The sequence below is a fragment of the Pongo pygmaeus genome, chromosome 6 (assembly GCF_028885625.2).
Source record: "Pongo pygmaeus isolate AG05252 chromosome 6, NHGRI_mPonPyg2-v2.0_pri, whole genome shotgun sequence".
Lineage (NCBI taxonomy): Eukaryota > Metazoa > Chordata > Mammalia > Primates > Hominidae > Pongo > Pongo pygmaeus.
The window spans coordinates 142,731,648-142,783,454 of NC_072379.2; the positions used below are offsets into that span (position 1 = coordinate 142,731,648).

At 41.0% G+C, this 51,807-nt stretch overlaps 1 protein-coding gene and 2 pseudogenes across 1 annotated transcript; all 3 read right to left on the minus strand.

The window, feature by feature from the left end:
• Window positions 1-15,793: 15,793 nt before the first annotated feature.
• LOC129040217 (olfactory receptor 10AC1) lies at window positions 15,794-16,923 on the minus strand. The gene has a single exon (XM_054494394.1). The coding sequence runs from the start codon at window positions 16,835-16,837 to the stop codon at window positions 15,860-15,862; it is 978 nt and encodes a 325-aa protein (XP_054350369.1). The 5' UTR covers window positions 16,838-16,923; the 3' UTR covers window positions 15,794-15,859.
• Window positions 16,924-38,030: 21,107 nt separating this feature from the next.
• LOC129041643 (large ribosomal subunit protein uL24-like) lies at window positions 38,031-41,889 on the minus strand (annotated as a pseudogene).
• Window positions 41,890-45,072: 3,183 nt separating this feature from the next.
• LOC129041644 (bifunctional phosphoribosylaminoimidazole carboxylase/phosphoribosylaminoimidazole succinocarboxamide synthetase-like) lies at window positions 45,073-46,868 on the minus strand (annotated as a pseudogene).
• Between the last annotated feature and the right edge of the window lie 4,939 nt (window positions 46,869-51,807).

Here is a 51,807-nt window from a genome sequence, read left to right on the forward strand (position 1 = left end):
GGAAGAGGGCGAAGGTCTCTTCATGCTCTGGCATTGTGGAATTCCACACAGAGGTTTGCAAAAGCAGAAGCAGTGTCTTTCTGCTGTCAAGATCTTTTCCATGACTGAATTAAGCAAAATGACATGTCTTAATACTCAAAAGGAGCAGAGAAAAGAGTTCTGGCTGGGTGTTTCCTGCTCTTTAGATAGAGTTTGCTTCCTGGCCTTGAGTTAAGGAAGCTGACTCGTTTTTATTTCTAGAGCCTTCTGGCTCCCCTCCAGGCCTAAGCATTTGCCTCAATTTTTCCCTAACATTTTGGACCTGGTGATAGGCTGAATAATGGCCCTGCCCATGTGTCCACCTTCTGTCCTAATCTCCCAAGTCTATGACTGTTATCTTCTATGGTAAAATGGATTTTTGCAGGGGTGATTAAGTATTTTGAGATGGGGAGATTATCCTGGGTTAGCCAGGTTTGCCCAATATAATCACAAGGGTCTTTAGAGAGAGAGGCAGGAACACCAGCATCAGATCTTTCTGCCTCCGTCTCCTCTTTAGGGCCAAGCCCATATCAAGCTGGGAAAACTGTGAAGGGCCTTTTACAAAGAATCAAACAGGCTGCTTTAGAAAACTACTCCACATACCTTCTGTTTAATGCTCACAATCTGATTATGTTGTAGCTGCTTGGTGCTGCGGTGTGCCCTATCCTGGCTGCATTTCTTCATTCCCTCCCCTGCCCACGTACATCCACAGCCCCAGTCGGCTGTATCCATGAAAGAGCTGAATGGAACAGGATGACTGGCAGCCCACGCCAAAGGCCAAGAGATGTGAAGATAGAAGCAAGAAGTTAGAATGACCTGAGGAAGAGGTCACAAGCCCAGGAATGCCGGCAGCCACTAAAAGCTGAAAAAGCAAGGAAATGAGTTTTCCTTTGAAGCTGCCAGAAGGAACAAGCCCAGCCAATGCCTTGACTCTAGCCCAGTAAAATTGATTTTGAACTTCTGACTTCCAGAACTGTGAGAGAATAAATTTATGTTGTTTTAAGCCACAAATATGTGGCAATTTGTTATAGCAGCAATGGGAAACTAACACAGATTTTAATCTCTTTTCTTACTCCCATCCCAGGTTGCCCTGGGGTTAATTCATGATTAAAGATCCTCCTGCTTTGTTCTCTATACTTTCTCTTGTCTTCTTGAGTCTGATCTCCTTCTTGCTCTCCAAGTGCTTCCCCCACTGCACATCAACAAGAACATTTCTGCTTCTTACCTGTCTCTGTCCCCTGCTGTAACCCATGAGGAGTCAGAAGCAGTCTAGTGGGGGCCAGGCAAGGGAGGGAGGTGAGGAAGCTAGGAAGGTTAGAGAAGAGAGAAGAAGCCAACATTCCTCACTTTAAGCTTTTGGGGTTGGGAGTCAGAAGAAGCTTTATCTTAAAACAAGGTTTAGAGTTTTGATTTTACCTTGGGCTGGATATTTTTAAGACTGCAGTGAGAATGTTTTGGGGACTTAAGGTGAATGAAAACGTTTTGATTTCTTGGGAGGAACCAGAACATTCATGCTACTTGTTATGGATTTAGTCCAAGGCATGGAGAAGGACTAGCCCCATAGTGCAGGTTTGAGTGTATGGAGATGAGAAAGAACACAGCTCTTTTCTGATTACAGTTTGTGAATTCAGCTTGTTCAATAAACCAGTTCCCCTTAGTTTCTACAATAGATTTGAGATCTTGTGGTCTGGGACCTGGAAATTCCATCCTGGCTGTGACATTTTCGCAAGATTTTCAAATCTTTTTCAGTATCAGATGCACTGTGTGTAATGGAGGTTGTTTCATCTACTTAGCCCACCAAGACCCCTCTGGAGGCTGCATAGCCTGGTGGCTAAAGGTGTAGGTTCTAGACCCTGAATGTGCAAGTCTGAATCTTGGTTCCTACCTTGTGCATTTGCAGCAATGAGCAAGTTAAAGTCTCTACTGCCTCAGTTTCTTCTGATGTAAAATGGGGAGGATGGTAATACCTGACTCATGGGCTTTTGTGAAGATTAAATGAGACGATCTATGCAGAGCACTTAGCACAGTGTCCAGTCCATGATAAGCCCTCAGTGAATAGTAGATATTTTTGTGTTGAAATGCTTTGAAGAGTTTAGAAGAAAGTTGCTAGTCAAGCCAATGCTAGAAACAGAGATTAATTTTTATTTCCTCACACATTTACTTCTATCCTGCTGTGCCTTGTAAACTGAACATTTTCATATTTTTCTCCTTTGCAAAATACAAACTGTTCCAACAGTTCTCTGCCTCAAACCTGAAGTGTTTTATGCCATCCTTGGTAGGTTGTGAGAGATATTTTGGAAGCACCTTTTTAGAAGCTCTGTTAGTTGAAACTATTCCTCAAGCTTTGCGATAAATGCAGAAAGTTTCAGTGCTCCCTCGCATCCTGGAAGCTGACTGTAGCCTGTAGAGGGCTACTGGGTTAAGCCCTCTACAAAGGTGATGACAGAGTCCAGTTCAGGAAGCCATCTTCTGGCCAGGTAGGGTGGACGTGGGCACACTGGAGCCAGAGGGAGGCCAAAAGAGGGTAGTGAGTGTAGGGGCTGGAAATGATTATCCAAGAGTAAATTGAAGTCCAGAAGCTATTCAGAAGCACAGGAGCCCTTTTTCATCTTGCCTTTGTTCCTGTTGATAGTGAATATACAGCAACTGTCTTGAAGATGGAGCAGGAAAGTGAGGGGTGCTGACTGAGAAACTGCCTTACATACCTCCTTCCTCTCTCCATCTACCTCTAAGTCAAATGAAAAGGAATCCAATGAAATTCTCCCAGCTCCCTTAATAAAGATGACTCTCCAGCTCTCATCTTGCTAGGAGAGTGTGCCACTTCTCCTTTTTCCACGAAAAGAAAAAAATTTATGTTTGTACAGTGCTTGATTTCAAGAAATTTCATAGATATTATTTCATTTGAGGAAGGAGAGAATTGGGGCTGAGTTAGGCCACACAAGCCTGGCCCAATGTCAAGTATTTCCTAAATGGAGCCAGAGGTCTGACTCTAAGCTTTATGTATGATACTGGTTAGATTTTAGAGTTTTTTAGTTTTTTGAGTTGTGGTGGGAGAAGCACTATAATCATTATTAATATAGCCACCATGAAACATAGATTTAAAATTCCGCTCTGCTAGTTTGAGGTAGCATTAAGATCAGTAGAATGATTTTGAAGGTTTCTGCTTATCAAAGAAATGTTTAAAGAAGAAGAAGGCTGGGTGTGGTGGCTCACACCTGTAATCCCAGCACTTTGGGAGGCTGAGGCGGGTGTATCACCTGAGGTCAGGAGTTTGAGACCAGCCTGGCCAACGTGGTGAAATCCCCTCTCTACTAAAAGTACAAAAATTAGCCAGGTATGGTGGCACACACCTGTAGTCCTAGCTGATTGGCAGCCTGAAGCAGGAGGATCACTTGAACCCAAGAGGCAGATGTTGCAGTGAGCTGAGATCACACCACTGTACCCCAGCCTGGTTGACAAAGTGAGACTCCATCTCAAAAAAAAAAAAAAAAGAAAACATCTATTTCAAACATCTTTAACAAACAATTTTAAGATATCTAGGCTGTCTAAACATTTATTCTAAAGTTCTCTCTATGAAAAACAATCTAGACTTTATAAAAGATTACTAAATCTAACCTATTATAGATATAGTTAAGTTTATAATATCAAGTTAAATTTTTTAGGATCTATATGTGCTTTTTATGATTGGGACACTTGCATTAAGAATAGTACTGCTTATTTTATTAAAGAATTAGACTTATTTCACTACTTTATTTCAAAGATTGATAATACTTTTATTTTGGTGTATTTTTGGCCATATAGAGGATTAATTTAATGGTAAGTTTTAGTCAGAAAACCAAACTTCTATCAAATTGTCCTTATAGGAAAATACAATGAACTATATCATGTGGTACTATTTGATAACATAGTTTTCTAGGAATATTCTGGGTAAAATGGTTTAAATAATTTGGGAGTAAATTTCTTTTGCTGAAGCTTTTAATTTCAACTACTCATGCAGCAAAATATTTTGCCAAAGACAAATGACTTTCAAGTTTAATAGTGACATTAGGTAAAGCTGAAAATAGGCCTATATTTTGTGAACATAATCACATTATGACTGAACCTCCTTAGACTTCCTTCCCTAGCCTTGTGGCCAGGATATAATTGCATCCTTCATGGGCCATAAGTCCCAGTGCAATGACGGGTAATTGATTTTGATGTGGAGGTTGAGGGGTGAGAGAGGGAGGGCTCCTCCCACACCACATTGCAAGCCTTCCTAAAAATCACCCAGACGTCTTTGATGTCCTGAAATCCCTTTCCCCATAACAGCTGACTCCTTCCCAGTAACTCAGGCTTCCTCAGTTAGATGCCCACACATGATTCTGCTCCTGGACAGGGTCATGTGTTGAGGCAGGCATCTTATGGAGAGAAGGACATGATGGAGCACTCAGCTTCTCAGGGCTAAGGGTCTGGTATCCGACTCCCCAACATGATATATGGTTGGTCACTAGCAGCGGAACTGTGACGTCTTCACTAGAGCAGTCCCGCTATGTGCTGTGCATTGGTTCCTGGCTTCATCCTTGCCCAACTCTATTGCCCTCCTACAGATTCTGTGGGTCTTTCCCTAATAAATGATTTTTTTCTGTTTAAATAACTCTGAAGGGATGTAAGTTTTAAAAATGCCACCAAAATTCTCACTGGTCTACCCTGTTAACTTCAACTTTACTTCTAAGCCAGTTCTTAACCTTTCCAAGTACTTTACTAGTCTTCCCATCTCAGAATTTCCCAATGTACAGGAAAGAGAGCCAGAGGGCAGTTCAGCAAAACAAAATCACAACCACCTCAGGATCCCCAATTTGTCCAGGGACAACAACAGTAGCAAAGATACAAGATCTTGGAGAGAAACCTGCCCAGAACCCACACAAGCAGAGGTGGAAAAGGTAGACTGGAAACCTGGTTTCTTCTTTTCCTGCTGTTCCAACCAGCAAGCCCCTTGCCCAGGCCCTACCAAATATATACCCATTTTTCTTCAAAGGTGTGTCCTTTCAAGGTATGGGGCCTGCAGTATAAAGCTAGTGATTTTCTTTGCTTAGAACAGCTCCGGGACTTCTGCACTGATCCTGCCTACTAGAAAACATCTACCATTAATAATGCACTACTAATAATAGCTAACAGTGGCAGGCACTGTTCTAAGCATATTTCCTATATTAGCTGTGATTATCACAACCCTGTAAGGCAGGTGCTAATGTCAACTCCAGCTTATCCACTGAAGACTCAGAGGCCCAGAGAGGTTAGAGGAACTTGTCCAAGGTCACAGTCAGGAACTTGAGGGGTCAGAATCCAGATCCAGGTAGCCTGGCTCAATGCCCCTGTGCTACGGCACTGCCACTTTTCTCTCCGAGGCCCAGCCCTGCCTCTACAGGTGCTGTGCTCCAGCAAAGTTCAGGTGAAGCACTTTACTTTTCCCTTTGTGATGTGTGCTTTAATGATAATGAGACAAGATGGATTAAATTCACTTTCATGATTGTTTCCCAGAAGGCAGCAACTGCTTTAGGGAGCAGCTGAAGGCTGGAGATAACATGGACCTCCATGGTGAGTCAGTAAGACCCATCAATCAGGCACAGCCAGGGGAGGAGGCAGACACTGCAGGCAAGATGGCCACCAGGAGCAGCTGAGGGATCCAACTGCTGGATTAAGGGATATTGTGTGGTTAGGAGGCCTCCCCTCCCATTGTAAGATGAAGGAGGTACATTTGTCCATTGTCAGGAGGATCATAGAAAATCTTAATCTCCACTATGTGGGACTGGTACTTCAGAAGCTCTAGGCAAAGACTTAAGTCATTAATAGGCTTAATATAAAGGCTTAGCTGTTGCCTACAACTCAAATATCTTGGAGAAATGTTGCCCCTCAAAGGGCTACACAAATATTACTTCTCTAAGTGAGCCTTAGCTTAGATGTGGGAAATGGTCTTATACGAAGAGAAATTTCATTAAAGTTTTAATAAGTATTTTTCCACATTTACTTCACCTTTTCTTTTTTCCTTCTGGATGGTGGTGTTCTAGTTCCCTCCCTACAGCTCCTTTTTAACTGTCCACTTGTCCAGTTACCCACCTTCTGTAGGAAGTATTCATTGACTGGGAACTGCAAACTTGGTGATCTAGCCACTTCCCCTCAGTTGAAAGTTGCTATGTCAAGGAAAAGAACCTGTACAATTAGAATAATTGGAACTTTCCCACCTTAAAGATGTTCATATACCTGGGTTCTAAGCATGGGAGATAGTAGTGGTAAGTAATGTATGAGCTCTCTGAGGAGGTAGGTGAAGATGAGATCTGGAACTCAAGGAGGGTTAAATTTAAGCAGAAGCAGGGTAGCCTCTTCCACTGTGAAGGACTGGAGTAATGATTAGAGGGCAGTGACTCTCAACCTTGACTGCACCTTAGAATCACCTAAAGGGAGTTGTTGAAAACCCCAATGCCTGACTTACACCAAGACCAAGTGATATAATTAGGCTTTGTGTCCCCACCCAAATCTCATCTTGAATTGTAATCCCCCAAATCTGCATAATCTCTCCGAGGGAGAGATCAGATGGAGATAATTGAACCATGGGGGCAGTTTCCCCATGCTGTTCTCGTGATAGTGAGTGTGTTCTCACAAGATCTGATGGTTTTATAAGGGGCTCTTTCCTCTTCTCTCGGCACTTCTTCCTGCCACCTTATGAAGAAGGTGCCTGCTGCTTCCCCTTCACCGTCCACCATGATTGCAAGTTTCCTGAGGCCTCTCTACCCATGCTGGACTGTGAGTCAAATAAACCTCTTTTTTTTTTTTTTTTTTTTTTTTTGGCAAATTACCCAGTCTTGGGCAGCTCTTTATAGCAGTATGAAAATGGAATAATATACCAAGCAAATCAGAATCTCTGGTGCCAGGCCCAGACATTAGTATTTTTAAAGGTCTTTGGGTGATTCCAGTGTGCAGCCAAGGAAGGAGCCCACTGATAGAGTAGTATAGCAGGGCAGCAGAGGATAAGGCCCATCTGAGTTTGGATCCTACAGAATTATAGTGGCCCTGCTATAAAGAGTAATGAGATTTGTCTTCAGTAGTATTGAGCGCTCACAGATTTGTATTAGAGATGTCAGAAAATAGGATTGAGGTTTGTAAATGAGGGGTGTGTAGAACACAGACAATGGAGTTGAGAGTGTTGGGTCAAATAATTAAACATTAGTCCAAGAGATCTTGATTTTGAAAGAAAGTGAAGGAGCTTCCTTTTGGTGGCAGACAGGTGGAGAGAACATCTGGGCTAAAGGATTGAAGCTGTTGATGAAGGTGACAAGGGACGGTCTCAGAGCAAATAAATGAGAGCTGGGAAGTAAGAGGCTGTGGTGAAGAGAGGATTTGGTGAGGCATTGTTTTCAGATCCATGATGGGATTTGTTATAGAAAGACAGCTCGAATCAATGATGGGACCCAGTTGAAGGGTTACAGAAAAAATTTATTCCATGCACACTATCTTAGGTATCATTTTGGGACTGTGTGTATTAATTATGTTTTTTATTTTCTATGTTTTATGATGCTTCAACATCTTGGAGGCCTTGTTGGCCTGGGAGAGACTGCTCCTGTCAGTGCTAACTAGTTCCTAGGTATGCAAACATCTTTAAGATGGGAAAGTTCCCATTGTTTTAATTGCATAGATTCTGTCCCTATGAAGTGGCAACTTTCAGCTCAAGGGAAAGTGGCTAGATCACCAAGAGTTTGCAGTTCCTGGTAAATGAATACTTTCCCAGGCTTTGGGGTAACTGGACAAGTGGAAATTTAGAAGAAGGGGCAAATGTGTCCCCTGTGAGAATGTCATTAAGATGCAAACCAACCAATCCAGAGCTCATATACTCACTCACCTCCTTTATCTAACTCTCACATGCCAAGTCAACATTTTCCCCACCCTAATCACCCCAGGGTAAGGTCTTGGACTACTAGATACCACGCATGTCATCCAGAGCCTGATGAAATTATTCAAACTATCCTATCTTAGACTTCCTTAAGCTTTCTACTCCACTCACTCATTTCTTCCCATAGAAACCACAATCAAGTCTCTCAGGCATGGTCTTCCCTTTCTCTTTCTATCTCCTAACAGAAAGAGACAGTATGCCTCTCCACGTGGCCCTGCATGACACAGCTTGCCTCCGCCTCTTAGGAACTGTGAGTAATAAACTCTTCTTTCAAAGGCAGCTGTTTCTGTGTCTGTCACTTTACCCTACCTGTTTAAAACAAATGTGGGTACAAATCTTGAAACAGTGTTAAATATTTCAGCATTTAAAATGAAAGACAATGTTATTTCCCATTCCAGCAGTTGATTACACAGATTTGAATGGGTTCTCTGTGTTCTTTTAACACTGGATGGAGTGTGGCAGTCATTATATGATCTCTGGCTAGACAGCATTTCTGTATGTGTGTTTTGTTGTTTGGTCAGTAGACCTTTGCACATGCACCGTTGAGGTTTGTACAGGTGAATTCAGTACTTTCTGGGTTGGAGTAGGCATCTTAAAAGCCATCTTTGGCTCCAGTCATACTATTCTAGAAATCATAGTATCATGTTGGCACTGTTGATTACTCCATCCTTGAAATTCCCTTTCTTGGTTTCCATGACACCACAATATGTTTGATTTTCTTCTACTTCTCTGATTGCTCTTTTAAAAAAACTCTGTTGGGCATTCCTCTTCCTCTGCCTATCCTGTATTTTTATTTGAAAAGCATTTATTGAATAACTGACACATACATGTATGTAAGGAAGGTATTCAATGAAAAACATAGGTTTATCCCACCTGTATCCCCCAGTCTCCAGACTTTTACTTTGGCAGAAATATGCGTGTCTTTGTCTGTGTGTGTATATGCACACGTAGAAAACACATAGGAAATATACGGACACATACAATTATGTATATATGTGTGTGTGTATATATATGTGTGTGTGTATATATATATATGTTTGAGATGGAGTTTCGCTCTTGTTGCCCAGGCTGGAGTGCAATGGTGCAATCTCTGCTCACCGCAACCTCCACCTCCTGGGTTCAAGCGATTATCGTGCCTCAGCCTCCCAAGTAGCTGGGATTACAGGCATGTGCTACCACACCTGGCTAATTTTGTATTTTTAGTAGAGACGGGGTTTCTCCATGTTGGTGAGGCTGGTCTTGAACTCCCGACCTCAGGTGATTGGCTTGCCGTGGCCTCCCAAAGTGCTGGGATTACAGGCATGAGCCACTGCGCCCAGCTACAATTAAATATTTTTGCTCATAAATGCTAGCATACCATAAACCTTGATTTATTTACTCATTCATTCAACAATTTTTTAAGACTCTATTCCATGCCAGACGCTGATAGGAACTGGGAATACCATGGTGAGTGAAGCAGATGGCCTTTCACAGAGTTTATGTTGGAAGGAATGGGCAATTAGCAGTATAAATGCAAGTAAGATAATTTCCAATAATGACAGATGATTAGACATTAAAGCATGATAATGTGAGAGGGGGTGGAGAGGCAACATTACATGGGGTGTTCAACGAAGGCCTCTTTGAGGAGTCAATATTTGAGTTGAGACAGCATCTGAATGACAAAAAGCCAGGTTGGGAAGATCTAGGGGAAGAGCATTCCAGGAGTGGAAATAACAAGGGAAAAGGTGAGATGTGCCAGAAGAAAAGAGTAGAATGAGGGACGACTCCTTAATACATATAATCACATGCTTTGCTTTTTTTATTTAACAACTTTTATGAGACCTGGTTCCACACCTGCCATAGATAAAACTGTTTCATTCTTCTCAGCAGCTGCATAGAATTCCATCACAGGGATAAACCAAAATGCATTTATTTGTTCACATATTGATTGATATTTAAGAAATTACTAAATTTTTGATAATCCAAGTAATGCTGACATGAATATTTTTGAACATTCATATTTTCCGACAAAGCAAATAAATTTGTAGAGTCAAACCCTGGAAGTAAATTGAAACAAACAATACATACCATCTATTTTAATTAATATCATCCACTTTCCCTGTATAGAAATTGTATAAATTTATACTCTCATTAGTAACATGCAAGAGAGCCTGTTTCACCTTCCTGCTCTGTGATAGTCATCTTTCAGTGTTGTTAATTTGACAACTTCATAATTTTATTTTGCTTTCTCTTATGAATGAGATTGAAACCTTTCCGCTGTGTAAGGGCTATTTACATTTCCTTTTCTATAAACAGTCTATTCATAACTTTGCCCACTTTTTGGAGTTATCTTTTTCTTATTAATTGTTAAGAGCTCTTTATGTATTAATGAAATGAACCTCTTTCATTCATTACATGTGAATTTCCAAGTTTCTCTTTTCTCTTTTTGGTTTGCTTAAAGCGGCGTCCCATGGAGAAAGCTTTGGGTTATTTTTTACATAATAAACTTCATGTTTTGTGTTATGCTTAGAAAGTCAGTTCATTTTTTTAGTGTTAATTCTCCTCAGGGTCTTATCTTGAAGCTGCTCTTCTAACTGCACTTACTCATTCTGGGAGATCTCAGCCATGCAAATCTCAGATATGCTGGTGACTTCTACCAGCTATGCCAGTTTTTAACATGCTGGTGACTTCTACCAGCCATGCCAATCTCTAACATGCTGGTGAAATCTATCAGCCATGCCAGTCTCTAACATGGGCATTTCTCTACCCAGATTCTCCTGACACACATCACATAGACTGCTGACTGTGCTACCCCTTGTCAACATGATCAACAGTGAACTCATCCCCTGCAGCTTGTTCTTCCCTCACACTGGTTGCTTTTCTTGTGCTCTCCATCTCAGTGAGCCCAATCTGTCATCTTTTCCAGGACAGAAACCTATCTGTCATCCCTTACAAGGCTTGCAAGATCTGGTTTCTATTTGTTCCTCTAGCAAAACCTCTTAATATTTGCAACACACACAGCATCTCTCCCAACCACCTCATCACTACCAATAATTTGTATAGGTGCTAGGAATACAGTGGCATCTTGATCACTGTTGAATTCTTAACTGTCTAGTTCTTGGCATGGAATTCAATCAACATGTATTTATTGCAAATACGAATGAACAAATAAATTCTGGAATTTTCCTAGTATAACTTACATTTGTACTTAAGTTTTGTGCCAATTTGTGCTCTTTGACATACTCGCATATGTTAGTGTAACATTGTTTAGAAACAGTTATGTCAAGTGAATTTATTTGCTCATTAATTTTTACAAGACAATGTGGATTGTTATTCTTCCTCTTAATGTCTCTTTACTTTATCAATGACAGTAAGGTTTCCTTCAAGCTACCAGGGGATTAAAACACTTTGTGTAATGCTATTCTCTTTTTTGGAGGCGGGGGGAAGTTTCACCCTTGTTGTCAAGGCTGGAGTGTGCAGTGGCGCAATCTTGGCTCACTGCAACCTCCATCTCCTGGGTTCAAGCGATTCTCGTGCCTCAGCCTCCCGAGTAGCTGGGATTACAGGCGCCCGCCACCACGCCCAGCTAATTTTTGTATTTTTAGTAGAGATGGGGTTTCATTATGTTGGTCAGGCTGGTCTCGAACTCCTGACCTCAGGTGATCCATCCGCCTCGGCCTCCCAAAGTGCTGGGATTACAGACGTGAGCCACCGCACCCAGCCAGTGTAATGCTATTCTTAAATCACATATAGCCCTCAAGCCAGTTCTCTAAAGCTTGCTCTAGTTCCCCTTCACATAAGTCCAGAGCTATTGGTGAGAAGACAGTTTTCAGGAAAGTGGGATTCAGACCTGTATCCTGGGGATAAGAAGTCTCTGATTCATTGACAGGGCTCCAATGAATAATAATAATTTTTAAAAACATATAAAAGTAATATACTTTGAAAATAATTATGCAAAATTTGGAAAATTTACACTAAAGAAAATAAAAATTACCCATAATATTATCACATAGAGATGAAAATTATTAACGTTTTGGTGTTTTTAAAAATTCAGTCTTTTATATATTTGTGTATATTGTGTACATACATGTACTTGTTTTTTGGGGGTCATTAGTTCTATCTCTTGAAAATTTTATTCAGCACTACATCATGGATATTTTATCAGGTGAAAAATACATCATGAGAAACCTTTTCTGCATAGATTTTAAGTGTTCCATTATATTTATTTAATTATTATCCCAATATTGAACCTGTACATTGCTTTGCATTTTTAAGGAATATTAGGATACTGCAATTAATGTCCTGATATGGTTAGGCTGTGTCCCCACCCAAATCTCATCTTGTATTGTAGCTCCCATAATTCCCACGTGCTGTGAGAGGGACCAAGTGGGAGATCATTGAATCATGGGGGCAGTTTCCCCCATACTGTTCTCATAGTAGTGAATAAGTCTCATGAGTTCTGATGGTTTTATAATGGGTTTTCCCTTTCCCTTGGCTCTCATTCTCCTTGCCTGTCGCTATGTAAGACGTGACTTTGCTTCTCATTTGCCTTCCGCCATGACTGTAAGGCCTCCCCAGCCATGTGGAACTGTGAATTAATTAAACCTTTATAAATTACCCAGTCTTGGGTATGACTTTATTAGCAGCATGAGAACAGACTAATACATGTCCCTTACAAAAATATTTATCCATATCTCTGATTATTTTCTCAGTATAAGCTTCAAGAAATGGAATTAGTGGATCTGAGAGGACAATACTTAGTAAGGACCATGATTTAAAAGAAGAAATGGAGCTCCTCAAAGACTCTCTTATACTGGCCATCTAAGAGTGCTCTTCACATCCTAACTTTGCTGACACTGAAAATTGTTTGAGGAATTCTTTGTAAGTTTGATAGGAACCAAATTATATTTTATTGTCTCAATTTTTTGTTACTAATGAAGTTGAAATAAAAAATATTTTATAAAGTCATCATGTAAATGATTTGTTCATCTCTTTTACCCATTTTTAAAATTGTGATGTTCATGTTTTCTTTTCTTTTGTTTGGTAAGAATAGTTACATTAGCCATTTTATTGTTATATTTGTTGGAATTACATATCTCTAGCTTTTCACTTGCCTTTACTATATATATATGGACACTACAGGACCTTGATTATATATATATACACGTACTATATATATATACACGTACATATATATATACACGTGTATATATATATATACACACATACACACACACATCATATATCCTTTTTTTTTTTGAGACAGGGTGTTAATCCTGGCCTCATGCAATTTTCTTACACAGCCTCCTGAGTAGCTGGAACTATAGGCATGTGCCATCATGCCTGGAAACATATCTTTTTTTTTTCTGAGATGGAGTCTTGCTCTGTCACCTAGGCTGGAGTGCAGTGGCATGATCTCGGCTCACTGCAACCTCTGTCTCCTGGTTTCAAGCAATTCTTCTGCCTCAACCTCCCAAGTAGCTGGGATTACAGGCGCCCACCACCACACCCAGCTAATTTTTGTATTTTTAGTAGAGACTGGTTTCATAATGTTGGCTAGGCTGGTATTGAACTCCTGATCTCATGATCTGCCTGCCTCGGACTCCCAAAGTGTTGGGATTACAGGTGTGAGCCAATGTGCCTGGCCAACATATACTTTTTAATAAACACAAAAATTAAATTTTTCTGCAATCAAACCCATGAGACTATTTTTTTTTTCTGTAACTCCTTTGCCTTCGTGCTTAGATCATCTCATTCGGAGACAAGTTATATTTTTATTTTTAATATATATGTTTCAAGATTTTAAAAATGGTTTTATATTTTACATTTAAATGTTTGATGCAGATGACATTTACTTTGGTGCATAGCTTAAGGTGAATGCTCAAGTTTATTCTAAATCACGATTTTTTCCTTCCCACTTGGTTTGTGCTAATGTCTTCATCACATCCTGCCTCATTCCACCTTTCCCTTCTGCATCCCAGACACACCTGCAGCTGAGAACCTTGCATTGTCATCTGTGGACTTTTGCCACAATCCCTTACCAGCCCCATCATCTTTACTCTGTTTTCCAGTGTTATTGTCAGTTCACCTTCCTAGTGTATCACTCTGTTAGTATTATGCTTCTTTCCCCCAAACCAAGAGAAAGAAAGCCAAAATGCAATTCAAGGTCCTCTGCTTATCTTCCCAAAGTCACTGCCCATTAGTGTTGCCATCTCAGTTACCTGAGAAAAAGCATCAGTCATTCTAATAGCAAGTTTATATGCTTATTACCTCTACAAAGCATCTTTCACGTCACGTCCAAGAAAAGTGGCTCTTTATGGGAGAGAGGGTCTAGAAAAGCCTGTGGCCCAGACCCTCTATCATCTGACTTTCTGCATTCAGACATTAATTACCCAGAGTCAAATTAGTGAGTAGGCCTTTCAGTTGACTTCCAGATGATTTAAGTCAAGGCAAATCAACCACTGTCTCCAAGTCATTTCAGATAACCTAGCCTCATCCAGCAAACCTTCCCAATTAATGCCACCTGTGTCAATTCCCCATTTGTCATTCTTCATGCATTCAGTTGGCACTAGATTATTGACACTTATTTCCTCTTGTACCCTTTTCAGTGATCCTATGTATCCTTGCATGCTCCCTCTTAAGAGGTCAGAGAGCAGGAAGGAACCTTACAGATCATAGAGTCTTGCCCTCATTTTACAATTGAGGTCACTGAGGTTGGAGAGGCAAAGGAAGGAGTGGCCCAAGGCCATGGACCTCAGCAGCTCTCAAGCCTCGTGGAGTCTCCTTTCCTCTACTCCCTTTCCTGCTAGCCTTCCTCTGAGATCTGGCTGGGACCTCTTTTCTTGTCCCTGTATACAATTTCCCAGGTGATATTGCCCACCTTTATGGTCTCAGCAGCCAACTATAATTCCAAATCTATACCCCCTCTTTAATCTGTCTCCTGAGCTCTGGATGGGTGTGTCTGCCTCCTCAAGCAGCATCTTCACTGCTTTGTCTTAGCAGCATTTCAACTGGACATATTCAAAACAGAACCCCACCACCACCCCCTTTCTTCTCACTTGCTCCTGCTTCTATATTCTCAGCAATGGCACCATCATCCACCAAATAACCTAGATTAGAAGTGATCCTTAACTCCTCTTTCTTCCTCACCCCCCTTCCAATCAAGGGCCCGTAGCGTCCACTTCCAGCACATCTCTGGACTCTTTCCATGTGGCTTGATGCCCAGTGCTGACACCCTGGCCCAGGTTCCACCACCTCTCTCGGACTATGCCAACAGTTTCCTAAACAGATCTTCAGCTCTCCAGTCCATGTGGCACCCTGCAGCCTCAGTGACCATGCAGTGGAGGCAGGCCATCACAGCCCTCCCTGAATTCAGATTCCTCAGCTGTTTCCAAGGTCCTTGCCAAAGTGCCCCAGCTCCTGTGAAGCACTTTTGCTTGGAGCATTCTGCGTCCTTCTCTTCACCTGGTTAACCCCTACTTGTCTTACAGTTCTCCACGTAGCTGTCTTTCTCCCCAAAATGCTTTCCGTGACTCCTCTCAGCCCTCAAAAAGTCTAGCATGGGTAATGCGTCTTATGAGCCACTCCACCATCTCTGGTTTACTCCTCACATCTGGCCTTCTCACCTATGGGTCTAAGAGCCTCATGAGGCCATGAGCTGTGCTTTCTTTATCACCCCTAGCCCCGCACCTTGCACGGGCTCCAACACACGGGAAGAAACGCAACAAGTATTTAGGGAGCGACTAAACGCAGTGTCTAGGGCTCTATTCCACAGTGTCTTGGCAATTCAAGGGAACAGTGGAGGATGGGGCAACCTCTGGGAGGCTTTCTCTTTCCTAGATGCAGTCCTTGAGTCCCCTTGTTGGCTTTCCCCATGCAGACCCCTCATGATGGGGAAAACTCTACGGAGCGGAGCTGCCCCCTCTGCCTGGTCCCGGCCTGCCATCAGAGCTCGCGCAGATCCCCGCCTGGAGCTTGGCCTGGCCGCCGGCGCCCCAGCACCCTGCTCAGGGCGGCGGTGATCTCGCGGTTGCGCAGGCTGTAGATGAGCGGGTACAGCAGCGGCGTGACGTTGGTGTAGACCAGCGCCAGGGTGCGGTCCACGCGCGGGGAGTAGCTGGCCCTGGGCCGCACGTACATGAAGGTGGCGCAGCCGTAGTGCAGGAAGGTGACTGCCAGGTGCAAGGCGCAGGTGGAGGCGGCCTTGCTCCGGCCTTTGGGGCAGCGCACGCGGCGCAGGGCGGCGGCGATGGCGCCGTAGGAGGCCAGGATGAGCACCGAGGGCAGCAGCAGCAGCACCAGGCAGGCGCCCAGCAGGGGCAGCTCGTCAGCGTAGCTCCGCGTGCAGGCCAGGTGCAGCAGCGCCGTGATGTCGCAGAAGAAATGCAGCAGCAGGCGGGAGCCGCAGAAAGGCAGGTGGAAGATGGCCACCGTGAGCCCCACGGACACCGCCAGTCCCCCGAGGCAGCAGGCCAGAGCCAGTCGCGCGCACAGCCCGGGGGTCACCACGGCCGCGTAGCGCAGCGGGTGGCAGATGGCCACGTAGCGGTCATAGGCCATGGCGGCCAGCAGGAAGCACTCGGCCCCGCCCAGAGCCACAAACATCTGCATCTGAAAGGCGCAGCTCAGGAAGGAGATAGGGCTGCCCCTGCGGTGGCCCGGCGTGCTCAGGTCGACCAGGGAGCGGGGCACCACCACCAGCGTGTAGCACAGCTCGATGGCTGACAGCTGGCACAAGAAAAGCAGCATGGGCTGCCGGCTTGGCATTGAGGCCACGGCCACTAGGATGAGCAGGTTCCCGCCCAGGGTGGCCAGGTGCACCCCCAGCAGCAAAAGGAAGAGCACGGGTCTCAGGTGCGGGAACTCGGAGAAGCCTTGAAGGAGAAAGCCGCAGGGCACGGTGGCATTGCTGGGGCTGTCCATGCACGAGCCCGCCCACAGGCACCTGTAAGAGAGAGGCACAGGAGGGTACGCATGCTCTGGCCCTGCGCGTGGAGGGGGAGTCGGGTGGAAGGTAGCGGCTGGACCAGGAATGGTGGCTGCAGAGAGGTCGCAACAGTTCATGGGTCCATTCCCAGCCCACCACCCCCAGTCCTCCTCACAAAGAAGTCTTACCGACTTGTTCGGAAAAAGAGTGCAGTTTTTGCTGCCTTCTGGACAAGAATTCCTATAGCTGCCTTCTCAACGTGCTCTTTCAAAAGAAGCCTGGATTTTAGCTCATGTGCCTCTATAGTCCAGTTATTATTTTGTGGGTCCTATAGGGCTGTGAGTATTGTGTCTGCTGCAGTCTTGAGACCCCCATGGCAGGAAATGTCTTTAGTTCTCGCTTCTGTCTCCTCCGGCCTGCCCTGTTCTGTCATTTCTAAGTTGCCTTCTGTGGTGTATCATAGAATCACAAAAACATAATGCAGGTGAGGGCCTTAGGGATCATCTCATGTAACTTCATAATTTTAAGAAGGAAAATAAAGTTCGGGTTGGGGGGAAAGGGGATTGTTGAAGGACGTATTGCTCACAGGAAGTTAGGAACAGAATCTGCATTCTGAGGCTGAATCCAGAACTTTCTATGACCCAGGTCCTGAAAAAAGGTCACTCAGGTCAAGACAATCCATATTTATTTAGTTTTAAGTAAAGACCCAGATATGTGCCAGGCTCTGGGGCAGGCACTAAGGCAGCAGGACATGCTTTGTGGGAGGGCTTCCCTGGGTGCATCAGGAACAACATGTCCCTAACATTTTTATTAATGCTTTGTCAACACGAGAAAAGGTGACATGTATTTGTTCTAACTTGACTTTTAGTTAGCAGTGCATTCCAAATTTGCCATCAGAACACAGTTTCATTCTAAGCATTATACGGTGACTCATTTGCAAGTAACATTTGGAAAACAGTGACAGTGTGCAGGTCAGCTGCATTTCTCATCATCCTTTGGGATGGAAGAACCAGGAGGTGGAAAGAGATTTGAGGCCATGCAAGCTGGAGGAGGAGGTTTAATTTTTCCAATCGATATTAATGAGATCTCTCTTTTATTAATTTTTAATTTTAAGTGTAAGCTCAACTATTTGCTCTTAAAATCACTGTTAATCAGTGTTGGAAGTGGAATTTCTTCATAGTTGTTATATCCTAGAGTAAAAGAGCAATAAAGCTGGGTCAAAGTGCAACAGGAAAGAACTGGAAGGAATGCAAAGAGTTGGGCTTTTGCTAATACTTTTTTTTTTTTTTTTTTTTGAGACAAGGTCTCAGACTGCTGCCCAGGCTGGAGTGGCACCATGATGGCTCACTGCAGCCTCAAACCCCCCAGCTAAAGAAATCCTCCCACTCCAGTCTCCTGAGTAGCTGGGACTACAGACACATACCACCATGCCCAGCTAACATGATGGGGTTTCACCCTCTTGCCTAGGCTGATCTCAAACTACTGAGCTCAACCATCCATCTGCCTTGGCGTCCTAAAGTGCTGGGATTACAGGTGTGAGCCACCATGCCCTGCAAAATACCTCTTTTTGAGAGGAGAATTCTAAGGGTTTTTATTTCTCTGTGTCACTCTGTGCTCTTCCTCATCCTATCTGAGGGCAGCACTTTCAAATGGATGTTTTCAGTCTTCTAATGGAAGAGTAGGGTTGGGTTTTGGGTAGGTCTGAGGGAGGTGGATTCATTTCCCATCTGTTTTAGATCATTCACTTTTCAGTTTTTGGCCACCCTTCATGCTGTTGAGCAAATGTAACAAACCTGTGTTAAGTGCCTCCTCTTCGCCAATTGTTGTTTGCTGTGAACATGAGAGAGAGGCCTGGCTTTCTTGGAGGATTCCTGAAGTGCCAGGACAGCTCTCTTCTCTCCGCCTCTGCTCTGTTCTCTACTTCTTCCTCTTCATCTCCTTAGAGAAGTGTGATGAGCACAGGGGAATGCAGAAGAAAAAAAAAAAAACACAGAAACATTCCAGTTCTTCCTCCAGGTTCATACCACACAGAAATGTAGATGACAAGCAAGTCCCACTGATGGCACCAATACCTAGCAGCTCAAGGTACATCCTGTTTTAAAAACACTCGTGTGGAAGTTAAAACAAGTTGATCTCAGAAGAAGTAAAAAGCAGGACAGAGGATAGTAGGGGCTGGGAATGGTAGGGGGAAGGGGGCTAGGGACAGATCCTTTGTTAAAGGATACAAAATTACAGCTAAATAGAATTTCTTATGTTCTATAGCACTGGAGGATGACTGTGATTAACAATTTTATATAGTTTCAAATAGTTGGAAGGAGGATATTGAATGTTCGCAACACAAAGAAATGATACATGCTTGAGATGATGGATATACCGTATCACTATACATTATATGTATCAAAACATCACTAAGTTCCCCATAAAAATGTGTAATTATTTGTCAATTACACAATAAAATTAAAAAAATCAAGGTGCTCTAAAGCAAGTCAAAGGCGCTAATTAAATGGAAAAGAGACTAAGGGGTGTTTCTGCTCTTAGAGTTTTTAGGAGGATTGTCACAAATTCTAGGAATGTATGTTTCAGAGTCTTTTTTCTGGGAGAGGGAGGGAGAACAGATACTTTCAAAGCTTCAGTGATTCAAATCCAACTCCACCCTAGCAGGAGAAGTTACAGAGAGAGAAAAAACACCACAAAGCCTGCCTAAGCCACCTTCCTCCCCCAGGGAGAGGGCAGATATTCTTACTCTTCCGAGTGATGAATAACATCAGCTATAACAGCTAACATTTAAGAGACTGCCAGGCAATGCTCACAAGGACTTTGCAAATTTAATTTACTTATTTTTAGTGACAGCGCAATAAGGTAAGTGGACTCTCTCCATACCCATGTTATAGATGAGGAAATTGAGGCCTAAGGAAATGAAACATCATGTAGCTAAGTAACAGTATAGCCAGATTTATACCCAAGCAATCTAGCCCCCAATAGTCCATAGTCTTATCCACTATATAGTTGTCCTTATTTATACCTTTTCCAAAACATCCTTCCCTCAGGAGACACATCTTACCCTTCTTTTCATATCTCCCACCTTCTGCAGAAGAGAAATTACCCACAGTCTCTAGGCATTTCTGTCCTCAGATTTCCCTTTGTTGACATTTTTCTTGAGGACATGTGGATGTGAGCAGCAATGCAGATAATCTAAGATAGCAAATCTAAAAATATTTTCTCCTTAGCTTTGACATTCATTGCTGCTATTGTTATTGTTCCGGCAGATTCACTTTTTTAATTGGGTAAGACTCCATGGAGCACCCACAGAGTCATGGCTGGCTGGTGGCCCAGGACATCTGGATGTGGCTGAGAGCCTTGCTGGGCTGGAGATGCAGATCTGAGATTTGATTTTTTTGCTGTATAGAATAATTAAAATTATCTGCAATCATGATGTTTTTAATTGGCCTTTTCAACAGTCAATGGAAGCACCCCTAAACGGTGGATGTGGGTTGGGAGATGGGAGAGCTAGGCCAGTTAGCCCCTTTCAGGATTTGAGGATTCCATAGAACACTGAACTGGAATGGAGCTTAAAGTTCAAACATTCCAGGCCTTCATGTGAGGTCCAGAGATGTCACTAATCAGACTTGGATCTCACCATGGTCTTTTAGCAGGAGAACTGGGCTAGAGCCTGATTCTCACACCTCTGGCTGAATGGTTCTATTTCTGTAAGAATTGTCTTCCAGAGTAGACCTGAGCTTACTGATCTAGTATTATAGTTTACAAAAGCACCGAATGAGAGGTGCTTTTATCATTTTATCAGCAGAATTTTATCATTGTCCTATAATAGTTTAGGATAAAATTTTATCATTTCCCTGATCTGGTAAGAAGTTAAACTTAGAAGATTATGAATATGCCTGGATTTCTTAACCTCATTTAATAATTCTTCATGGGCTTCTGGTCTATGAATTTATATAAATTATTCTGGAACCCATTTTTATCCAGTGATTCCTTTTAGGAATAATACACTATACATTCTTTTTTTTTTTTTTTTTTTTAGCCTTACTCCTTAGTGAAGTAAAAGGATCTCCACAGTTTATATTTCTGCTTTGTTGTTTATAGTTTATATTTCTGCTTTGTTTTTTTCTGAATGCTTGATTTGGGGAAGGGGCAAGGTAATAAACTCTTCCAAAGCCTCAGACTCCTCACTGATTCAACAGAGGGTAACAAAAGAGGCTTGATGATGATTCCATGGAAATAACATGTATAAATTTCTGGTACAGACTTGATACATAGTACGTGCACAAAAATACTGAAAGCATTTTTACTTTTATCCTTTGTTACTTGACAGGCTTAGGTCATATTTTCTCTGAGTATTCTCCCTCCCACCATGGAACTCTCCATAAGCGTACTGTTTCAGGGGATTACCTAGTGCCTTTTCTCTTTCTGAGGTGCAAGAAGCAAAGTGAGTGTATTCTGGGTGTGGGAACCTTATGAGGAGATGAGTAGACATAGATGTAGGGAAGTCTGTCTGTCTATCTGTCTGTCTTTCTATCTTCTATCTATCCCCCTATTTCTATCTATCTATCTTTCCACTTTTTTTCCCTCCTGCACTTCCTACTGTCTTTCTGAGTCTGTACAGGCTATGGAAGAAGACATCACTAGATTAAAATCCTGGCTTAATCACTTATGTGCCACATTGACTTTGGTTGATGTACTCAATTTCCGTGATCCTCAGTCTCTACATCTAAATGGAGATAATGATGCCTAATTCATAGGGTTGCTGTGAGAATCAGGCATATTATAAACGTGTGAGAATCAGGCATATGTAATGGTACCATTACATAGTACCAGGCACAAAGAAGCTAATAAAAGGTGGTTTCTAATAATTTCATTTGACAACTCTCACTTCTACAATGTCATGTCAGTCTTTGTGCTCCCTCTGCATAGCATCTGACAACTGCAATTACTGTAATGCTTCCTTTCCCTACATCATACAGGCCTTTTTCTTGGTTTATGACAGATAACCTGAAAATAATTAATTTATATATATTTGCATTATATATGTTAAATTTAAATTTATTTTATAAAAGAAAACTCATTTACTATTCTTCTTCTTTTTTTTTTTTTTTGCTGTCATGCAAACTTCCACATTTTTTAGTGTTTTTTTTCCTCATCAATTTGGTAATTCCTTTACTGAAAGGAGCTAAATGTCATCTCTGGATTTATCAACTTCACTGTGTTGTCCCTCCCCAACCTCTTATGATCTCAGCCTCCATCCCTGGGATATGTGTTATTTGCCTGCATGGTGTTTCTGTCTTGTGAGCCAGTTCCTTTTACATGATAAAGCCGCCTACTGAATCTGTGATGACTAAATTTGGTATGAGATCTTGTCAAGGTCTTTTGAAAGTCTAAATAAAAGAAACCCTCTGTTAGTTTCTTGTGGGCTTCCTTCTCTCTCAAAAGCATTTAACTATTAACAGATTCAATAGGGAATGTTTTCCTTACACAAACATTCTTGCTTTTCCCCCTTGATGGTGTTTTCTGAAGTGTTTAGTGATCCTGCATGTTATACAAATGAGATATCCTGGGTAGTTGTGGCGTTGGCCCTGGAGCCCTTCTTTAACATGATGGTTATATGGGCAGTCTTTTAGTCTGCTAGTTCTGGGTCAATTTGCGACCTTTATTTTTGCCTTTTGACCAACATGTTCCCCTCAAGCTTCCTGACGAGTCATAATTACCAGTCTTGGCAACATGGGCACCTGTGTTTAGACCTCCTGAATAGTTGCCACTGTCAGTTCTCTTTTCTGCAGAAGTCGATGGTGGGATCAGGGCTTTGAGGAAAGCATCATTTCAGGCTCCCTGCTCTCTTTTATTTTCATCTGGAGAGGAGCTTTGAACCAGGAAAATCTAGGAGTCCTGCTGATATTAGAGCTGACTTTGATGCTTAAAAAAAAAAAATTCCCTACTTCAATGAGGCAGCACCCGTTTTAACTAATGTCTGTAACTCAGGCTTCTGCCAGAAGATGAGGGATAAGCTTCAAAAATGAGCACTTGAATGTTCCACATCAAAATAGTCTGGTGGAGAGACTGTCCCAGTTCTGGTGCTGTGAAGGTCAACTTCATCACACACAGATGCGTGATATTGTACTTTCACATTTTGAAAATGACCCTAGGCCTGAGGATTAGTTACTTTATCTACTTGAAAATTATTAGCGTTTAATAGGGAAGCTAGTTTGTTTTCAAAATTTGTTTCTAAAAATAACTATCATTTTCCATGAAGTTGGTTTTAGTAGACTTGAACATACTTTAAACTTCTAAACATCATTTTATGCTACAAAACAGCAAGAGATCTCCCTTGAAAACCCAGCAAGACCCTCCTTCTAAAATATGTTTTTCTGTTTCTTGCTGGCCATAGATGAGCGCTGGAATGAAGTACCAGGGCAAGGGAGCTGCCTGGATGAGGAAACCAAGGCTATCTCAGTACTGCCAAGGTGTTTTCATCATTCATCAAAATGCAAAAGAAAACACTGGTGAGAAAAACAATGTTGATCTCCCAGGCAAGCCACTTTCCAGGAGTGTGGCTGATTATTTTCAAATACTGCATCAGAAAGTTGCAGGCCCCTTGGAAAATCTGTCACCCCTGAGAGTGATGTGAGTGATTTTGGCTTCGGGGGCTCTTTCCAATGGGATCATTTCCCTGCTATCCAATTGCCTGCCTTAGGGTTTCCAGAATAGATCCCTGTGGTTGCTGAGAAAGAGCAATAAATGCCTAAATGATTCAGGACGCCCGAGGCTGGGCTCTGAGGGGGGCCCAGTCTCATCAGTGGGGAGTCTCTTCAGTGGCGGACCCTGTTATTGATGTGGTCTGGGGTCTGGGGATTTTGTTCTTTGACCAAGACAAAGGAGTAATACATGGAGACTTTCCTTCCTAGGCTTTGTCTGAGGTCAAATATTTGTTCTCCCATGGAGCTAAAAAATAATCAAGGATATCATCTTCTTGAATATTCTCTATTCTGCTTCTAAGAGTTGAAGAAATAATATTTTCCTCAATTCTATTTTTACAGATTATTCTACAGAAACAACACATCACTGGATGCCGCTCACCATGCAATCCTCTGTGCACTTGAGAAGAAGACAAGACTCTCCTATTTTTAGATGGGAAAGCTGAGGCAAAACGGATGCACTTGGGCAAAATCATTTGATAAAAATGGAAGCTGAACCTCCAAGTCCTGGCATCGGTAGCTGCCTCATGTTCCTCCCGCCTCACTCCACCTCAGTGTACCCGCGACTGGAAGGTGCCACAGGCTGGAGCACACAAAACACTGTGTGCTTCGTGATTCTGATATGGGGTGCCAGATCCGGTGGAAGGAGGGTGGCTGCGTGGGAACAGATGCTCGTGTCACAAGGAGTTGTCTCTTGTGGGCAAAGCAAGCTGGAAAGTGTTTCGATTTCTTTATTTTCATGCTCTACTCTTGGTGCTTCCTTCTCCTCTGCCCACCAATCCCCCCAATGCCAGGCTTCTCCTTACCTGGGTGCAGAGAGAGGAACAACTTGGAGGTGGGCGGAGAGGGACTCAGTTCATGCTTGGAGGTGGGAGAGCTCCCAGGCAAAACAGAGAGGAGACTGTGGAGATGCCGTGGGCAGGTGTGGAGGAGAGGAAGAGCTTGAACGGTGAAAAACAAGAGGTGGAGAGTCTGGGAGAAGGGTGAGCAGCCAGAGTGGGGATTTCCACAGTAGCTTCTGATGAGCTATGTCTGGTCAGAACTATAACCTTAGCTTTCTTTATTTCCCTGGAGGGGTGGGGAGATAGGAAAGAGAGGAGTATACTAGTCTCTTCCAAAGGGAGGGCCAGAGCAAAAGCATCCTGTGATTAATTACTCACCACAAAATCCCTCTTCAAGGCTGGAGACCTAGGAGGGGGTTGGCACACAGACAATTCCTCTGCAGCTGTCCAAAGAAAAACAGCTCTTCCCATCTCAAGCAGCCCACCTGCCCAGTGTGCTGTCTGTCCTACTGGTCACACACCTTCCCTAGAGTGCTTCTTGCTTCTCTCACAGCAATTCCCATCTCTGCATGCTGGACCAGGCGGCCCCCTCTAGATCCCATGGTGAAGCATCAGGTGCTGACAGGTCTAAGATGTCTTTATTTGTTCAATGGATAGAGCAGGGAGCTGGCTGTCCAGATGCGTGAATGAATTCTCTAACTCTCACGTCTGCAGGAAACTGCTGTAGGAAGCCTGCACCAGTGGATTGCCATTCAGGCAGATCCTCTCAACTTTGAGAGCTTAAGGCTTGCTTTTGAGTTTGTGATTATGATCCTGCCTGTGTATATGTATGTCAGAATCATAGAACTCTAGAGGTCATGTTTTAATTAATTTATTCATTCATTGATTCATTAACAAATACTTATTGAGTACCTACTATGTGTCAGGCTGTGATCTGGATACTGAGGCACAGATTAGTGAGCAAAACAGACCAAAAGCTCTGTCTTCATGAAGCTTATATTCTACAGAGAAGAGATATACTATCATCAAATTAAGTCAATTATGTAGCATATTAGAAAGTGATAAGTCCAGTGGGGAAAAATAAAGGAGGATGATGGGGAATGTGAGGGGCAGCATGTAATTTTAAATAGAACGTTCGAGGAAGGCTTTCATGGGAAAGTGATATTTGGTGCAAAATGTGAAGGCGGTAAAGAGGTGAATTATGTGGCTATGTTGGGGATGGACACTACAGGCAGAAGAATTAGCTAGTCGGGGCTCCGAGCAGGGAGCAGGTCTGGCATGTTCCCATCCCAGCAAGGAGGCCAGTGTGGCTCTGGTGGAGTAAGCAAGGATGGAATTGCAGCAGGTGAGTCCAGAAGAGTGATAATGGACAGCCAGTTGGGGGTGCCTTCCAGGTGATTGTGGGAACTGGGCTTTATTCTGAGTGCAATGAGGAGCCACTTGGGGCTTTCAGGACAGGATGGCAAAAAAAGGATCTCGCTGGCTGCTGTGTTGGGAACAGACTGTATGGGACTAGGTAAAAGCAAAGCAGTCAGCCTCACAATAATTCGGGTGAGGGAAAATGTGACTTGAATAAGATTCGCTGTAGAAGTGGTGAGATATAAGCGGATTCTGGATATAATAAAAATATAGAGCCAGTAGGATTTTCTGATGGATTAGCTAAGGAGTGTAAAGAAATAGAGGAGTCAGAGTGACTTTTTTTTTTTTTTCCCGAGCAACAGGAAGTAGAGAGCTATCATTACCTGAAAGGAGGAAAGCCTCAGGTGGAGAAAGTTTTAGAGGAGGTAAGATCAGAGGTTTAGTGCAAGACATGCTAAGTTTGAGATGTCTATTAGATACCCAAGTGGATCTGTCTAATGGGTATTTAGACAGATCCACTGGGATATCTGTCTCAATGGACATGTGATCTACATGTAGTTAACAGGATAAGTCCAGTTTAGAGTACAAATTTGAAGTCATCAAATGTAGGTGGCATTTAAAGTGGTAAAACTGGACTGAGCACAGTGGCTCATGCCTGTAACCCCTGCATTTTGGGAGGCTGAGGTGGGTGGATAACTTGAGGTCAGGAGTTCGAGACCAGCCTGGCCAACATGGCGAAACCCTATCTCTACTAAGAATACAAAAAATTAGCCAGGCATGGTGGCGCATGCCTGTAATCTGAGCCTCTCGGGAGGCTGAGGCATGAGAATTGCTTGAATCCAGGAGGCGGAGGTTGCAGTGAGCCAAGATCGTGCCACTGCACTCCAGCCTGGGTGACAGAGTGAGACTCCATCTCAAATAAATAAATAAATAAATAAAACAAAAATAAAAAATAAAGTGATAAAACTGGAGGAGATCACTATGAGAATAAGGATAGCTAGAGAAAAGAAGGGGTCCAGAAGGTTATCCTTGCTGCGCTCCAAGGTGCTTGAGTTTGGAAACATGAGACAAAACCAGAAACAGAGACCCTGGGAGAGTCTGTGGTCTCCATTTTTCCACTGAGCAAACCACAGGCTTGCGTTCTGCCTATCTCCCACTTTGCACATGTACAGCATTGTAGAATATTTACATGGAAAAGGATTCTATGATATAGTAGAGTGACTTCCCCTATTGATAACAAACAATTATGTCAGTCCCTACACAACTCTTATGCTAAAGGTAATGGGGAGGGTTGAATGGTACTCATTTGGGCAGCTTTTTTTTTGGCTATGTATACTTTCAGAAAGAATTTACCTCGCCTAGATCACATGACTAAAATATAAGAATATTAATACCCGCTGTGTCTAATTGGCAGATTGTTTTGAGATTTTAAATGAGATCTATTTATGAAAACATTTTGTTAATCCTAAAGCACCACACCAATATCATCTATTATATTGTAGAGCCATGATCCACACAATTTCCAATCTAGAAGTCCCTCTCAACTTTTCCTGGGACTGAGCTTTCAGGACTTAGAGTTCCTTCTCCTTCTCATTCTTTTTCTGCACATAGTCTCCCAGTAAAGTGAAAACCAGCTGAAAAAAGATTCCGTCTGGACAGGCCTCCTTGGTGATTAAGAGTCACAAATGTGATGATATCATTCGCAAACAGCAGTGTAGTCGTGGTTCAGAATTTTGGAAACAGTGCCAAGAGGATCTTGGACATAATTTTCAGGGTGTAAAAGCCCTGCACCAAAGTTTACCAGTGCCAAGAGTTTGACGTTTTCTTCTTCATGTTTTCTTTGGCTGGAGGCTGTCTTTAGTTGAAGAGTTCTGTCAACAAATGGAATTCTCTATTTGGGACTGGGATTCTTCAGATTGGTGGTACTTCTGCCTCTTGCTGTGAGTTTCCTCAAACTTAGAGTCCTGTGGGATCTGTGTTTGAACACAGACTGGAAATGCTTACCTCATCTCCACATTTCTTAGCCATTTGTCACCAGACTGCAGATTGACTGGTGGGATGCCTGCTTCTAGAGAGAAAAGATACTGCTTTTCTCTGACTCCAGCTGAGAAGAGGTTGCTTAAATTACGAATTTTATGACTATCTATGAACCTAAGGAGGAAAAGTTAATTTCTTTTGAGGGTTTGCATAATGTTTTAAAACAAATTTATAGAAATATAGATGATGCAATTTAGGAGACTGGAACAGGAGAGGGTAATGTATTAGAAGACTATGTATGCAAATATATGTATTTGTATAGGTACATGTGTATTTATTTATCAGCTGAGAAATATGGCATCAGATGGTAATATATATATATATGTGCATATATATATTTGCAGCAGGTAGCACCTAAATTTTATAAACATTAAAGAACTTTGAAGTCAGAAAAAAAAAAAGAAATATTGATGATGGAAAAAAGCAATAGGGTAAACCTAAATTATTAAAAATAAATAATACATAGGAAATAAACAGCATAGAAAAGAAACAAAAAAGAGATTGTTACCAAAAACCATAAGTTTTTTTTTTTTTTGAAAACTCTAAGAAGGTGGATAAATTTCTGGAATTTTCAAAGAGCAAAAAAGTGAAAAGATACAAATGAATAAAAAATGAAAAGGTAGAAATTAAAATAGGTCTAGTAGAGATTAAAAATAATAAAAGAATATTATTAAAAAGTATTGGTGGATAAAATAGGCACATGTCTGAAGATAAAAGCCGAATTGATCCCCTAAAAAGCAGAAAACTTAGAATAACCATCATTAATGGCTTTGAATGGCTATGAAAAAATAATATCTCTGCTCTCTTCACTACTCCCATGTAAAATAATTTTACAGGTAGATTTCACCAAAGTTTCAAGAGACACATGATTCCCAAATATTATGTAAGTTTTTTCAGAAAATGAAAAAAAAAGAAAACATTGACAACTCATTTTATAAAATTTGCATAATTTAGAAAATGCAAACACTAATTTTATAGATAAAAGCATTTAAAAATATTATCCAAGTTCAACATTTTAAAAAGCAGCACATTTTTACAATTTTCTCAGGAATAGAAAGATAGTTCAACTCCAGAAAATCTAAAACAGAGTCATCTCAATATACATGAAAAAAAGATGAAAATTATTAGAAAGCTAGAAATAGACAGAAATTTTATAATCTAATAAACCCTATGTACAAATATTCCACAACAAATTTCATGTTTAATGGATAAATCTGAGGCACTTATTTTCAAGTCAGGAACTACATATATGTGCTTTGTATAAGTGATACCTGTCAGCACAGTGTACTAACAATTTTAGTCAATACAGTGAAAAAGAAAATAATTGTTATAAATAATACATTGTAATTATTTGCTGATGATATGATCATTTACATTTAAAATGCAAGAGTATTAATGGCAAACTAGTCACACCAATAAGAAAGTTCAGCAAAATTTTCTAACATAAGATCAACATATAAAAGTAAATAAGGTTTCTCTGTATCAACAATATTATATTAGAAACCATAATAAAAAGAAGCAACACACTCATAAAATATATAGAAATTAATTTTTTTAATGCATAGCGTTTTAAAAAAAATTATAAAGCCCTAGTAAAGCACAAGAAAGAAAGTTCAAATAAATGGAGAAATATACTATGTTCACGAATGGGGAGACTTTATCTTGTAAATACATTGGTTTTTCTAAGTTTGGAATATATTTAATGCATTTCCAATAATAATTACAACAAGAACCATGGGAAAAATTCCATATTGATTTAAAATATATAGAGAGAAATAAAGGTCCTAAAATAGTTAACACAGATTTTAACTTTTGAATTAAGGTGGAGAGAAGAAAGGATGACCAATCCTTCTAGATATTAACAAATACTGCAAAGCAACAATTAGTAAAATACATTCACTTTTTGTATAAGAATAAGTAGATATACAGTACAAGATTGACAGTCCAGAAACAGACTGATAGCTCTACATGAACTTGGTAAATGATGATGATGGCATCATAAATCAGTGGAAAATGTTTTAAGTTTAAAATAAATGTTTTATGGAAAGTAGGCTAATTATATGAGAAATAATCAGTTAAATGCTCCAGATATACCAAGAAGATATAAAATACATAGTACTTTTCAAGAAAAATTGATGGATTTGACTATAAAAATAAATAGTTTGGCTAACACAGGACAGCATAAGTCAAAATAATAGTCCAGGAAGTGATATTTACGTCATTAATGACAAAAATTCTAGAGTTATATAAGGAAAATCACTAATTAATTTAAAAATTAGACACAGGATGCAATTAAACTGTTTAACAAGAGGAATTTGAATGGACAAGCCTTTGAAGAGAGTCTTCTCAGCATAGCTTTTAGGTAGAGAGTAACATTTAAATGACCATGCAATCTCTTTCTTCTTCATTTTAACCATGTCTTACCATTAGACTTTCAGGATCAAGCTATCTGTTGCTAAGAAACAAAAGCAAAATTGCCTTTTTCTCAACAGATTTAAGTGAAAATCAGTAGTCAGTTCAGGTGTGACTCTAAGAAGACACATTGGAGAGTAGCTATGCTGGGCTTACACGAAACTAGCCACGTGTGTTGGCTCACATATCTATCTTGCATTGGTTCCATGTTCCTTCTCATGATCCTCTGAGCAGAAATATTTTTCACAGTTATTAGTTACAATTTGCTGGAAATTGCAACCCATTATAGTTTTTTTCCCTTGTTTTCTTAAATTCAATAATAAATATATGTGACACTTTTTGAACTATTTACCAAACGTGACTTTGAGGCTACGTTACCAACTTCAGCCAGGTGGTTTAACACATTTGAGCATCACACTTGATGCTTAAAAGGTGCTAAGCAAAATATTAAATGAATCCAGCAGGAACAAATGAGAAACCCATTTATAATCATTGCATTGGCAAAAATCAGAATGCCGGAAAGCATAAGTGTTGGTGAGGTTGTAGAGAAACAAGAACTCTTCTTTACTGAGAGTGGAGGGATAAATTAATGTTGTTATTCTGGAGAATAATTTAATAATACTAGTGAAATTCATATATTCATATTCTATGTCTTTGCAGTTTCATTACTGAGTATACACCCCTCAGTTACTCTTCTGGAGATATATTAAAGATAAGTTCTCAGAAGTTTACTTACTGCAGCACAGTTTGAACCAGCAAAGAGTTGGAAATAACTCGAATGCCCATTAGTGAGAAATGGATAAGCAAAATGTGAAATATGCAAGTAGTGGAGTACCATGCAGTAGTTAGAAGCAATAAACTAGATTTAAGTATATCTACATTAATAAATCTCAAAAATATGATGATAAGTAAAACAAGTTAGAAGAAGAAATGTAGCAAAATGCCAAGTATGTTAAAAACACAACAGTGAGTACCTGCATGTAATGTCATTATAATGCTACCAAATATAAGGATATACAGAGAGCAATCCTGCATGACTGATAATATTGTACTATAAGCTGATTATTGTAAAGTTAGTTTTTTTGCCTCTAAAATAAAAATAAAATTTGCAGTAACCTTCAAAATTAGTAAATAAAATTTTAAAATAGAACTATTAGAAGCTAGAAACGATTTGGGTCAGTGTGAGTCTCATGTATACAAGTTCCATTCACATTTAGTGTGCTACACGTTTTCTTATATCAATTCATTCATTCTATGAATTCATTCTATCAATTCATTTATTATATCAATTCATTATATCAATTAGTTTAGGGTCACCTGTTAACTTCACTCCCCCCAAAGTTAGCTTTTCCCTTTTTTCCCTGAAATCAGTGGGAATGGAGAAGAATATAATTGCTTATTGATAAATAATACCATTTTAATGATTTTTCCTTCTCTTATTATCCATTTTTCTCATTTGAGGTCTATGATATCACGAGTTGATATCAGAAAGTCTTGTTACCATTGTCTATAAATTTCTAAGATTACTTTTACCGTCTTTGATGATTTCTGGTAATAAGGGCTGGGCAATATAGGGATGCGGACAATATTTTCGATCTACTTGCAATCACATAATCAGTTTCCTAAATGAAGTAATACTTCATTTTTGGAAACTTGTCAATTTTCCTGTCAGTCTGTCTTCTGGTACATTTTCAGTGACTTCAGCATTTATGTTATAATATGCTAACCATGCTTCCCATTCTTTACTATTTCTATTCCTCTGCTTAGCTAGTAGCAAGGAGATCCTTAAGCCCCATGACCGATTGTCACTAACCTTCCTCTAAGATATCTCCTTTTAACTATATGCCTTTGTTTATATAGTAAGACTGCCCACTTATTATAATTTCAGCCACTCCACTAGCTTTGCTTCTGATCAGACACTTGGCAATTTTTCGATTACCAATTCCTGGCCAAAGTTCACGTGGGTTCCTATACATGCTTAATAATTATCTGCTCAGTTGCTGATGAAATCTCCGTATCTCTGCCAATCAACCTTCTGCTTTTCTCAAGCCTACTCCTGCTCACTTTATTCTCAGACAGATGTTTTTTATTTATTATTGCTACTCCTGCTCCTTCTTCCTCTACCACTACCACTACAATAGCTTAGGAAAGCTCCTGGAACATAGTAAATGTTCACTCATTTACACAGTGAACTCAATAAATGTTCACTGCTGTTCTTATCAATGCTACTACACTACTGTTAAGTCTCCTAAGACCACCACATGGTGAACACTTATTATATGTCAAGCCTTGTGCCAAGTATTTCACATGTATCATCTCATACAATTTAATACATTTTTACTGAGAACATTGAAACCATTCAAAAAGTAATCTTTAGCTTTTTTCAAAATTGATTTCCTTATAAAGTAATACCTTTTAATCTCACAAAAGAGGTCTGCTCACCCTGTCCAAGACCAACACCTTGATATGTATTTTCATCTTCTGTCTTTTCTATCATTTCCAAGACCCTGTTTTGTTGCCTTCTGACTTCTAGATTCTTCAGTCTCTTCCAATGGCTCCTTTTTTGGCCTTTCAATATGCCTAGGTCTAACTTGTCTTGAAAACCCCCAGGTCTGAATGTTTTTCTGTAAAAGATTCTTTCATATTTTTCTCCTGCCTATCATTGTGCATACCATTAGGCATGTTATCAGTCTTTACCATGCCTTCTTCTTGACTGAATTATGTGCCCTTGGAATCCATTTCTATTCTTTCTGAACTAATCATTGGTAATGATTTCCTAGTTACCAAAGTCTTCTTCTAACTACTTAATCTCTATAGGCTTTTCTAATGCATTTTGCCCCTTTGATCACTGTATCCTTGAATCTCTTTCTTCTTTGGCTTTTATGATAGGACAAGCTCATTTCTATTACACGCTTCCCTCCCTCTTTAAGGCCAGACGGTGTGTATCATGAGGCACCATCTGAAGGATCTTGGAAGTAGACGCACAGAAGGTTGGGAAAGGGGCAGCAGTGGAGTCAGGATTTACATTGTCAGAAAGAGTCAAAAGGACCCAAGAAGGCAAAGAAAAGCAGAAGATTTGTTTTCCTGGCATCAATTAATAACAAAGGTTTCAGGAGAAATATTATTAATATTAGTCAAAGAGCTGACAAAAACTGATGGATAGCTGAGATACCTGCAGTAGTTTTAGGTGAAATATTATGAAGGTCTGGGCAGAGTTGGCCAAAGAGTTTTGGCTAGTTCAAAAACTGATGGAGCTAGAGCAAGAAAGGGCAGCAGATGTGCAGGTGGGCAGTTGGGTGGGCTGACAAGGAGGGAGATAGGTTGGTGGACAGAAGAACAGATAGAAAACAGGAAAAAAAGACCAGGCACGGTGGCTCATACCTGTAATCCCAGCACTTTGGGATGCTGTGGTGGGTGGATCACATAAAGTCAGGAGTTTGAGGCCAGTTTGGCCAACATGGTTAAAGCCCATTTCTACTAAAGATACAAAGATTAGCTGGGTATGGTGGTGTGTGCCTGTAGTCTCAGCTACTCAGGAGGCTGAGGCACGAGAATCGCTTGAATCTGGGAGGCAGACATTGCAGTGAGCCAAGATTGTACCACTGCACACCAGCCTGGGTGACAGAGCAAGACTCTGTCTCAAAACAAAAATAAAAAACAAACAAACAAACAAACAGAAACAGGCAAAAAGTTAAAGCGAAAGAGACCTAGCTCCATTTACTTACCTTCTCCTGATGGAAGTTACTCCTTGGTTGTTTTTGCTCAGAGGCCTGGGGATAGTGACAGCAGGCTGGGTGACTGTGGGATTAAGTGAGGAGCTGGGTTGAGCTCACCATTGGCAGTGAAATGAGTAGAACCTCATAGGGGTACAGATCTGATGGGAAAAGCACTTGGGCCATCATCCTCCTCCTTGTTTAATAAGCATCAGTCACCTATACATTTTTAGAGCTTTTTATTATAGCAATTTTCAAACATACACAAACATAGTATACTGAGCTGAGCCCTCATGCATTTATTATCCAGTTCAATACCTATCAACATTTTTTCAATTATGTTTAGTCTGTGTTTGCTCCACTGCCCTTTGGTGTTTTTATTTTTGCTGCAATGTTTTAAGTCAAATCCAAAGTATCCTATTATTTCACCCACAAATAATTTAGTACCCACACCTGTTTTATATTGAAGCCTCCGTATGTTTTTAAAAGAAGCAGTAGCTGAAAGCCCAGAGGGCTCTGGAAGTGGATAGAGTAGGGACTTTGATACTAGTGCTTTAGGTTTCCTTTAAGTTTTTTGGCTTTGAGATGCCCAAGGACTAGACCTTATTCCTTAAATTAAAGCAGGGTTTTCATTTCTTAGGCAGTCAGCTTGCTCTTTAAAACTGAAATTTTTATTTTGGGTAAAAAGGACTTTGCCATTTGAATGTCTGGATAGGTAGCCACAGAACCATTATTATAATCAAATTCTAACTCTGAGAGATAAATAAGTACTAGAGAAACATAGACTAACCTACTAGGAGACATATGAAAAGACATAAAACAGAATTAACAATGTAGTACTACATAGAGTGCCTCAAATCAGCAATACAAAAAATAGGTGTGCTCAATGACAGCAAGCCAACTATATGAATTGGAAATTGGAATATGTAATTCAGGAAAAGATTCCTTTTCTAATGTGAGACTTATTACAATCAGTGATGGATGCACTAATTAGCTTAATTGTGGTAATTACTTCACTTTATATGTATATAAAATTGTCACATTGTACACCTTAAACGTATACCATTTTTTTGTCAATTGTAACTCAATAAAAAAATTTTAAACAAAAATAAATCTCTCAAAATAAAAAGTTCATTTCATGCTATGTTTTAATCATCTTTATTAAGAAGGGCAAATTACATAAAACCAGGACCGTGTAGAAAACCTGGGACATGTGGTCCACACTGCAGTGAGTTGAATTTGGGACATTTTATGCCCCGAGTGGTCAGAGAAGGGTGGTGTCGAACTTAAAGGTAGGACTTAGTTCAATTTGCTCAGCAACCAATGTAAAGACAGGAAGGATTTGTGTAAGGTAGTAGCAGAAGCTAAGTTTAGAAAGGGACAAGGAGGTGAGGAGGTGAATATCTTAAACCGTTTTGTGGAATGTTAATGCCAAGCGAATATTCCTAAGTTTTCACTGAAGAAAGTGTTCTGTGGTCTAACACATTTTGAAAAAGTTGGCTTAAGAAAACTTCCAATGTCTTGATAATATATTCAGTTTCTTAGCGAATGTGCGTGTACATGGAGAAGTGGTGATAGCAGGTAACATTTCTTTTTTTCCTTTTTTTTTAAATGAAGCATCTATTAATATTCAGGGAGTCTAGTGTTTCTCAGCACATGGATTAGGAAACAGCATGTTAAGAAATTGACAGCTTATCCTAAAGGATATGCAGAACCACAGAAGGCTTTTCAGTGAGAGATGAAGTGGCATGTTACCAAGATTAATTTGGTGTAGCTTTCAGATGGAATGAAAAGGGAGAAAATGAACACAAGGAGAAGACTATGGTAATAGTTCAAGGGTGAAGTGACAAGGACCTGAATTGGAGCAGTGGGTGTGTGACTGGAAAGAAGAAACATATGGGAGGCAACACAAAGTAAGAATCTTCAGCTTCAATAGATAACTGAATGTGATGGGTAAGGGTGAGGCAGGAGTCAAATGTTATTCTGAGGTGTTGAGTCAAGGAAACACTTGAGACCATTGATGGAAATGGACCCATACACATAGACAGTGCTAGTGAGCTATAAAGGATGCCGAGCTTCACATGGCTGTGCAGGCGATTATGTACAACAGCTGCTGATGTAGGTACGAAAGTTGAGGTGAGAGTCAAGGCTGGGCATATCGGCTTGGGAATTTTTATAGCTGGGCTTTGGGTGGTGGAGGGCTGGTATGAAGAGTGTGCAAACCTTATAGGCAGATTGGAGTTTCAAAAGAATACAGTGTGTGTAGTCAGAAGACTTGATTTCTAGTTTTATCTCTGTCAGTAATTCTTTGCAGTTGTGGTCAAATTATTTATCTTGCCTGAACCTCCTTATATATTTAGGAACAATAAAAATGCCTGCCTCGAAGGATTGTTGTCAAGGTGGAATTACATAATGTCTATGGAGTTGCTTTGTAAATTGTAAAGGGCTGTACCAGTTTTAGTTCTACTATGAGGGATAGGTCAATAGAGGTGCAAACCTAAAATATAAATGTCAGATCCAGAGTTTAGTCCCAGAGTAAGTAGGCAGTGAGTAAAAAATCACTCTAGTTCATGCCAACAGACATGCCAGAATCCATGGAGCTGAACTACTATGGAGGAGGGAAGGAAGGGTCAAAGTGGCAAGTGATTTGTAACAAGGACTTCTGAGAGCAATTATTAGGGATCTACTCATTGGGAATCTGAGGCATAGGCCGTGGGCCACAGGTTGCTCAAAATGAGGTAAGAAATCCAAATCAATAGGTCTGGGGCGGAAGATAAAGACATAAATTCCTGAGGCTTAGAATGCCAAGAGCAGAACAGAAACAAAAGCAAGCCTCCTGTCAAGGCTAAGCAGGTGAACACACAGCAAGAATTAGCCACAGAGTTGGGAGCACAGCATACTTCAGGAAGCCCTTAATTAATAAAAACACAATTATTTTATAATCAATGCTAGCACTTAGTGTGTGTGTCAGGAATTATTTAATACAAGCTCTTCTTACAGCAACTTACAATGACTAAATCACTTAATCCTCTAACAACCCCACTATCATTAGCATTTTTCAGATGAAGAAGCTGAAACCTAGAAAAGCAAAGTAATTTGCCCAAGCTTACATAACTAGTAAGCAGCAGAGCCAGGATCTGCAGGCAGTGTCATTGGCCTCAGAGTCCAGCCCCTGTACTGCTATGCTGCAGTTGCCAGCGTTGAGAGGGGGCTAGAAAATGCAGGTCACCCATCCCACCATCCACACTCCCACGGTTTGGGGGTGGTTATTTTTTAATCTCTGTTCTCTGTATCTTTATAATCCTGATACCCTGTTATGCCATTGATCAGTGTATTCATTATCACAGTATTACTCCTAACACAAAGGATGGCTTACTTTTCTTATTCTTTTGGAATTGGAATTTTCCTCTATTATGGAGGCAGTATGATAGACCAATGTAGGGTGTACTTCAGGTTCAGAGAAGGTTGGATTTGAGTACTGGTTCTACTCCCTGGTGGCTGTGAACCCTTGGCTTTGTTACTTCAATCCTCTAAGCCCGAGTTCTGTCATCTGTTGCGATAAGCTAGTGTTGTACATGAAGAGTCTATGAACAGACTTTGGAAATAGACACTTTGAGTCCTGGCTTGGCCATTTATTAGCTATGGGAGTTTGGGCAAATTTGAACTTTTCTGTTTTTCAGTATCTCCATCTATAAAATAGGAAAATAGCAATTATACCTCCACCAGAGAGTTGTTGTGAAGATTTAATGGAATACTGGCATAATGCCTGAGACATGGTGAATGCTCAATCAATCTTCTCTACAATTTATTTTTATAGGGTTATGAATTTATAACACGGTTTACACAGGGCTATAGTGAGGATGCAAAGTAATAATTCTGTGTAGTGGTGAGTACAATGCAAGGCACAGAGCAGGTCTACACTAAACACCATGTGTTATTATTATCTTCTTCTTCTTCTTTTTTTTTTTTTTTTGAGACACGGTCTCACTACGTCACCCAGGCTGTGCAGTGCAGTGGCATGATCACAGCTCACTGTAGCCTCAATGTCCCAAGCTCAAGCAGTTCTCCCACCTCAGTCTCCCCAGTAGCTGGGCCCACAGGCATGCCACCATACCTGGCTATTTTTTTTTTTTTTCATTTCAAGTTTCAATGAAAGCTTGTATACAAGATTCCTTTATTCCTTTATTCAATTGTTTCTTCCTTGTATTTGCCCCTTTCCCTTCCTACTTGGTAAGATTTGGCTTTCCATTCAAGAATCTTTTTGCAGTCTTTGTCCAGTTTTAGCCTAGTGCTAACTACCTTGCTGGGGTGAATGCCTATGTGGACAGTTGTGCCATTAGCCTTTTCCTGTTGCACCTGTTCAATGTAGGTGACATATTTCTTCCTGTAAACCTGGACTACTTTGCCAATTTGCTCACCTTTTTAGTGCCTGTGTGCAACCTGAACTTCATCATCCTTTCGGATGGTCATGGATTGGACATTGCACTTCTGTCTCAGCTCTTTGCAAAGAGAGGAAGACCTAATATTCCTGAGAATGTGGGAAAGTGCATTGAAATGCCTTTTGTGGTACTTGCTTCGATCAGAAGTCACAAAGGGATTGAACTTCACTTTGGTCACTGCTGCTTTGGTGATGGCCACAAAAGGGAAGAGTTATTTTTTTATTTTTTATTTTTATGTAGAGACAAGGGTCTCCCTATGTTGCCCAGGCTGGTCTTGAACTCCTGGGCTCAAGTGATCCTCCCGCCTTGACCTCCCAGAGTGTTGAGACTACAGGTGTGAGCCACCATGTCTGGCCTATTATCTTCTTATTTATCTTGACGCACAGAGCGACAGCAGTCTACAGTCTGCATTCTTCCCCCTGATGGCCGATCCTCTGCATCCATCCTCAGGATCAATCCTCAGGGTTATGTCTCTTAAATTAAAAGACTGCTATGTATGCTTGAATCTAAAATTCAATATTGTTACTGATTCCAAGAGACTTAGAGAAAGTTTCCTAATAGAGCTATTGGCTGCAGGGCAGCATCTGCTCATTCCTTTCTGTTTTCTCATCTGAGGAATCTCCCTGCCCTTTGCACTCCATGAGGATTTCCACAGCTGGCCTCATTCTGCAGGAAGAGCTTGAGGAGGCACAGTTCTGTTGGACATCTCTCCTTGCTGCTAGCTGGGTGATTTTTTTGTAAGCTGCTCTCCTGAATATTACTACATACTCTACTGCATCCTCAAGCTCTGGGCAAGAAAATACACTTCTTTTTTAGTTGACTGTTAAATTTTTACCAAAATTAAAAAATAATTAGGTAAGATTGAAAAAAAGTCATCAGCCCTATCCTGCCATTCCCCACTCTGACTTCTCAATTTAACTGTTTGAGCTGTATCTCTGCATTTTATTTAAAAACCAGTCAATCTATTACTAGCTTATTTTTTTCAGTTTTATACATGTATTATTTCTTGACGTTTTACTGTGGAAGAGGAGAATTTGGCTTTTTTAGACCTCTTCTCTTCAACACAAATACATACAAGAAAAACACATATGTATTTCCTTTCTCCATATAATAATTACATCATAATTTTGGCATAGAGCAATATTCACTATGTACATGATTATAACTATGTTAACATTAATCATGGCTGAGTCATAGATTATTCTGTTATCACCAATTATTATGCTTCCTTTCTTTTTTTTTTCCTGGAAACTGAGTCTCGCTATGTTGCCCAGGCTGGAGTGCAGTGGTGTGATCTTGGCTCACTGGGTTCAAACGATTCGCCTGCCTCAGCCTCCCGAGTAGCTGGAATTACAGGTGCATGCCACCATACCCAGCTGATTTTTGTACTTTTTGTAGAGACAGGGTTTCACCATGTTGGTCAGGCTGATCTTGAACTCCTGACCTCCTGATCTGCCCGCCTGGGCCTCCCAAAATTCTGGGATTACAGGTGTGAGCCACAGCACCCAGCCACTCCTCTATGTTTTTTTAAGTGTGCAGTTTCTGTAGTTTTTCTTCTCTTTTTGTGTTACTCATGGGAGATATTCTCTCTCTCTCAACATTTTCATTAAAATTTTCATTTCTACTCTCAAATTTCTTATTTTAAAGTACATTTTATTCTCTGATGTTCCTTTTTCTTGTATGATGTGATGTTCTATTTGTTCTTATTTTATAGGTGCAATATCTTTTCTAATTTCTCTGAGGTAATGCATTATGTGTATTTTGCAATATCTTTCTTTCCCCTGAGATTTCTTTTTGTGTGTTTATTTTTCTAACATTAGAGGTTTTTAAAATGACTGGTGCTTCTTAGCTCTTTGTTCATATTCATAAATGAATCAAGAAAAATTATTTAGAAGCACAGCATTCCCAGACGAAGCTTTGATTGGTGGGCTTCAACATTTGGGTGGGGTCTCAGCTACTTCACTGTGCCATCTCTAAATACCAGGACCCATAAATCTCTTCTACTGATGTGTCAGTATACTCAGAAAGAGACCTCCCAGTCCCTAGCCTGTCAGGTGTAAGCTGGCTGCCAACATCCTGGGAAACTCAGAGAGGATGGGGCCTGGAGGGGGGATGGGGAAGGAGTCTTAGTCAATGCCTTTGTTTTCATAGGACTCTGGTCTTGGACACATGTGTCATCCCCGAGTATAGAGTGCTCGAGGTCAACTTTTCCTGGTTCCCGCTGAAGATAGAGTAACGGCAGCTCATTGACTTCAGGGATCTAATGGCTTCTGTGAAGACATTTTAACCAGCCTTTATTCAGCCTTCTAATCTCTACTCTTTTTGAGTTCCTGAGACTTCCTAATAATCTGTAGTATAAATTTGGGCATTAGGGCTACTGCACTTCCAGTTTAGGTTTCTGTTTTCCTTGGTCTGCTAAGTTGGTTACCCATCCATCTGTTTTGCAAAACAGCATTTTGTTGCTGTCATCTCCAGTCTCTTTTTGATTATTGAAGGTTATGTCTTTTGCAATTTCTTAATTATCATTTTAGTGAGGCTTGGGAAGAAGCAGGTGTAAACTCATATGATAAAGCTCACGGGTAAATGGAAGTTCTTTGGGAGGTACTTTGTCACCATTCTCTGAGGGGCATGTGTAGGTTTACCAAGCACAGAGACAGTTCTTTTCTTCTTTACATACATTTTCCTTCCTGACAGCAGCCAGACTTTTTTTTCCAGGATTTAACCTTTTTTTTTTTAGCTGGATGAAACTGTAACCAGGGATCCTGCTCTCTCCTGTTCAGGTCCTTTTCTCTCTTATGCTAAAGAATCAGTTTGATTCTTTCTTCTTGAGATTTGAATCCTCAGAAGAAGTAAAAACAAGTGTGAAAATATTTGGAATTTATCCATCTCCCATCCATGGCATCCTAACCAGATTCCTTCTTCTATTAGACCATTCCTGGTTTTCTTGCCTTTTAGGCTCCAGAAACTGTCTTGGTTCCTATTGATTTCTAGTTTGGTTCTTCAGTCAATTCCATTAACTTCTGATAATGTTTCAATGAATGTCTCTTTTGTTTAAGTTAGCTGTAATTGTATACAACCGAAGAACCACAATTGATGCAGAAACTCAGTAGTTTATTTGATTTTGAAACAATTTCTTATGTTTTGTAGTTTCAAGGCTGAGAAACAACAACAGAAAAAAACAAATTTAGGTGAAAAAAATTTGGCAGAAAAAAAACAAATTTCTTTTTCTGCCAAAGTAATGGATTACTTCATAATATGAATTCATATTTTCATGAAATAACTTTTGTGAAAGAATTAGAGGACTAGGACCCCAATATTAGTAAACTATTGCTGCAAAAAACTATTGTGACAAAAACTCACAATATATCAGTGGCAAGTGATAAGCATTTATTTCTTGCTCATGTATCTGTGGGTGACTGAAGTGGCTCTTCTTCAAGCTGCAGATTTGCAGATTGGCTGGAGCTGTTCTGTTCAATGCATTTAATTCTGGGGCCAAGCCAGAAGGGCAGAAGCTATTCAGGTTATATTCTTATTAAAATAATGGCAAAAAAATGATGTAGGGAAAGCCCAACTGCATATGTTAATTTCAAACCTTTGCTCATGTCTCATCAAATATCGCATTGGCCAAAGCAAGTCACTTAGCCAAACTCACAGTGAGAAGACAGGGAACTCCACCTACCATGAGGCCATGTGATGTGTGATGTGAGATACCATTTCAGGGAAGTGAAGAATTTGGACAAATACTTCAATCTACCAGTCTTCCCTATTAATCATGATTATCCACATGCTTATATTCCCTCCAACTTCATCTAATCCCAATATCAGGCCAGAAAGTCCAGGATCTTGTGATATAAAGCAAATCTAGATGTGCTTTTCTTTCAGTCAGAGACCTATGAATAATAAAGACACTTTTACTGTTTACACTTAACATACAATTGTGGCGTGAGAGCACAATAACAGAAATAAACACTTTCATTAGAAAGAGAAAGAGTGGTAGGCATATAATGGTTACTGCTCAATAGTTGTTCCCAAAGCCTGCTGTACAAATATTTCTGGGTCCTTCTATCCTGGGGCAAGGAATGTTTCATGATTAAGTTTTAGTTATTTTCTTTAGGAGTGCCATCTTAATCTATTATTCTTCAAGCTCTTGGTTCTGCATACTGGAAGTCCCTTACTTTTCTGTCCTTACCCAGCTTCTTAATTCTGGAAGACTGAAGATTCAGAGGTAATTTTTTTATTTTTATTTTTTTATTATTATTATACTTTAAGTTTTAGGGTACATGTGCACAACGTGCAGGTTTGTTACATATGTATACATGTGCAGCCTCAGTTTTTTTAAGCCCAGGCTGCTGACATTTTTGCCAATATAATTCTCTGAGAAACATTATGTGTTTTCTATGTATTTGATTCCATTTAACTCCATGTGCCAAAAACACACCACTATTCTGTGTCTTAAAAAAATGACATAGGTTGGGTGCGGTAGCTCATGCCTGTAATACCAGCACATTGGGAGGCCAAGGTGGGCAGATCACCTGAGATCAGGAGTTTAAGACCAGCCAGGCCAACATGGTGAAACCCCGTCTCTACTAAAAATACAAAAATTAGCTGGGCATGGTGGCACATGCCTGTAGTCCCAACTACTCGGTAGGCTGAGGCAGGAGAATTGCTTGTACCTGGGAGGCAGAGGTTGCAGTGAGCTGAGATTGTGCCACTGCACTCCAGTCTGGGTGACAGAGTGAGACTCCATCTCAAAAAAAAAAAAAAAATAGGCATACCGTTACAGCCTTGCTATATTCTTAGAACACATATGAGTCCCAATGAACAGAGGTCTGTTGAGCCACAAAGACAGAAAATTATGGCCCTTTACCTAATTCCAGAAATGGTTCCATCAGAACCAGATCCCTCCAATGAAGACTAGGTTACTTCAAGGATAAATACTGCTATAATAACCACAAATGAGGTACGTGAACCTTCTTCCAAGCCTTCACCAAAGGGTTCTAGTACTACTTACTTGGTTTAAATAGCTGTGAAAAAATGCCCCAGACTTTCAGGAACTACTGGATGCTGGCTCTGAGGAAATACTATTTCCCGAGGAATACCAATTACCACTGCTTCCGCCTATCAGAGAAAGGGCTCGTGAGACTCAAGAAACAAATTAGATCCTGTCCAGTTTGCCTCAAAATAGGTCAAACAGTTCCCTGACCCCATATGGTTGTCATTCTCCTGGTTCTTGAATGTATATTTGGCAATGATATTCTTAACAATTGATAGAAGTCCGTTTTCTGATAATTCAGAGAAGACATTCTCTTTCTTTTAAATGCCAGCCTCAAAAGTATTTAGAGAATATCTTCATATGTTTCCTTAGACTTTGATGCCTTAGAGTTTCTGATATCACATTCTTTCCTGAGTATTCACCTTGGGTCTTTTCCTCTGGGTGAGATTGAACTGGTCAACATGCTTATTGAAATGGTGCCCAAAATAGCATGGATTATTTCAGAGATGATATGAAAAGGGAATATGCTTGGGGATTATTAGTTCCTGGGAAAGAAGCTTATTAATGTAGCTAACATGGAAGTTTGTGTTTAAAGATCTATCACGTTACTCATTTTCAACTTATGAACAACTAAAGGTACAGAGATTTTTCACTTCATTTATTAACAAGACAGAGTTTTCCTATCCCATGCTTGTAAAATTGATTTTTTAACATTTTTTAGGATAAAAAGTAACATATGTTCACTAAATGAAAGTTGAAAATGTGAAAAAATGAAAAAAAAACCCCATCATCCATAAAAATAGGTGTATTTTCTCAGCAATGTTTGCTCTCCATGATTTAAAAAATACAAGCATGATTATAAAATTGAACATACTAATTCTAAAATTATTTTTTTCTGATAGAAGTAATATACAATATTACTAATAGTAGAAAAAGATTAAATACGGGAAAGTAGAAAGAAGACAGCTTTTACCACAAATGATATTGAATATTTCTGCCTGTGTTTATTTGCCATCTGCATATCTTCTTTGGTGCAATGTCTAATAAAATATTTTGAACATCTTAAAAATCAAATTGTTCATTTTATGATTGAGTGTTGTTGTTACATAGCCAAGTAAGATTCACTAAATCTTCATTTGGCATGGCAAAGGTAACTCTACTGTTTCCATGGAAAATTGCTCTAAAAACCAACAGAGAAGGTCTCAGAAAAGTCCCCTTTCCGTGGGTCCAACAGTGTTCCTCTACCTTGTTTTCTACCCAATCTCAACTTTTCTTTAAAAGAAAATCAAAACTTATCTATAGATGTACATGTAAATAGAAATCATCTTCTGAAATACTAATTGAAAATTTAGAACTATACCCTTAGAATTTTGTGAAGACCATAGAGTGAATGAGAACTATCTTGCTCTTATCACCTAAAATATAGCCAGTTTTACTTTCTAAAACTTATGGATTGACATATAGAAGGTCAGGTAATAACTCTAGAGCTTTATAATAGAACATTATTAGCATTTATAAAAGATATTTCTTTAATTATATTATCACCTAACAATGACCATACAGTGGATAGGAGAGTAATTTGAAAATTTCCTTATAGTAACTTCTCTGCTTATAAGGAAATATTAATAAATATGAACAGATATTCTACCTATCTATGGATCTGGAAAAGCATTTATTCACTAATACATTGTATTTGTGTTCTCTAATTTAGCATCATCTTTTCATCTTGCTTGATTTTCCTGCAGCTAAACATCTGTAGTTTCCCCTCTAAAAAAAGCAATGACAATCTTTCTTACAAATTACATTCTCTGATTTCCTTGTCAACCTGCTTCAAGAAAATCCATGTGTTCAAAACGCTTGCTCACAGTCTGCCCCACAGCAAATGGTTGTTTAACCCAAATATCTAAGCAGCAAACTGAGCTGATCCTTCTGGAGAAAGGGTGGTTGAGCAGCTGAGACCACTGCGTAGTTGAGGAGAAGACCACACATCCTGAGCTCCCCAGTCTGCTTGAGCAGAGGACAGCTGATAACTGGATATGCAGTGTTCCCAGACGTCACTGGTCCCAAACCATTTCTTCTGCCTGCCAGTGCCACAAACACAGTGGGAATGCCATCCCCTTCACAATCAGCTTTAATCCTCAGAGTTTTTTCTGGTCCTTTATGCACAGATGTTACTTGACGTTCTCATGGAATGCCAAGATTTCCACAGGCCTTCTTGATTTTTTCACAGTGGCCAAGATCAGAAGTAGAGCCTACCAATACTGCCATCCTGCATGGACTTTCTAATTTCAAAAGCAACTCTTCTCTCTCTGCAACCCACTCTAAGTTTTTCTTGACCATCTTGAGCCCTTCGGGAGTTACTTCTTTGAGGTCCTGATGAGGCTGTTTGTCTTTCTGTTGGCTTCCATCTACTGATGGCCAGAGTCTCCAGGAATCATTATCAATAACATCAGCAAGAACAATTTCTTTGGGGGTTACATCAACACCAAATTTGATCTTCATATCAACCAGCGTACAGTTCTGGGGCAACCAAGATTTCTCCAGTATTTCAAAAAAGAGCCTATGCAGTATATGACATGATATCCACTTCAGTTTGGCCTATGAGAAGTTCACCAAAGCAAAATTTTGGAGCAATTAGCTGTTCCTCAGATGACTGTGGGTCATTACTGGCATCATCCTTGAAAAACGTCTCCACTTTAGGTGGGCAAAACTTATATCCTTCCTTGTCATCAGGATTTCTTTTGAGAAAAGAATCAGTTGCTATTCTTCTGCAAACCCATTCAGTTGGAATCATTTCACACTCGGGAGAAGCAAAAGCTGTCTGTTTCCCCACATTTTCTGGTGAAAGCAGTTTTGACACTTGCTTCCTGTAACAACTGAAAAATACAACTGGTAATTTTATTTGAGATTGCAGCTTTTACCTTTTACTTCCGGGTGATTCTTGACTTTTTTTTTTTTTTTTTTTCGACAGTCTCAGTCTGTCACCCATGCTGGAGTGCAGTGGCACGAGTGCAGTAGCACGATCTCAGCTCACTGCAAGCCCCGCCTCCCGGGTTAACGCCGTTCTCCTGGTTCAGCCTCTCGAGTAGCTGGGACTACAGGCGCCCACCACCATGCCCAGCTAACTTTTTGTATTTTTAGTAGAGATGGGGTTTCACTGTGTTACCCAGGGTGGTCTCTCCTGACCTCATGATCCTCCCGCCTCTGCCTCCCAGAGTGCTGGGATTACAGGCGTGAGCCACTACGCCTGGCCCAGGTGATTCTTTCTAACTGCATTTCCTGCTGTTATCTGGTCCTTGAACTGCAGGAGGATTCTGGACTATCTAATAATTTATGGACTTTGTTTTACCCTCATTCAGTTTTTTAACAATACTTAGTACCACAGCTGTTGCCAATATCCTGAGTGGGCTGAAGGTTGTGACCCCACTGGGAAGAGAGGCAGAAATCTTGGATACAGGTTCGTCATCAGAAGTGCCTTTTGTGAATATTTTCTCCTGGTGTATAGCTTGTCTTCTAAGGTTCTGAATAGTGTCTTACAAAGAGCAGAAGTTCTTGACTTTGATGAATCACTATCAATTTTATCTTCATGATTGAGATCAGATTTCATATCTAATAAGTCTTTGTTTAATCCAAGGTATCAATTTGTGGTCTTATGATTTCTTCTGAATTTTTATTTTTTCTTACACTTCAGTTTGTGATTCATTTTTATTTAATTTTCACATATGGTGTGTTTCATGTGCGTCTGTGTGAAGAGACCACCAAACAGGCTTTGTGTGAGCAATAAAGCTGTTTATTTCACCTGGGTGCAGGTGGGCTGAGTCCGAAAACAGTCAGTGGAGGGAGATAAGGATGGGGCCGTTTTATAGGATTTGGGTAGGTAAAGGAAAATTACAAAGGGGGTTTGTTCTCTGGCAGGCAGGAGTGGGGGTCGCAAGGTGCTCAGTGGGGGAGATTTTTGAGCCAGGATGAGCCAGGAAAAGGACTTTCACAAGGTAATGTCATCACTTAAGGCAAGGACCGGCCATTTACACTTCTTTTGTGGTGGAATGTCATCAGTTAAGGTGGGGCAGGGCATATTCACTTCTTTTGTGATTCTTCAGTTACTTCAGGCCATCTGGGCGTATATGTGCAAGTCACAGGGGATGTGATGGCTTGGCTTGGGCTCAGAGGCCTGACATTCCTGCCTTCTTATATTAATAAGAAAAATAAAACAAAATAGTGTTGAAGTGTTGGGGTGGCAAAAATTTTTGGGGGGTGGTATGGAGAGAGAATGGGCGATGTTTCTCAGGGCTGCTTCAAGTGGGATTAGGGGTGGCATGGGAACCTAGAGTGGGAGAGATTAAGCTGAAGGGAGGTCTTGTGGTAAGGGGTGATATTGTGGGGATGTAAGAAGAAACATTTGTCGTATAGAATGATTGGTGATGGCCTGGATACGGTTTTGGATGAATTGAAAAACTAAATAGAATAAGAGAAGGAGAAAAACAGGTATAAAAGGACTAAGAATTGGGAGGACTTAGGACATTTAATTAGAGAGTGCCTACGGAGGTTCAGCATAGTCCTGCCAGCAAAGATTATTTATTTACTTCAAGAGTGAAGAGTGGCAGTTTGGGGATAGCAGGAGGAGATATCAGCTGTGATGGCTTGGAGAAACAGTGTAAACCGGCAGTGTAAACAAGAGCAGGGCATGTATGAGTAGTTGAGAACGGTGAATAGGAGTATGACTAGACAGAAGATAGTAGGGATGACAAGTTATTTGGGGGAACAGTCTCAGTTGGTCTGGTGTCTGGAATGAGACTGGGGCCTAATAAAAAGGAGCGTCTATACAGGAGCTTAAAAGGGCTGTACCTTGTAGCATTCTGAGGACAGGTCTGACTTCTGAGAAGGGAAAGTGGTAAAAGTACTACTGTCCAGTCCTTTTTAAGTTGGTGGCTGAGCTTGGTGAGGTGTGTTTTTAATAGAATTAGTCTGTCACTGAATACTAAGAGCCTGAAAAAATGCTTGGCTGATTTGACTAATAAAGGCTGGTCTGTTATCAGACTGTATAGAGGTGGAAAGGCTAAACTGAGGAATTATGTCTGACAGAAGGGAAGAAATGACTGCAGTGGCCTTCTCAGACCCTGTAGGAAAGGCTCCTACCTATCTGGTGAAAGTGTCTACTTAGACTAAGAGGTATTTTAGTTTTTGTGACTCAGGGCATGTTGAATAAAGCTAATTTGCCAGTCCTGGGCAGGGGCAAATCCTTGAGCTTGATGTGTAGGGAAGGGAGGGGGCCTGAATAATCCTTGAGGAGTAGTAGAATAGCAGATAGAATAGCAGATGGAACACTGAGAATTTATTTCCTTGAGGATAGATTTCCACGATGGAAAGGAAATGAGAGGTTCTAAGAGGCGGGCTAGTGGCTTGTACTATAGCATAGCCTGCTTTTGCTGGTGTGTGGTGATTAGGCCTGGTGGAACTGCCATCAATAAATCAAGTGTGATCAGGGTGAGAAACAGGGAAGAAGGAAATGTGGGGAAATGGGATGAACATCAGGTGGATCAGAGAGATGCAGTCATAAGGGTCAGGTGTGGTATCTGGAATAATGTGGGAGGCTGGATTGAAGTCCGGGCCAGGAACAATGGTAATTGTGGGGCTTAATGAAGAGTGAGTACAGCTGAAGGAGCCAGGGAGCAGAAAGTATATGCGTTAGGTATGAGGAAGAAAATAGATTTTGGAAGTTATGAGAAATGTAGAGAGTGAGTTGAGCATAGTTTGTGATTTTGAGGGCCTCTAAAAGTATTAAAGCAGTGGCAGCCACTGCACACAGACATGAGGGCTAGGCTAAAACAGTAAGGTCATGTTGTTTGGGCAGAAAGGCTACAGGGTGTGGTCCTGGCTCTTGTGTAAGAATTCTGACCGCACTAACCATGCCTAGGAAGGAAAGGAGTTGTTGTTTTGTAAGGGATTGAGGTTTGGGAGATTAATCAGACATGATCAGCAGGGAAAGCACGTGTGTTTTTACAAGAATTATCCCGAGATAGGTAACAGATGAGGGTGAAATTTGGGCTTGACTGAAGTAATGGGGGCTGTCTGTGAAGCCTTGCGGCAGTACAGCCCAGGTAATTTGCTGAGCCTGATGGGTGTCAGGGTCAGTCCAAGTGAAAGCGAAGAGAGGCTGGGATGACGGGTGCACAGGAATAGTAAAGAAAGCACGTTTGAGATCCAGAACAGAATAATGGATTATGGAGGGAGGTATTGAGGATAGGAGAGTATATGGGTTTGGCACCATGGGGTGGATAGGCAAAACAATTTGGTTGATAAGGCATAGATCCTGAACTAACTTGTAAGGCTTGTCTGGTTTTAGGACAGGTAAAATGGGGGAATTGTAAGGAGAGTTTATAGGCTTTAAAAGGCCATGCTGTAGCAGGCAAGTGATAACAGGCTTTAATCCTTTCAAAGCATGCTGTGGGATGGGATATTGGCATTGAGCGAGGTAAGGGTGATTAGGTTTTAATGAGATGGTAAGGGGTGCATGATCAGTTGCCAAGGAGGGAGTAGAGGTATCTTATACTTGTGGTTAAGGTGGGAGAATACAAGAGGAGGACGCAAAGGAGGCTTTGGATTGGGAAGAAGGGCGGCAATGAGATGTAGCTGTAATCCAGGAAGAGTCAGGGAAGCAGATAATTTAGTTAAAGTGTCTCGGCCTAATAAGGGAACTGGGCAGGTGGGGATAACTAAAAGTAGTGCTTAAAAGAGTATTGTCTAAGTTGGCACCAGAGTTGGGGAGTTTTAAGAGGTTTAGAAGCATGGCTGTCAATATCCACAACAGTTATGGAGGCAAGGGAAACAGGCCCTTGAAAATAAGGTAATGTGGAGTGAATAGCCTTGGTATTGATTAAGAAGGGGACAGACTTACCCTCCACTGTGAGAGTTACCCGAAGCTCGGCGTCCGTGATGGTCTAGGGGGCTTCCGAGGTGATCGGGCAGCATCAGTCTTCAGCCGCTAAGCCAAGAAGATCTGGGAAGCAGTCAGAGAGCCTTGGGCCAGAGTTCCAGGGGCTCTGGGAGTGGCTGCCAGGTGAGTTGGACAGTCCAATTTCCAGTGGGGTCCCGCACAGATGGGACGTGGCTTAGGAGGAATCCTGGGCTGCAGGCATTCCTTGGCCTGGTGGCCACATTTCTGGCACTTGTAGCAAGCTTCTGGGGAAGGAGGTTCTGGAGGAATGCCTGGCTGCTGTGGTTCAGGTGTTTGGAAGTTCTTGTGTGCTGGAGATGTGGCTGGGGTTTGTCTCACAGTGGAGGCAAGGAATTGCAACTTTTTTCTATTATTGTACAGCTTGAAGGCGAGGTTAATTAAATCCTGTTGTGGGGTTTGAGGGACAGAATTTAATTTTTGGAGTTTTATTTAATGTTGGGAGTAGATTGGGTAATAAAATGTATTTTGAGAATAAGACGGCCTTTTGACCTTTTAGGGTCTAGGGCTGTAAAGTGTCTCAGGGTTGCTGCCAAATGAGTCATGAACTGGGCTGGATTTTTATATTTGATGAAAAAAGAGCCTAAACGCTATCTGATTTGGGATAAAGAAAAAGGAGCATTAAACTTGACTATGCCTTTGGCTCCAGCCACCTTTTTAAGAGTAAATTGCTGGACAGGTAGGGGAGGGCTACTCACAGAACGAAACTAAGCCAGACCAGGTGTGATGAGGGGAGGCAATAAAAAGATTACAGGGTGGAGCAGTGGAGGCTGAGGAAGAATTGGGACCTAGCTCAGCCTGGCGAGGAGCAGCCTGGGGAGGAGGGGAGAGGTCAGATGGGTCTGTAGAAAAGGAAGATTAGAAAGGCTCAGTGATGCTTGGGGTTGGGACTGAGGGAGAGGAGAGAGGGAAAGAAGGAAGATTTGGGATGAGTTGCACTGGGCACAGAGACTAGGAAGGGACTGATGTGTAAAAGAATGCCTGGACGTCAGACACCTCAGACCAGTTGCCCATTTTATGACAAGAATTATTTAGATCTTGTAGGATGGAAAAATTGAAAGTGTTGTTTTCTGGCTATTTGGAACTATTGTCGAGTTTGTATTAGGGTCAAATGGCATTGCAGAAGAAAATAAGGCATTTAGGTTTGAGGTCAGGTGTGAGTTGAAGAGGTTTTAAGTTTTTGAGAACACAGGCCAAGGGAGGAGGAGGAATGGAGGGTGGAAGGTTGCCCATAGTGAAGGAAGCAAGCCTAGGGAAAAGAGAGACTAGAGACATGGAGGGAAGGGGTTCGGGGGTTCTTACCTTCCAGAAAGCAGGAAAGGGGTTGGGGCATGGAAATAAGGGGTTGGGGCGCAGAGATAAGAGGTTGGGGCATGGAAATAAGGGATTGGGTGCAGAGATAAGAGGTTGGGGTGTGGAAATAAGGGATTGGGTGCAGAGATAAGAGGTTGGGGTACTTTCCCCTCCTCTAGAAAAGCGGGACTTGCCGCTCAGGGTGACGAAGGGGTTGGGGATTTCTTGCCCCCCAGAAAGGCAGAGAAGGGGTAGAGACACAGAGAGAAGGAGTTGGGGTAC

Excerpts from the sequence above, each read along its gene's own strand:
- LOC129040217 (XM_054494394.1), bottom strand. The coding sequence starts at position 16,837 with ATGGACAGCCCCAGCAATGCCACCGTGCCCTGCGGCTTTCTCCTTCAA.